At 45.2% G+C, this 72,089-nt stretch overlaps 1 long non-coding RNA gene across 1 annotated transcript; it reads left to right on the top strand.

The window, feature by feature from the left end:
- The first annotated feature begins 21,851 nt into the window (after positions 1–21,851).
- Positions 21,852–48,307, top strand: LOC141059001 (uncharacterized). The gene is made up of 3 exons (XR_012222362.1): positions 21,852–22,097; positions 45,654–45,716; positions 47,876–48,307. It is a non-coding gene; the product is annotated as an uncharacterized lncRNA (long non-coding RNA).
- Positions 48,308–72,089: the final 23,782 nt, after the last annotated feature.

The following is a 72,089-nucleotide window of genomic DNA, read 5'->3' as shown; positions in this document are numbered from 1 at the left end:
TGAATAAAATTAAGTATACGAAGGGTTACACACTTCACTCACTAAGTGGGTCCCTTAGCAGGTTGATGGATGGTGGCGCCAGGAACTGTAGGAACACAAGTCAGGAGGTGGAGGAGTTAATTAGAACGATTGGGGGTCACCTTGAAAGGTGAGCATTGGAGTAATGTTTTAATAAGGCTTTCGTTTATCTGGAAATGCCGGCACTCTGCATAATTACTAGATGTTTAATACGCCAGTCTGGAAGAATGTCCTCTTAGAAATGCCAACACTGTGTAGGACTTTGCAGCTGATCAAAGGATGTGCTTATTGGGTAACTCTTTGGTAATCGCTTTTCTGCCAAACCTTTAGAAAAGTGTGAGTAAAGTGAGGACAGAATAATTAAAAGCTAATCTAAAGAGTTGTATCCTGTGTTATATAAATGATGGTAGGTGAAGAACCAATAGCTTCCATGATCTGTAATTAGCTGTATACTTTCAAATAATTTATTTATTTATTTTACTCATTTATATAGCAATATCATATTCCGCAGTGCTTTAAAGACAATATCATCACTGTCCCCGATGGGGCTCACAATCTAAATTCCCTATCAGTAAAGCCCCCATTACACACTGCGATATCGCTAGCAATATCGCTGTAAAATCACTGATTTTGTGACGTAGCAGCGATATTGCTAGCGATATCTCTATGTGTGATACTTACCTCCGACCAGCTCCCCCGCTGGTTATCGCTGGTCGCGCGAGAAGGTCCTGGATCATTTCTCATCAGGCACTTCCTGATGGGCTTCCTGCTGTGACGACGAGCGACGCGTGGAGCCGGGTAGGAGGAAGTCAGGATCGCCGCGTCTGACAGGTAAGTAGCGACCCCCGACCCCTGCGATGTCGCTGGTGAGATCTGCCTGTGTAGCAGCTCACTAGCGACCACTTAGCAATGCACCAGCAATCCATATCGTTGTCGGGATCGCTGGTGCATCGCTATGTGTAACGGTACCCTAAGTCTTTGGATTGTGGGAAGAAACCGGAGTACCCGGAGGAAACACACGCAGACATGGGGAAAACATACAAACTCCTTGAAGATGTTGTCCTTGGTGGGATTTGAAGCAAGGACCCCAGGACTGCAAGGTTGCAGTGCTAACCACTGAGCCACCATGCTGCCCTTAAAGATAGACATATAAATAAATGTAATGCTGGTACATGGAAAGGAAAAAAAAGAAAGTGTTTGCATTTTCTCTGACAATGTCTACTGCATGGGCATTTTAGGCCGGGTAGACACTTGCGTTTGACAAGAGTGCTTAGGGCTGCATACTTCCTCCCTTAAGCCCTGCCTACTTCTGCACATCTTTCCTTAAGCTCAGCCTAGTTCCGCATGCTTCCTGTGTACCTATCTTTAACATTGGGTACGCAGGGACAAGCGCTGTATGAGGATGCGTCCGCATGCGTCGTTTTGACGTGCTCACCGACCGCACGGGAACGCCCCCCGCACTCTTACGAAACGCAAGTGTGAACCTAGCCTTAAGCGGATGGAAAAACACAAGTATTTCACTACGTTAAATTCTATAGCCTTTGAACATTAACCTGACTCCGCAATCAGCTGGTGTTTAGGAAAACCTGGAATGAGACAAAGTGGCATTCCCCTTTGGAAGTAAAGTTAAAGGGGTTGTCAAGGATATAACAATTGAAGAGATTGTTGAAGAGATGTATGGAATGGAACACAACAGCTCAAAACATTATTTAGTGGCCAATGTCAAGTAAAACTGTTCTTTCCAAGTCACATCTGGCTGCTACCAATGCAGTTTTGCATGTGATTGCTGGTGTGCCGGTTGTTGGACCTCCACCAGTTTCATATTTATTACCTGGACAACCTCTTTAATTTAATGCTTCAGATGGAATTCAATTTTAATTTGCTGGCCCTTACCAATATGGCCATCTCTGACATATGTAAACTGTACTAATAGCAAATATAAAAAAGTATTTACATGCGAGCAGAAGTAGATGTTAGCTGTAGATTCTCTAGGTGTGTATTAGTTTTTCTAAAAACAGTGTAATAATTTCACAATGTCAAAGACAACCTCTTACCGCTTGGTAACAGTGATGTCTATGGAGATTAACTTCAGTCCATGTCTTTAACTCTAAGAAGATATTTTCCACAGGTCCATTTGTTCAGTAAACTGGCATTTCTAATTACCGTATTTTTCGGACTATAAGACGCACCGGACCATAAGACGCACCCCAATTTTCAGAAGGAAAATAGGGAAAAAAAATAATAATGTGTCAAATGGGGGTCTGTCTTACAGTCCGAAGTCAGCTTACCTGGGAAGGGATTCGGCACAGGTGGAGGAGTGGTCACAGGGGTCATTCAGTGGTCCAGGCTTGTGCGGTAGCGGCTCTGTGCTGGGGCAGGTTGGTTGTGCTGGAGCAGCTGGGCTGTACTGGGGCAGGTGGGCTGCGCTGGGGCAGCTGTGCTGGGGCTGGGGCAGTTGTACTGTGCTGGGGCAAGTGGGCTGTGCTGGGGCAGCTGGGCTGTGGCAGCTATGCTGGGGCTGGGGCAGGTGGGCTGTGCTGGGGCAGGTGAGCTGTACTGGGGCAGGTGGGCTGTACTGGGGCAGGTGGGCTGTGCTGGGGCAAGTGGACTGTGCTGGGGCAGCTGGGCTGTGGCAGCTGTGCTGGGGCTGGGGCAGTTGGGCTGTGCTGGGGCTGGGGCAGGTGGGCTGTGCTGGGGCAGCTGGGTTGTGGCAGGTGGTCTCTGTGGGGTGAGGGTAGCGGCTCTCTGTGCTCCGGTGCAGGGGCGGCGGCTCCGCTGGCATTGCCTCCAAGCCCGGAGGCCCCCGCACATCCCTTGCTGGCCGCCGCCATGTTACGGTGGCCTCCGGGAGCATGGGCGCCGGAAAGATGGCCGCCGGTCCGGGACGGCGCATGCGCAGGTTCAGATCTCGTCCCGAGATCTCGGGGGGTCAGATCTCGTTGCCGAGATTTGAATCTCGTCCCCCGAGATCTCGGGACGAGATCTGAACCTGCGCATGCGCTGTCCCCGGACCGGCGGCCATATTTCCAAGGTCCATGCTCCCGGAGGCGACCGCAACATGGCGGCAGCCAGCAAGGGATATGCGGGGGCCTCCGGGCTTGGAGGAAATGCCGGCAGAGCCGCCACCCCTGCACCGGAGCACAGAGAGCCGCTACCCCTGCATCGGAGCACAGCCCGCTGCCACCACCGCACTTCAGAGCCCCGCGGCACCCGCACCAGCCTCGGAGGTAGGAGCATTGCGACCATAAGATGCACCCCCCACTTTCCCCAAAAATTTTTGGGGAAAAGAGTGCGTCTTATGGTCCGAAAAATGCGGTAGTTAATTACAGAATGTTCTGGCCAACAGCAGCTCCTCTAAAAAAAAAAAAGATTTCCATTCACAAGATTTCATGACGACACACTCTCATATGGGTTACTGCAAAGTTCAAAAGAGAAACGTCGTTCTTTCTTAGGGAGGAAGGGATCCTTGATGAAGAAACGCGTTTGATGGAAGTTTGTCTGGTGCTGCAAATTGTGCAAGAGTGTGACGTCACAAAATGTTAGGACCGGACAATGTGCTGCCGGGAAAGATGCACAAATCTAAAGATCATTTTACATGAGGTTTGTGAGGCGATTGGCAGCCTGTGTAGACTGCAAGATTATCATGAATCAAACGTTCCTTGGAATGCTTGTTTGCGGTAATCATGCAGTATAGATGAATCTTTAATGACAAACCCTGTCAGAATCTTCCTTCATTTAAGTAACTGACCAAAATTTCCTTGCTAAGTGTGCTAGGAATCAGCACTGCATTGCAAGTCTGTATAACATGGACAAATGCATGAGCACTTATGGCTCATTCACACGTCCGTTTTTCCCTTTCGAGTGCAAATTTTTTTTCAAGGGTAGCTGTTCTGCCTTCATACACGTTGACACGGTGTGCAATCTAGCATACAGCATAAACCACTTTCTATCTTCCAAAATAAGCAGGCTGTTCTCTGTAGTCTAACTTGTTTATTGGTGAAGAGTATAGAACATGCGGTAAAACTATAAAGAATACAAATGAAATGGGAAAGTATTGGGCAGATGATCACACAGCTAACACAATTACAGAAAGTATTCAGTGTGATGCAAACTTTAAAAAAAAACACAGTGGTGTCTAATTATATCTGGCTGCCATACAGTTAATAACCTCTCTGAACAACACTGCATTACAAGAAAAGATGTTAATCTTACCAGATATGCTTTACCTGGATAACGAACTCAAGTAGGGAGTTGCAGGAGGACAGATAAACACGTTTGTCCTTATGAAATACACAGAATAAAATGGCATCTTCTTCATCCCAGAATACATTGCTTCAATCCCAGAGTGCATTCCTTCTGTTAAAGACACAGGCTGTAAATGCTATTACAGACACAGCTATAAATTCAGCCACCACTAGATGGTGCTAACTAAACCCAGCACATAACCAGCACATAATATAAACACATTTGCCCTATTCAGAGGGCAGAACAGTAGCATTCGTACCTAAGACAGTCAATGTGTCTGTCCACAGGTCCATGATTTTTTGCGTACCGAGTGGTCCATGCAAAATTGCAGAGAGTTGGATCAGAATCAGAAATACAAATCTGCGGGTCAGTAAATAAAGTGGACAGCACTTGGATGCCATCAGTGAAAAACTGATGAAAATTTGACCAAACTCTTATGACTTTCTGAAGAAAATCTGATGATACTCTGATGAAAATCACTGTTGAAATTTTTCCTGTTTTTTTCATGCATCAAAAAACTAACTTCTGAATGAAGCCTAAGTTTGATCTATTTTGAAAAATGCAGTAGCAAAATGGGCAGTCAAAGGCCAAGGCCAGACGTGGAAATGCAGTGTTTGTATTTTTCCCACACCCCTACATACTAAAATTCAGAAAATGTTTGATTTGATCAGTTTGCCATATTCTGTGTGTAATGTGTGCAAACAATAATAACAAGAATAAAGCACCCTAGCTAGAGAATCATTTTCTATGACCAATCAGATATTATTAGTTACAAGGAGGATAAATATGAGGAGCTGCATATTGTCCTATCATCTGCTTAGTAAGTGATTGCTGGAGGAAGACCATAGATCACATTGGTTGAGAAAACAATGAGTGCTCATCTTGTGTGTAGTTGGTGGTAATGCATTTATTAGGCTAATTCCATTTTAAAGGAGGAAGATGTGAATGGCTTTTCTATTAAGTTGTCTTGTGGTGTATTTCATTTATAATAGATGTTTTTTTTGCCTCTTCTTATCTACCACATGCTGAATGTAGCACATAATGACTTGATTAGGTCTCTATTTAGTAATCCTGTATATAAACAACAATGAACATTTAGGGCAACTGGGTGTCAGGGCGAATAAGAGATTTCAGCAACACCAGAGAGTGCCCAGTCTCGGAATAGAAAAATGTTAAAATTTGTAAGTCCTCAGTGGTTGATACCTTTTAATGGCTAACTGAAAAGATGGTAACAAATTGCAAGCTTCCGAGTCTACTCAGGTCTCTTCATCAGGCTCAGTATCAAATTTTTATATTTTTCTTCCTACTGGCTAGCACGGAACAAAGATATACTTTTCCTGTATCAGTCTCAGAATAGATACTTCTTGATTTGCAATGCTTGGCATTATCTTCAGCATTTAGTGACTCAAGGAGCATTTACACTGCAAAATAATCATGAACAGGTATTATTAAAAATGCTTACTTCATAATTACCTTACCGTGTAAGCAGACCGCCGATCACCCAGTGAACAAGCAAAGGTCTTGGTTGTAAAAATCTTTTGTGCAGCATAAAATGTCATCGTTCTTGGCATTTTGTGGCAGCTTATGCACAATGAGAAATCCAGTATAGATCACTCAGTGTGCATTGTTTACTTTGGCCTGACTGTGTAAACCGGCCTTCAAACGAGCGTCGATCAGTAGAAGGTAACGGATCGGCGGTCATATTTTTCTGCCAGTCAGGTCCTGGTCCGGCGCCTCCCATCTTCTTATGATGACGCCCTCCTACTTGCTTCATGGCTCCCCGGCATTGCGCAGGCATACTTATTTACCTAGTTTAGGGCAAAGGAAAGTACTGCAGTGCGCAGGCTCCAAGAAAGGTCAGAGAGGCTCAGCGCCTGCGCACTGCAGTACTATGCACTGCTCTCAACAGGGCAGATAAATATGCCTTTAGGAGCATGATGCGGGGGAGCCATGAAGCAATTAGGAGGTCAGCATTGCAAAAAGATGGGAGGCGCCGTATCAGGACCTGCGACACCCATCAGACCAGCCCCCCCCGCGTGAGTATAATAAAACTTATTTTTCTTATCTTGCAGCTTGGATTCAGGGCTTATCTACAGCATTATAGAATGTTGTAAATAAGCCCTGAAAGGTGGTGGCCACATCTTACAGCAGTAAAACCTGGTGACAGGTTGGCTTTAAAGTTAATAAAACTTGTATTTTATTCATTGAAATCTCTAGTGTTTGAAGGTATATGAGTCCAGTGGGCAGTTCCATTCAGTGACTAACAGTCTTCCTAGCATGATTGTGCATACAGAGATAGATGGCAATCACTAGTAGGACCACCCACTGCACTTCAATGAATACAATTCAATTTGTATATATCATTATATATAAAAAAAAAAGAGCAGAACTGCACTAGAGAAAGTCCCTATTCACAATTGTAGATGTAAGTCCTTTCTCTCCTCGCACGCCTCCTTGAACCTGCACGTCCACTTGTTCTTGTGTACACCGCACATGGTGAAATAAAGGACTGAACATTCGTTTTCAACGTGGTGAGTGCCACTTTTTTCTTTTTTGGCGATATTATGTATCAGTCTACTCAGCTTCTCCTTCAGTATATCATGCTGTCCACAGATCGGACTGCATGTATAATGTGACAGGTTCCTTTGAACAAAAACTTTATGGAGACATGTCTTTTAAAGGAGACTGATTTAAAGGGACATTTCAGGCAGAAATAATTCATAAGAGAAAGGAACATATACGGTATGTTCAGCTCAATCTAGAAAGGTAAAAAAGTTTTTTTTTATTCCAAACCTTTCAAATCCATATTGGAGTGGTAAGTAAATGATTTTCATCATGTTTCAAATGCTATATGCATCCTTAGTCATGGTTAATCAAGGTTTCAACATTTCATCGTAATTTAAGATGCACATAGTTTCTGAAATACCTTGATGAAGATCGTTTACTTACCACTCCAATATAGATTTGAAAGGTTTGGAATAAAGAAGTGCTATTATCCTTCTTTATTGAGCTGGCTTTGTTCTGAGGTCTCCATAATCAAATTTGAATCTATTGGTGAGCTGGTGCACCCTTCCTTCTTTCACAGAAATAATATATCATGTCATACTTAGGCCTCATTTAGAAGTCCAATTTTTGAGTAGATAGTCTATGGGGCCATTCACATCCAATTTTTTTCCTCAGACTGACTGTTATTTGGAAAATATTAGAGACATATCCAATTTTGGTTTAGTGTCACAGTAGAAAGTGGGAGGACCTCTGGATCACAGTGCTTGGGCCGGTGACTAGCGTTTAATTGGTCTTGACTACAAACAAGCGTGCCCAGCACTCACTACTGAACGGTGCAGCACTTGCAATTGCGTGCGGATGCTGGCCAGTAGCAGCATTAGGACATATTTTGTGAGCAGCAATCAGCCATTCTGTCCCACCAATGACAACATCAGTGTTAGCCCCAGGCTCTCCTGTAATGTACAGCTCTGGCAAAAATTAAGAGACCACTGCAAAATTTTCAGTTTGTCTGATTTTTCTCTTTATAGGTATATTTTTGAGTAAAATGTAAATTGCTCTTTTATTCTATAAACTACTGACATGTCTTCGAATTTCCAAGCACTAAATTTTGTATTTATTTTCAGAAAATGAGAAATCGTCAAAATAACAAAAAAATGCAGTGCTTGCAGATCTCAAATAACACTAAGAAAAGAAGTTCATAATCATTTACAAACCACACTACTATGTTTTAACTCAGGAAGATTTCAGAAATCAATATTTTGTGGAATAACCATGATTTTTAATCACAGCTTTCATGCATCTTGGCATGCTTTCCACCAGTCTTTCACACTGCTTTTGGGTGACCTTATGCCACTCCTGGTACAAAAATGTAAGCAGTTCTTCTTTATTTGATGGCTTGGGACTATCCATCATCCTCTTGATTACATTCCAGAGGTTTTCAATGGGGTTCAGGTCTGGAGATTGGGTTGGCCATGACAGGGATTTGATGAGGTGGTCCTTCATCTACACATTAATTGACCTAGCTGTGTGGCATGGCGCATTGTCCTGCTGGAAAAACCATGCATTCCATGATGTCCCTATAGTCCGGAACTTAACCTGTATGGTGATAATAGGCCGGGACTCTAGGCTGTTATCAGACTTGTTGGAGAGGGTATCTCCTCTACAGCAGTAGGATGGAGGAGGAGCCTTGTTTTTGTTTAGAAGAAGGGCTTACAGGGTTAGCTGGAGAGCTTGGTGGGACAGGCTAACTGTAATGAATGGAAGCGGAGGCACAGTTGTTGCAGTGTACATTCATTTATTGCTTTTTTTGTGGAATCAAGGGACCATGGATTGGGGAGCTCTAAAGGGGGTATGGCTATGCAAGGCCCGGAAACCCGTAGTAAGACCCCTGGAACAGGATCAGATAGTAATGCCCAGGGGAAGCAGGTGCTACCTCCAGTTAGACCCCGGACATGTGGAAGCTGGCCCAGCAGAGTAGGTGTTCAGGCAGAGATAACAGGTAGCGGTGGACTTGACAGACAGCAAGCGGCTGAACGATATGGAACTGGCACAGACAGTACTGATGTCATTCAGGGTAACGAAGTGATGGACGGCTGAGCGGGATGGTACTTGCACAGGCAGCACTGGTAATGTCCCAGGAATTGGAGTAACGTACAGCAGATACTCTGAGAAGACAAACAGTACAGTATTGGCAGGATACTGGCAGGACACAAGTGGTACTCTGACAGAATACAGGCACAACAGTACAGGAACCGGAAACTATCAAAAGGAAACACTTGTTGCTCTGGCGCCCCCTCTATGGCAGAGGGGCCAGAAATAGCACTCATTATCACACCATTGGTTAGGAGCATGTTTGAAAAATATGCATTGTCTCTTTAAGAGACCAGGAGCATGTGCGTCATACCCGGAGACCTGCTGGCTGTGTGCCAGGAAGCAGGAGCAGGAGAGGAGCCAGAGGCTGAAGCTGGGCAATGGAGAGCATACTGAGAGTGGGGACCCCGACGGGACCCTGCGGAGGTATGCATGTTACATTAACCACACACACCTTCTTCCCTTGGGGGTGGTATCAGCTACATAATGTGACTGTAGTTTGGTCACATGATCAGTATTGTAAGGTCCTGAAGGAGGATGGGTCTGTGTGTTGGAAGGTCCTGTGAGTAGACCGGACTCCTGAAGAGCAAATGGTGAGACCATGTACCTACAGTCTGTGATGGCTAACTGCATTAGGGAAGCTACTGACCTTCTGAGAGTCTGGAACTGTTCGTGTTTGGCCTGTGGAGCAAGTCATTGTCCGGGACAGTGATCCCAGTTAGGCAGCTTTCCTGGGAATCTAGGACTGACAAGAGGTTAGACTGCAGAGTGCCAGATCAGTGATCTGATGAAAAATAGTAATGTCCCATATTGGGACAATGTATTAAAGTTAAAATAAATATTATAAAGTGTAAAAATATTTTTTTAAAAATCCCTAAATAAAGAAAAAAAAAGAAGTAAATATTTTTCCAATAAATACATTTGCTTATGTAAATAAAAAAACAATAAAAGAACACGTTTGGTATCGCCACGTCCGTATCGACCCGCTCTATAAAACTGCCCCACACTAGATAACCCCTTCAGTGAATACCGTAAAAAAAATAAAAAACGAGGCAAAAAACAATGCTTTATCATCATACAGCTGAACAAAAAGTGAAATAATATGCAATAAAAAAGACGGATGTAAATAAAAATGGTACCGCTGAAAACGTCATCTTGTCCCGCAAAAACAAGCCACCAAACAGCTACATCAGCAGAAAAATAAAAAGTTATCGCTCCTCGCAGAATAAAGCAATGCAAAAATAACTATTTTTTTCTATAAAATAGTTTTTATTGTGTAAAAGCGCCAAAACATAAGAAAACAATTTAAATGAGGCATCGCTGTAATCGTACTGACTTGAAGAATAAAGCTGCCTTGCCAATTTTACCACATGTGGAATGGTATAAAAAAAAGCAATTCCTGAATTGCTGGTTTTTGTTCATTCTATCTCCAAAAATCAGAATAGAAAGCGATCAAAAATGTTGTGTGCCCGAAAATGGTACCAATAGAAATGTCAGCTCGTCCTGCAAAAAACAAGCCTTCACATGACTCTGTCGGTTGAAATATGAAAAAATTATAGCTCTCAAAATATGGTGATGTAAAAACTAGTTTTCGCAATGAAAAAAGCATCTATTGGTGTATGACAGCAGCCAAACATAAAAACACGATATAAATTTGGTATTGCTGTAGTCGCACCAACCCGAATAATAAAGTTGCCTAATCACTTATATCACAAGATGAATGGCATAAAAATAAATAAAACCAATTTTTTACATGCTATTGATTTTTTAATTCTGCCTCCCAAAGATCGCAGTAAGGCTCAGTGCACATTTATCCTGCTCTCTGCGCGGAGTGCTTACGCTGGGGTTTCCGTGTAAATCTCTGAAATTCGTGATTCAGACAGAACCTCTGGCTGAAGATTCCCTATAATGAGGCAGATGGCAGCACTGTGGATGCCGTCTGACCTGTGATCCGGCGGTGAACATCTTTTTAGGATTGCATAAAAAGTACCGTCGGCCACAGTTTTGTGCACTTCTGAAAATAAGGACACCACTGAACAGAGGCCTTACAGTGAACGGACTCATCGGGGGTTTCATCTGTATCACATCACTCAGAGATTTAGATGAAAACCCCCAAAGTAAGAGGTCAGCGTAGAGCGCCGGATAACTGTGATCCCAAAAGTTTTGTAAAATGTTCCCATGAAAAGCTTCAGCTCAATCCACAAAAAAGCAAGTCCCCACTCAGATCTGTCATCTGTTAATGGAAATATAGGGGGCTTCCATTTTGCTGGTAGCACAAAGGCTCAGGAAAAGCAAAATGGCTCCTCACCCGCCAAAAGAAATTCAGCAAATTCTCCACTCCCAAATGCAAATGCCGCCTCCCTTCTGAGCCCCAGTGTGCCTAAACAGGGCCATCATCAGGGCATTACTGTCCTTACTGGCTCAGACACTCATATTTAAGTCACATGCTGTCGATTTCCTTGTGATCCTCCTTGAGATGGTTCTACTCCTTCATTGAAGTCCAGCTGTATTAAATTATACTGATAGGACTTGATTTGTAAAGGCACACACCTGTCTATATAAGACCTCACAAGCTCACAGTGCATGTCAGACCAAATGAGAATCATGAGGTCAAAGGAACTAGACAAGGAGCTCAGAGACAGAATTGTAGCAAGGCACACATCTGGCCTAGGTTATAAAAGAATTTCTGCAGTACTCAAGGTTCCTAAGAGCATAGTGGCCTCGATAATCCTTAAATGGAAAAAGTTTGCGACCACCAGAGGTCTTCCTAGACCTGGCCATCCAGCCAAACTGAGTAATCGTGGGAGAAGAGCCTTGGTGAGAGAGGTAAAGAAGAACCCCAAGATCACTGTGGCTGAGATGCACAGATGTAGTAGGGAGATGGGAGAAAGTTCCACAAAGTCAACTACCACTGCAGCCCTCCACCAGTTGGGCCTTTATGGCAGAGTGGCCCGACGGAAGCCTCTCCTCAGTGCTAGACATATGAAAACCTGCATAGAGTTTGCTAAAAAACACATGAAGGACTCTCTGACTATGAGAAATAAGATTATCTGGTCTGATGAGATGATGATAGAACTGTTTGGTGAGAATTCTAAACGGTATGTGTGGAGAAAACCAGGCACGCTCATCACCTGCCCAATACAATCCCAACGGTGAAACATGGAGATGGCAGCATCATGCTCTGGGGGTGTTTTTCAGCTGCAGGGACAGGACTAATGTTTGCAATTGAAGGAAACATGAATGCGGACAAGCACAGAGATATCCTGGCTGAAAACCTCTTCCAGAGTGCTCTGGACCTCAGACTTGACCGAAGGTTCACCTTCCAACAAGACAATCACCCAAGCACACAGCTAACAAAGGAGTGGCTTTAGATCAACTCTGTGACCATTCTTGACTTGTCCAGCTAGAGCCCTGACCTAAACCCAATTGAGCATCTCTGGAGAGACCTGAAAATGGCTGTCCACCCACGTTCACCACCCAACCTGACGGAACTGGAGAGGATCTACAAGGAAGAATGGCAGAGGATCCCCAAATCCAGGTGTGAAAAACTTGTTGCATAATTCACAAGACGACTCATGGCTGTACTAACTCAAAAGGGTGCCTCTACTCAATACTGAGCAAAGGGTCGGAATACTTTTGACCATGTGATATTTCAATTTTTCTTTTTTAATAAATTTACAAAAATTTCTAGATTTCTGGTTTCTCAGTCAAGATGGCATGCAGAGTGTACAGTAATTAGAAAAAAAAATGAACTTTTTTGAATTTACCAAATGGCTGTAATGAAACAAAGAGTGAAAAATTTAAAGGGGTATGAATACTTTCAGTACCCACTGTATGACTATGGGGTACATTATACCAATATGGGGGTGCATTATACTGCTATATATGACTATGGAGTACATTATACTGTTATGGATGATTATGGGGGCAATATGGAGAGACATGGGGGAAGTATGGAGAGACATGAGGCAGAATAGAAGGACACGTGGGGTCCAGAATGTGAGATATTATTACTGTAGGGGCTAATTAAAGGATATTAAATTTGAGGAAAATGTTTCAGTGTTGGGGAGATGTACTGCTCACAAAAATTCCTGTGAAGCCCCTGAAGGGTTAATAAACTTCTTGAATGTGGTTTTGAGTACCTTGAGGGGTGCAGTGTTTAGAATGGTGTCACTTTTGGGTATTTTCTGTCATATAGGTCCCTCAAAGTCACTTCAAGTGTGAGGTCGTCCTTAAAAAAATGGTTTCGCAAAGTTTGATGTAAAAATGAGAAATCGCTGGTCAACTTTAAACCCTTATAACTTGCTAACAAAAAAAAGTTTCCAAAATTGTGCTAATGTAAAGTAGATATGTGGGAAATGTTATTTATTAACTATTTTGTGTGATATGACTCTCTGATTTAAGAGCATAAAAATTAAAAGTTTGAAAATTGCAACATTTTCAAAATTTTCGCCAAATTTCCATTTTTTTCACAAATAAATGCAAGTCATATCAAATAAATATTACCACTATCATGAAGTACAATATGTCACGAGAAAACAGTCTCAGAATCACCAGGATCTGTTGAAGAATTCCAGAGTTATTACCTCATAAAGTGACAGTGGTCAGAATTGTAAAAATTGCTCATTAAAGGGAATGTGTCACCTTGTTTTTCAGCTACAAGCTGCGGCCACTGCCTTTCGGGGCTTATCTACAGCATTCCAGAATGCTGTAGATAGGCCCCCGATCTAACGTAAAAGATAAGAAAAGCAAGTTTTATTATACTCACCCGGGGCAGGTCCGGTCCGATGTGCGTCGCAGGTCCGGGTCTGGCACCTCCCATCTTCATGTGATTTTGTCATCTTCCTTGCTTCGTGTGGAGGCTCCTGTTGAGGGCAGAGCCAAGTACTGCAGTGCGAAGGTGACGGGAAAGGTCAGAGAGGCCCAAAAAAGCGACGGGAAAGGCTCAACAGGGCAGATCAGTACGCCAGCGCAGGAGCCACGACACAAAGCAAGGAAGATGACGACATCGCATGAAGATGGGAGGCACCACATCAGACCTGTGATGCCCATCGGACCGGAACGCGCCCGGGTGAGTATAATAAAACTTGTTTTTCTTATCTTTCAGGTTAGATTGGGGGCTTATCTACAGCATTATAGAATGCTGTAGATAAGCCCCGAAAGGCAGTGGCCGCAGCTTAAAAACGAAGTGACAGGTTACCTTTAAGGTGAAAACAGACTTAGTCTCAAAGGGGTTAAACAACAACCATCACCCCAGATATCATTTTAAGGCCAGGGTCACACTTGTGAGAAACTCGCACGAGTCTCGCATCTCAATACCCGGCACTGCCGCCGGCACTCAGGACCGGAGTGTGCGGCTGCATGTATTTCTATGCAGTTGAGTGCTTCGGTCCCGAGTGCCGGGTATTGAGATGTGAGACTCGTGCGAGTTTCTCTTAAGTGTAACCCTGGCCTAACCAGTATATCGGCGCCCACCTGACACGGTGTAGGTTACAGTGCATAATCCTGCTAACAGGTTCCCTTTAGGCTGGTTTCACACGTCAGTGGCTCCGGTACGTGTAGTGACAGTTTCCTCATGCATCAGAGACTCTGACACACGTAGACACATTAAAATGAATGTGTCTCTGCACATGTCAGCGTGTTTTCACGGACACACGGTCCCTGAGAAAAACACAGAGACATGTCAGTGTTCGTGGGAGCGCACGGTCCGCAAAAATGCTGAATACGTGCACACAGAGAACAGTTCACACTGTCTTCCATGAGCTGCCGGGGAAGAAGCGCTACTGTAAGCCGCTGTTCCCGGTGGCTGGTGCTGAACACAGCTGTCATTCTGCCCTCCTGCTCTGCCGGCAATAGCGAACAGGAGAGAAAGAATTAAGCTATGTGCCCACATTAGTGTTTTCTAAGGCTGTGTGCCCACGTTGCGTTTTTTAAGCAATTCCGCAGCGTTTGTGCCAGCTCAAATGCTGCAGAAACGCTTAAAAGAAGCTTCAAATTAATTTGCATGCGTTCTTGGCTTTTTGTGCCAATGCATGCGTTTTTAAACGCTCAGGAATCGCTTAGCGGCTAAAAATGCAGCATGCTCATTAATTTCCGCATTGCTGAGCATTTTTAGCCTTCCCCAATGTTCCCAGAAAAAGCGTGTCAAATTAATTTGAAGCTTTTTTTAAGCGTTTCTGCAGCATCTGAGCCGGCACAAACGCTGCGGAAACGCTTAAAAAAACGCAACGTGGGCACACAGCTTTAATGAAAACCAGACGTGGGGTCCCCCTCAGTTTGTTAACCAACCAGACGAAACATACAGCTGGGGGCTGCAGCCCTCAGCTGTCAGCTTTAGTCAGGTTGGTTGTCAAAAATAGGGGGGACCCCACAACGTTTTTTTAAATTATTTATTTAAATAATTTTAAAAAAAACACTGTGGGGACCCCTCTATTCTTGAGAACCAACCTTGATGAAGCCGACAGCTGAGGGCTGCAGCCCCTACCTGTAAGTTTCATCTGGTTGGTTCACAAACAGAGGGGGACCCCACATCAGGTTTTCATTCATTCTGCTCTCCTGCTCGCTATTGCTGGCAGAGCAGGAGAGCAGAATGACAGCCGCGTTCATCACCAGCCACCGGGAACAGCTCTTTTACTGTAGGGCTTCTACCCAGCGCCGTCCGTCTGGTCCTGATGCGGCTCACGTGTGGCACACGGTTGCCACACGTGTGCCACACGGAGGTACCACGTGTCCACACGGACACAGATAGCTCCGGTACCGGAAAAAAAGGTACCGGAACTATCTGGACGTGTGAGACCGGCCTTAAGCAGAGACAGGAGAGGTGATTAAACTAATTAAACTATTTACAACCATCCCCACATGGCAAGACAAGTGCTTTGCAGTACCAATAATTCTATATGGGGATTCTTAAATCTTAAAGGGCTTTTTCCCTAAGAGATAGGAAAAGCAGCGCAATGAGGACACCTTTCATAGATGGCCTTATATTCAGTACATAGAGCTGTAACATATTTTCATAAATACATAAAATATCATATGCTGGATCATATAGATTATATGGTGGTATTCAATTAGTGATATGGTAAATGATGACTTCACGTCAAGAAGCTGTGGATCTAAAGCTGCTAATATTGTGGATAAAGAGTCGTGAGCAAAGTATTAATAAGCTGCATTACTCCATGTAACTGATCTCTAAACACTCAATGAGGACGATGGAAACACAAACATGAATAAATAAGAAGTATTATTTGTACAAGAGGTGAGATGTTACTGCGTAAGCCGAGAGACCGGCCTATCCATTACATGCTGTGAAAATAGAGGGAGTGGGATGGTTACCAGAAGATAGAAATGTAGATAATGAGGAAAAGCTGAAGAAATATATGTAGGGGAACCGTATTTGCAAAATTTTTGAAAATATGCTAAGATCTAAGGGACCAGAGTTTATTGTTACATCGTGATCCGTATTATTTTATATAGGTCTACAAGTAAGGCTGGTTTCACATTAGCGCTTTTTAAGCGCACGCATGGCCGGGAGTAGCTCCGCCCCAGAGCCGGCTCTCTGCCCGGCGTGCCCGCCCCTTGCTTGTAGCGCCGCCTCCTAGCGCACAGCGGCGCCTGCGATCGGCGCACCCTATCTTTAGCATAGGGTGCGCAGATCGTGCGCAGGCCGTGCGCTAGTTGCGCTTTGACCTGCGCTGCGCACTTTTGACGGTGCGCCGTGCGCGCCAAAATCCGAAAAGTTCGATTTTGGCGCGCACGGCGCACCGTCAAAAGTGCGCAGCGCAGGTCAAAGCGCAACTAGCGCACGGCCTGCGCACGATCTGCGCACCCTATGCTAAAGATAGGGTGCGCCGATCGCAGGCGCCGCTGTCCGCTAGGAGGCGGTGCTACAAGCAAGGGGCGGGCACGCCGGGCAGAGAGCCGGCTCGGGGGTGGAGCTACCCCCGGCCGTGCGTGCGCTTAAAAAGCGCTAATGTGAAACCAGCCTAAATCTGATGCTTATTCACCATGGTACAGGGCATGAGTTGTAGTGCACTGAGCCAGGATGGCTTTCTTTATTTCGGAACCATGAAGCCTTTGTTCTCTTCTGACAGTCTTTTGAAACACCTCTTTACTGACGGCGTCCCGTGGAGCATGCACAATTTTTTTTTATCAGATTAAACCACTGTTATTCTCCATAAGAATTGGAGGTAGAGGTAGGGGTTTGGGCTTCCTACAAAACTGAGCAGTAATATAGATGAGTGAATAAACCCTACCAGAGTAAAGGGTTAATTCAACTTGTAAAGAGGACCCATACCTTGCCATAAATATGTAATTCTTTTAAGCTGTTTAAATGCCTCTGATCTCCTGAAACTGCTGTTGTTTTTCATGTGCTCCAGTTCCTCTCCACTCCTGAGATCTAGCCATCTCCACCCTATATATATAAATCTAGTCTTCTTAGCCAACTGGGCGTGATCATTAATAAGTCTCCCATAGATAAGGCTGCGTTCACACATTGTGGTCATTTTGAAGCTTTTAGTTGCTACAGCCAGGTACTGCAGTGCTGAGGTGTTTCCACTCTTTTCCTGCACAATAACTTAAAGGGGGTGTATACTACTAGGACAACACTTTCTTAACCCCTAAAGACCAGAGGTATTTTTGATTTTGCATTTTCATTTTTTTGCTCCCCTTCTTCCCAGTGCCATAACTTTTTTTATTTTTTTTTGGTCAAAATGGCCATGTGAGTTTTTGTGGGACGAGTTGTACTTTTGAATGACACCATTGGTTTTAACATATCGTGTACTGGAAAACAGGAAAAAAATTCCAAATGCAGTGAAATTGCAAAAATAATGAAATCCCACAGTTGTTTTTTTTTTTTTTTCTATCATGTTCATTAAGCGCTAAAACTGACCTGCCATTATGATTCTCCTGGTCTTTACGAGTTCATAGACACCAAACATGTATAGGTTCTTTTTATTTAAGTGGTGAAAAAAAATTCCAAAATTTGTTAAAAAAAAATCGCACCTTTTTCCAAGACCCGTATCGTCTCCATTTTTCAGGTTGGGTGAAGGCTTACTTTTGCGTACCTAGCTGACATTTTTAATGATACCATTTTGATACAGATACCATCTTTAGATGCCCGTTATTGCATTTTAAAACAATGTTGCGGTGACCAAAAAAACGTAATTCTGGTGGTTTGAATTTTTTTTCGTTACGCCAATTTTAATTTTTAAAATATTTTTAAAAACCTTTTTTTACACTTTGCATGCTTCAATAGTCTCCATGGGAGACTAAAAGCTGCAGTTGTCTGATTGGCTTTGCTACATACAGGTGATGATTAGATCACCTGCATATAGCAGAAACGCTCACTTGCTATGAGCACCGGTGATCACGTGACGGGGGTCACCAATGCACGGGATTTCTGGCGCACTTGCCGGAAGTGCAAGTTTAATGCTGCTGTCTGAGTTGGACAGCATTTAACAAGTTAACAGCTGTGGGTGGATCGTGATTTCACCCACGGCTGTTGCGGGCACATGTCAACTGTATGTATCAGTTGACATGGGTCCGGAAAGGTGCAAGCTCAGCACCGGAGACCACAGCAAACAGGTGCAGTCCGACATCGGCATGCTATTACACCCGATGTCGGAAAGAGGTTAAGCTAAATGTTCGCCCCATTAAAATAATAAAGCCTATACTAACCTCCCGTGCTGTCTTCATTCCAGTGATGTTGGCATTATAGCAGTGGACAACCCTTTTAATCTGGCAAGGAAACAGATGATTAACTTTCAAGACCATGTGGAGGATCATAATGGTTGAGTCACTATTAAGGTGGCATCTGGCTTTCTGGAAAATAAATTCATTGTGCAGGTGTAAGGAGGTGGCGGAGACCCTCAGTGCTCCCTCTCTCCTATATGCCGGGCATGAGTGCCCCCTGATGGTTTGCATACATTTTCCTGTTTTATTAATGCTATGTGTACTGTGTGATGCTCTTTTATCTCATGCCCTTGTATTGCATATACTGTGTTGTAATAAACATGTTAACATTAGGGATAGCAAGGGTTAATCCGGTAGGCTGGGTCAGCAGCCACAAAGGAACAGGAAGTTCCTGTCTCCCAGTCAGTGCCCAGGCAGGCTTGCCTAGGGCAGGACGCTGCTACAGCTAGGAGCCGAAGGTGTCCCGGACGGCGGGACAAAGCTGCCGCAGACCACTGCCTCAGTCTGCCGGGCAGTGTAGATGGATCCTGGGACCATGGGCCTGTCATCAGAAAGACTGTTGTTTCTCTCCAGTTTGGGAGGGAGCCACTGATAATGATTGGCCTCAGGTAGCTGCAGGGACAGAGCAGGAAGCATTATTTCATGTACAGTAGAGTTTTCCCTGTTGGACAGAACTGTGCCTTTTGTGTTTTTTCCTGGATCCTCACCCTGCAGTGATTGTGGAAAGAAGGTAACTGATTGTGCTCGAGGATTGGGACCGCACCTGTCTTTTTCATGTGCAAGGGGCAGGGTTACTTATGGACTGTTGCCTTAATGGGCTCAATCATGACTACCACCCCTTGCCACCTTGTTACATTTGGCATAGTCAGCAGTATCGAGCCCTGCAACCCCAAGACTGATGGCAGAGATTCCTGAGATTTGTGAATTGTTTACCGCCATGAAAGAGTTAAAGATGGCAGCCGACTGTGACTTTAAGATGGTGCCGAATGCTGAGATGGAGATAGTGGTCAGTGGCGCGAAAATGAAGGTGGGTTCCACCTTTCATGGGTGATATGCAAGGGATTTGGTGCCAAAGGAAAGAAGGCCACACCCCACTGTGATGGGTGCCCGCCCGAAATGGGTGCGGGTGAAGAAGAAGCAGCCGTCCTCTCAATCTAATCAGAAGAAATGGGTGGAGCAGCAGAAAGTGACCTCACTCACGAATGGGTGGAACCCAGAAGGAGAGATGACATTACCTGACACAATGCAGAGACAAAGCATTCTTTCTGCAGCGGCATCGGCCGCCAGGACTGGAGGTGATCTGTTGCCCGGGCGGAGACGGGCCTGTGTTTCAAGACCTGGTGGTTGGATGAGCTAGAAGAGTGGCACCCTTTCCGGCGGCTGAACAAGTGGCCGATGGAGGATGAGGAACGCACAGGACTGGTGGCGCCCAAACCGGAACCGGAAAGAGCTCGGGAGACCTTGGAGGCTACCCTGAGGGGGATTGTTGCGGCCATTATCAGCAGCCACGCTTAAGGACTGCCATCAGATGCAGCAGCGTGAGTAGAGAGTTCCCGCCAGGCCATCCTGTCTCCTCAGCCTCTGATCCTTCCCTCCTGTGGCTCCACTATCCTCTCCGGTCATATCTCATCTCCCAACTCCAATGTCGCCCTGGAGATGGTGAAACCTGCATCCCTTCAGCCCGCACCAGATCTGTCTGGCACCAGCGGCGCATATGACGAGGAGCCCCGGGAGCCCACTGCTGGAGAGGTTCGATGGATCAGGATTGTGATTCGGGAGAAGAAGTGGCAAGAATGCTGCATTGTCAAGGATCTGCAGCACCCAGGCGGGAGAGCTATGGCTGGATGAATGACCAGCGGTGTGATGCAACATCTTGATTCAGCAAGGGGCTATGCCTTCATCCAGGAAGCCGGTACTGGAGAAAAGGTCTACATCAATGCCGGGTCCCTTACTTTTAACGGCCCTCTGCAGTTGCGGAACCGTGTTGCTTTTATTAAAGAGCAAGGGCCAAATGTGGGGACAGTGACAATGGCCTCTCATCGGGAGTAAGGACCACTGCAGGAGGCTCAGTGCTGCAAGCGGCCCACGGCAACGGCCGCAGCTCCTATAGTTGGACAGCAAGAATCGGCTCCCAAACTAAATGTGGCAGCCTCTGAGAAGTCACCGGAGCAGGTGACTCTGGGAGGTATGGATCCACCACTGGAGGGGATGCAGAGCACAAGGAACAGTGGAGACTCCTCCTCCAGCGGATCCTCGTCCCATATGTATATTGTAGTGTAGGGTCCGCATGCGGCCAACTATAACAATCAGTGGCCCTATATTGACTGACGCGGCCCTTTTAAAAGAAAAATGTGTGTTGTGCCTTTGCACCTGAGTAAAAAATGTGAAGAGACTCTTCTGTGTCTCTTAAGGGCAAGGAGCCCAGTGCGGAATCAGGACTGAGGTGTCAGGAGTTGCCATCACGGTAATGGATAAGGAATTGTGCTTTGTTTTCCCCTCCTCCGAGTTTATTTGTGCACCCCCTGCTGGATCACAGGGCTGAAACCCTAAGAGGGTTGGTTGTCATAAACTGTGTTGTGCAGCTGCTGCAAAGATTGAACTGTTTTAACCTGAATCTTTGCCCAATTTTAACTCTGGACTAGCCCCCGTTAAGCGCAGCGCGCAAGTATGCTAGTGGACCCGTGATCTGGTCAAAGGAGGGAGGGGGAAGCCGATCAGGAGGACTCGAGGTGCGAGCTTGGTCAGGACTGTGAGAACTGTGTTAAGTGGCCATCGGGCCAGGATATCTGTTTTATAGGTCCCCGGAGCAAAGGGACGAGGGTCAGATGGACCCCTTTAAAAGACTAAGAATGTTTTTATGGACTATGTTGTATTCTTAAGTTGTATGGACCATACTACCTCTTTGTTTCAGGAGCCGTTATTGTTGGGGATGACCATATTTTAGGAGGAAGGGGTGTAAGGAGATGGTGGAGACCCTCAGTGCTCCCTCTCTCCTATATGCCAGGCATGAGTGCCCCGTGTGGTGCCCTGATGGTTTGCATACATTTTCCTGTTTTATTAATGCTATGTGTACTGTGTGATGCTCTTTTATCCCATGCCCTTGTATTGTATATCTTGAGTTGTAATGAACATGTTAACATTAGAGATAGTAAGGGTTAATCCGGTAGGCTGGGTCAGCAGCCTCAAAGGAACAGGAAGTTCCTGTCTCCCAGTCAGTCCCAGGCAGGCTTGCCCAGGGCAGGATGCTCCTATGGCTAGAAGCAGAAGGTGCCCTGGACGACAGGACAAAGCTGCCGGAGACCACTGCCTCAGTCTGCCGGGCAGTGTAGAAGGACCCTGGGACCATGGGACCATCATCAGAAAGACTGTTGTGCCTCTCCAGTTCAGGAGGGAGCCACTGATACTGACTTGCCTCTATTAGTTGCAGGGACAGATCAGGAAGCATTGCTTCATGTACAGCAAAGTTTTCCCTGTTGGATCAGAACTGTGCCTGTCGTGTTTTTTCCTGGATCCTCACCCTCAATGGCTGCAGTGAGCATGGAAAGAAGGTAACTGATTGTGCTGGAGAATTGGGACCACACCTGTCATTTTCATGTGCAAGAGGCCGGGTTGCTTATTATTATTATAAATTTTTATTGCACCATTTATTCCATGGCGCTTTAGACGTGAAAGGGGCAAATATAGACAAGTACAATAAACAACAGCAAAACGGACACTAAAATACAGAAGGGGAGAGGACCCTACCCATGAGAGTGCACAGTCTACAGGATGGACTGTTGCTTTAATGGACTCGGTCATGACTACCACCCCATGCCTCCTTGGTACACAGAAAAACACTGAAAAAACAGGGAGGTGCAGGGCTGAACGCCACAAAATGACTGCTACATTTGAATGAAGCCTATCAACTGAGGACCACGCCCACTTGTCTAAAAGACTAGATTTACAAATTGAGAAGATGGGTCATATCTCAGGAATGGAGAGCTTTAACAATAACATGGCCAGATTGAGGAAAAGAGCTGCATTTACACTAGGTGAAAAATGCATATTTATAGCAAGTGTCAGGTCCTTTAAAAAAATTTAAAAACAGAATATTTGAAAGCATTGATGATTTGCTGCATTACAGGTAGCACCGCTTAGCGATGGAAGCCATAGTGCTGATAATATAGCGTGTGGCTGCTAAGGCTGCAGTGGTCACATGCCAGCTGCTTCTATACAAAGACTAAGAGGACATCTGGAGCATCAGTCATTGATCCACTTGCGGAAATGAGGTTGATATAAATTATTTTGTGTCTTCTAACATTTGCTGCTTTTTTTTTTTAGCTAAAAGTGGGATAACTCAGCAAGCTGTCACTTCACAAACAGCATACAGCTAAATGTCAAGGGGTCAGAATTATAGGCATTGAAACAGGAGGGTGGTTAGTCCTGCACACTACTCCTCCCCACATCAGCATTTACTAACCGCCGACCCCGAAACATAGGTCTGAATCACAAGTAATTATAGAATGTAATCACCCTCCCTGCCTCCCTGAGGCTGTCCAAGCAAATTCACTAGTTCCCTGCAGATCCTCAGTGACTAACACACCCTCCAAGGGACACCAGCCTTTGGTAATTAGGAAGGGATTGGGAAAATAATTAATGACTATAAAGTTGTAATTGGTAGGATGATTGATTAGTTGTGCATATGATGAGATAGCTGTCTATATTCAGATATTGATTCTGCAGCTCCGCACTCGCTATGTAATTACACAATTCCTTTTCATTAGATTAGCATTAAAGAACATTTTCACGTTGAGTAATTTGCAATTAACAAGTTTGCGCTAAGACCTAGAAGACAATTTAAAGTGAAGCTATGTTGCTATGTGGGAGATCGAACTACAGTTCAACTTCTCTTTTATCCTATCTACAGCGGGTGAAATAAGTATTGAACACGTCAACCAATTTTCTACATAAATATATTTCTAAAGGTGTTATTGACATGTAATTCTCACCAGATGTCCAGGCAACTAAAAGACAGCAGAGTCACGATAATTTAAAGTTGATAGAAAGCCTGTTACATTGAACCACATGTATACTGTTTAACCTGTGTTCCCCCCTTCCTGCTATCTCCCTGTACTCTGTTAGGCTGGCTTCACATTTGCGCTTTATAGTGCAGCGACGGCCTGCGCACAGCCGCCGCTAAGCCCTGCCCCCTGCCGGCTCCCTGCCTGCCCCTTCCGGTCATCGCCGCCTACTAGCGTACATGGACGCTTGCGATCTGCACACCCTATCTTTAGCATAGTGTGCGCAGATCGTGCGCTGGCCGTGCGCTAGCAGGATTTTGCCATGCGCTGCGCACTTTTGAAGGTGCGCTGTGCGCGCCAAAATGCAACATGCTGCGTTCGGCGCACACGGGCGATCTGATCATCACCTGTGTGTAGGAGAGCAGATCAAAGTACTGCAGCTTCTAGTCTCCCATGGAGACTATTGAAGCATGCAAAAAGTAAAAAAAGTTTTTAAAAATATTAAAAAAAATATAAAAGTTCAAATCACCCCCATTCGCCCCATTCAAAATAAAACAATAAAAAAATACATATTTGGTATTGCCATGTTCAGAATCGCCCAATCTATCAATATAAAAAAAAGACTAAACTGTGTAACGAGAAAAAAAGTCAAAATGCCAGAATTACTTTTTTTGGCTGCTACAGCATTGAATTAATATGCAATAATGGGTGATCATAAGATTGTATCTGCAACAAAATAGTATCAATAAAAACGACAGCTCGGCATGCAAAAAATAAGCCCTCACCTAACCTGAGATCATGAAAAATGGAGATGCTATGGGTATCGGAAAATGGTGGCGTAATTTTTAAAAAATGTTTTTTAACAAACTTTGACATTTTTTTCATCACTTAGATAAAAAAGAACCTAGACATGTTTGGTGTCTATGAACTGGTAATGACCTGGAGAATCATAATGGCAGGTCAGTTTTAGCATTTTGTGAACAAGGAAAAAAACAAACAAACTGTGGAATTGCACTTTTTTTGCAGTTTCACAGTACTTGAAATTTTGTTCCCGTTTTCCAGTACACAATATGTTAAAACCAATGGTGTCATTCAAAAGTACAACTCGTCCCGCAAATTGCCATTTTAACAGAAATATAAAAAAGTTATGGCTTTGGGAAGAAGGGGAACAAAAATGAAAATGCAAAAACTAAAATACCTCATGGGGTTAAGGGGTTAAGAAAGGGTCCATGGGAACAATGAAACAAGTGTGGACATTTCAGCAAGACAATAATCCCAAACACGCAGACAAGAAAACTCTCAACTGGTTTTCAGGAAAGAAAATTAAACTGGTCACCTGACCTGAATCAAATAGAAATGTTATGGAAGGAACTGAATCTCAGAGTTCATAGATGGAGCCCATGGAACCTTCAGGCTTTGAAGGGTGTTTGTGTGGAAGAATGGGTCAAGCTCAGAACTGAGCAATGCATGTGACTAGTTTCTCCATGCAGGGGGCATCTTGAAGATGTCATCAGAAACTAAGGCTTTTAAAGAAAGTATGGATTAAATTTCAGTAAGCGTGTTTAATACTTTTACATGTATAATTTACCATTATTATTACACGTAGCAATTTATGGACATCTATGTTTTGATTTCTTTGTGTGGATTGGATGGGTTTTTACCGACATCTGTGAGAATTTCATGTCAATAGCACCTTGAAGCCTTGGTCCCACTTGCATATAAAAAAATCAGTCCCATTCTCATCCCGAAAAGTGGTACAATTTTTTCTCACTTGTCCTTCGTGTGCTGTCTGAATGCAATCCATTTTTTTACGCAGCAGCGATTAATCTTTTACAGAGCTATGCACAGTTTCATATGCTACAGAATTTTAATGTATCCTTAAAAATCGGATGCCATACTGATGGTCCGTATGGCATGTGATTTTTTTTACTCACACACCTGATTTCGGAGTGAAATCTCAGTATGCTGCGATTTCTTTATCCCTCAGCCCAATTTCAGCTGAAGAATCTCTCACAGATGAACACTGCCTCATTGAATAACATTGGGGCGAATGCGATTTTTTTTTTTTTTTTTTTTATCACATTACACGCAGCGTATTTATATGCAAGTGGGAGCGAGGCCTTAGAAAAGCATTTACTTAGAAAATTGTTGATGACAAATAGAGTCCTATTTGTAATACAGTCTGCAGATCCTAAGTAACCTGAATGGTATAAAGATGTGAACAACAGTTGTAAAAACTCCTTTAGAAGTATGCATGCTGTACATGCATATGTACTGTATACACACATTCAGGAGGTTAATATTCTTTTCTCCTCTTGAGACTAAGATATGGGAATTATGCTGGTAATTAGAGGAGCTTAGCTACAGTAGTATACATGCAAAGCAATGAGAAGGATCTTCTCTTCCTTTCTAGAAATAATAAAAGATATAGTGCTTAATCAAAACCACCATACAATGTCCAAATAATGTCTTCATGTAATGCCCAAATAATGCTGCCAAACAATGCCCTTAATACAGTGCTGTATTAAGTAATGTCGCTACACACAGGAGAAGAGAATGCCATTTACTGACCAAATAATACCTCCATAAAGCATTGCCATAATTTCCCCAAATACAGTAACTGGATTTTAAATGCTATCCATGCTGATTACACATGGATTTATACCTTTGAAGAATCTTTTAGAACTTCTCGTCGGGACCAGAGATCTTTCCTCTCCTATAAACCATACATGCATTGTTCTGATGGAACTGTCTATGGGCAGTTTCACACGTCAGTGTCTCCGGTACGTGTAGTGACAGTTTTCTCACGTACCGGAGACGCTGACACACGTAGACACATTCGAATGAATGTGTCTATGCAGATGTCAGCGTGTTTTCACGGACCGCGTGTCCGTGTGCAAAACACGCTGACATGTCCGTTTTTGTGCCACAGCACGGATCACACGGACCCATACAAGTCAAAGGGTCCGTGTAAACACGTACTGCACACAGATGCTGTCCGTGTGCTGTCCATGTGCTGTCCGTGTGCGATCCGTGTGCGTTTTTAAAAGTCAAAGGGTTAACATTGAAAATAATTTTTCAAAAACACGGACACGGACACACGGACAGCATACGGACAGCACATGGACAGCACACGGATGGTACACACGGACATACGGATAGCACACGGATGTCACATGGATGGCATACGTATGCACACGGACACACGGACACGGATAGCTCCGGTACCGGTTTTTCCGGTACCAGAATTATCTGGACGTGTGAAACTTCCCTATGTTAGGGTTCTTCCACAAGTCCTAATATTTCCGATGCTGGAAAAATCAATATCGGACCTATCCGTGTCCGTATGTCCGTGTGTTACATTCTTGTGGCATCTGTGTGCTGCATCAGCATGACACGTATCGGTGCCTGGGAAAAGCAATACAGTTTGCGCTGTTTCCAGGGGCCGGGTGTTGAAGACAGCTTGGATCATTGTCGCTTGCTCTCCCTGAGATCAGAGCAACCAGGCGACAATTATTGGAAAGCTGAAAATTTTTCTGCTGTTCCCAACAAACTGGTCTGGGGGCCTGAGAAAAAAGCTGAGATGGATGGGAAAGAGCTAAAACAAAATGGGAACAGCATGGAGAAGATGCCTGCATGCCTTTCTGACTCACATAAGGTATCTGGGAATAATGTCGGATTTATAAGAAGACCAAACCAAACCTAAATTATTTTTCAAAGGAAAAAATGCTAAGAAACATTTTTTTTCCTTCATAATTACTTGTATAAAACGCAAAATAAAAAAAATAAAAAAATAAAAAATTATACCTCCCCTTTAGAATATGCTCACACATAGCGTTTTGGCTTTAGTTTTCCCTTTTACATTTGTGAGGGCCCACACTTATACATTTGGGAAGTCCCTCCCTCATTCATAATTGTTAGTTTGATAGAGGAATACATATTTCCCAGCACTTTACAATGCCAGCTAAAACTTTATGCAGCTGCCGCCTCACATTTTCAGAGGGCCAGAAGGTGGCGTGAAACCTGAGTTTAGGAAGGGCCCTCAGGTAGCCCTGTATCATGCATTTGGGAGGGCTCTCATTCCAACATTTGGGAGGTCCCTCCCTTTTTAAAAAGTATTCACTAGATAGTGGAATACATATTCCCCAGCACTTTACAATGTCAGCTAAAACATGCCCATTTGAATTTTGGGCTTTGCCTGACACCACAATCCACATCCACTGCCATGTCATTATGTGGCCCTCGGTTCACATTTTACATGGGGCCAGCAGGTGCCGTGAAACCTGAGTTTGGGAAGGGCACTCAGGTGGCCCTGTTTCATACATTTGGGAGGGTCTTTATGCCTACATTTGGGAGGTCCCTCCTTCTTTCAAAATTATTAGCTAGATAGTGGAATACATTTTCCCCAGCACTTTACAATGCCAGCTAAAACATGCCCATTTGAATTTTGTGCTTTGCCCACCAACATCACCCCACCCACCACCATGTCATTATGCGGCCTACGCTTCACATTTTCAGAGAGCCATCCGGTGCCATGAAACCTAAGTTTTGTGAGCTCCACAGTTCATTTTGGCAACTAGATCCCAATGGAGCCACTGTCATAGCGGGTGAAGCCGCTGTAAGGTGAATATAATACAGGAGTTGGGGGAGCTGCATAATCAATGTCAGTAAATTGGATTCTACCAGACACCAAAAGCATTTGAATTAAATTCTGAATAGAGTGTATGCAAGCGAGGGCCTGTATTGTGGTCAGTCTGTCAGGCCTGAAACCCATGTCAGGAACATGTACAATCCTCATTTTACTTTGAAGCAGCCTCTTCAAGGGAAAGAGACCCATTGACCATCTGCACAAGCCTACGCACTTCTTCTGGAAACTACCCACCCAGGCAGAATGTCACCTTTACATGGTTTTGAGCAACAACGAAGTATCATTTAGGAGCCTGGAAAAGCCAGGAATGGTCTTTGGCCAGGATCGGACAACGTAAAGTGGTAACGAATATGTATTCCCTATCTAGGTAGCAATTTGGGAAGAGACATATATGCTGATAAAGGAAAACTGAACACTGCGCTGGGACCAAAAAGTGGACGTGGTTGCTGAATGTTCTTACTGTTTGTACAACTGCAGGTTGTGGGCAAGAGGCACCAGTGCCTGCTTCCTGGACAGCAGATTGGGAAGGACATAACACAGGGGAAGGGGCAGTGGTTTCACCCTCACACACAGATTTTGTACCCAGAAGTTCCGCCCACCTGCTGGGGTGCTGCGTATGTCAGCAGTATATGGCGTATGCTAACAGAGGTATTATGTTGAATTTCCCTTTATAAAGGGATGTGAGGGTAATATTTTCGAACTAGCAGCATATATAGTGAACATATTTCATTACTCGTATATTATTATTCTGTGTAACGCTGAAACCTGAAGAAGTGTGTGGAGCATATGAATGCATTGATGGCCACTGTTACAGAGCTTATGTGGCGCCCCTGCGGGTCCAGACGCCACAGAGGTACTGTACCTCACCCACAGGTGTGGTACCCCACAACCAGGTAAGGTGGGTGCACCTAACCAGATTCCAACACTCACAACCCACACACACACAGTAGTGTAGCAGAGCACCCTTCATGGCTCCCTGCTTGGAACACGAAGTGTGGTGGGCGGAGTGTAGCAAGGCGGGAGAGTCAAGGCTGAGGTTAGATTGAATCCCCTGAGAGGGAGGGAAGGTGAAGGACGTAGTCTGCGCAGCTCCCAACTGCATGGGGAGTGCCAGACAGATTGGACTAAAGAAACAGCAGACTCTCTGTAAGGAAGATTGGTTCTTCCAGTGACACTGTTGGAAAGTCATCCCGTGGGTCCCGTTCCACGCTGACGGCTGTCAGGTAGAGGAAGGAACCAGACTGGTCGCAAAGGAAACGGTCCCTAGTCTAGATCGCATTCCTCTGGGTGCCACTAGTAAGCCGATAGCTTTGGTTGCTTTATGGACCATCACCCCTTCCACAGTTAGTCCGACCGGAAAGGCGGCAATATAAAGTCACGGGAACGGTGAGTCGTTGCCCGAACAGGATTCGCAGCTGCTGGCCCGGAGCACTAATTGTGAAGCGCTGGAGTGGAAGAAGGAGTTTAAGCAGCGTATACTTTGGAGACGGCCAGGAAAGGAACACACTGACAGGGAAGGCTGGAAAGGTGCATTCCATCTTATCTGCAAGTTATCTCGACCCCTCACCTGGAGTACTCGGCACCGCAGCGGGTGCCTGTACTGCAGACAGACTGTGAGTAAAGCCTTTGGAACTACAAGCCCTTGTGTTTTCCACTTATTCCTGCACCACTCATCCAGCACTGCTACATCTACTTCTCTACACCACCTCACCATCTACCCCTCATCTATACTGCCCTGGGGCTACAGCTCTACATGTGGAGGGCTTCAACATCACAGCTGCACCACAACATCCGTCCCAGAGAAGCAACACTGCAGTGCTGGTCAAAATGACCAGAAACCACAGGTGGCATCACGAATCATCTCATAAACTCTATCCCCATTCAATAATACCTCTTTTACATGACCGCCTGAGGCCACGGACCGGGTCACAGCCACTGTGACATTTCCCATTGAAATCAATGGGCCCGGTGCCGAGTACCCCACGGCCTCTGGGGCGCGTCATTTTGGTAAAGGACCTGATAACTGATAGGCCACAGCATGCCAATTGTGCTGTTCCAATTTCCAGTGCAGACCCAAAAATCAACATCAGGCTGAAAGAGACCATGAGAAGGTCAGCACAATAAAAAATGTTAGAATAATAGAATATATAGACATTGAGAGTAGAAATTTGATCATTGCACAATGTACAAAGGTTTCCAAAAATTACCCAAGGGGGTTGTATCATACACCCTGAAAGAGGCCATGATGGGGACCTCACAATAAATTTTGTAGTTACAATTGCTAGAGATACGGAGTACAAGTTTCACCATTACACAATGTACAAAGGATTACAAATTTAAAAGCATTACCCACAGGGATTATACATACAAGTATATGACCATTAAGTACTTGTTGCAGAAGCAAGAGTAGGAGGTGATTTCCTGAACAAAATGAGTTTGGATGGTAAGGGATGGACGTTAAGACAACTTACAAAAAAGAACATTTGGGGTGCATTTAGGTTGAGTTGCTGTCATCCAGAGGGCTTATAAAGTCGGAGGAAATCCTTCCCTTGTTCAATTTTAGAAGAGTCAGCCTGTCTGCAATTTCCCTTGACAAGCGCGTGCACCTATGTTATGATTGCACTGGCCGAACCAAAAGCCCGCTAAGACAACACACTTGCGGCAAGGCATGGCAGCACCTCCAAGGCGTACAAGGAGAGGTTAGGCTAAGTGTGCAGCTTGGACATCCAAGAGTTAAAGGGCACTGAAGAATCAGGAAGGACACTGGTATGGTCACTTAAGTAAACCCTCAGCATCTTGGTTAACTTCTCTCTCATTTGTCATAGTTACACCCTCAGATAGCCCTTGTTGATGTGACGGTTTCATGAAAATTGTCCAGTTGGTGAACATTCTCCACCCCCCCCACCTGAGTTGCACCTGGTGTGTGTGTCCCTCCCCTGTAATCCTTGTGGGTGAAAAGAGACGGTACCTCTGCCAGCAGCATTGTCTGAGGGTAATCTTTTCAACAACTCTTCAACAGTGCCCCTCTGGCATACATGCACTGAAAATGGCAAGTCTAACTCCAACATGAGAGAAGAAAATTTCTCCTAGTACCATGGGTCAAGAAAGGTGCATAGTCAGTATTTCATGGTGAACAAAATGTGTTTCAAGAGAGAGCAACATTTCCAGGGCTAGCAATCTGGCAAAGTGTGTGTTTAGCATTTGTTTCTGTGGGTGGGTGGATATTTCTGCTTCCTGGTAAGAGTCAGGGGCAGGGACAATTGTATACCGCGCTGGGACAATGAACTGAACCTGGTTGCTGACTGTTGTGTCTGTGCAACTGCAGGTTGTGGGCAGAAGGCATCAGCACCTGCTTCCTGGAGCGTAGATTGGGAAGGCTATAACACAGAAGAGACAGTGGTTACACCCTCAGACCCAGATTTTGTGCACAGGCGTTTCGCCCTCCTACTGCGGTGTTTGGCTACCATGTGATTCTGCTTGCTGGTGGTGTCCAGGCAGGCAGTGTTCTTGCCTCTTCTCAGCTTAGTATGGCAGATGCTGCAAATTACAGTTGTTTTGTCTGAAGGACTTTCAGAAAAAAACTGCCATACAGGGGAACAACGCACCCTTGGCCTCTGTTCTATCCAAGTGGGGGGGCTCTGTGGAACAGTTGACCGAGTTCTCCCCTCTTGTCAAACCACTACCTCTTCTTGCCTGTTTTCTGGCTATGGATCGATCCCTCTCTGTGTACTGACATGTAAAAAAACACCTATGTCCCTTTAAGTTCCCCATGCTCCCCATGTGTGTGTGTGTATGTGTATGTATATGTGTGCCAATGCACTTGGGGACGCTTTCAAAGTTTTCCCAATTTTTCAGACTGACTGACCTTCATTTCTTAAAGTAATGATGGCCACTCGTTTTTCTGTTCTTAGCTGCTTTTTTCTTGCCATAATACAAATTCTAACAGTCTATTCAGTAGGACTATCAGCTGTGTATCCACCAGACTTCTGCACAACACAACTGATGGTCCCAACCCCATTTATAAGGCAGGAAATCCCACTTATTAAACCTGACAGGGCACACCTGTGAGTTGAAAAACATTTCTGGTGACTACCTCTTGAAGCTCATCAAGAGAATGCCAAGAGTGTGCAAAGCAGTAATCAAAGCAAAAGGTGGCTACTTTGAAGAACATAGAATATAATATTTTCAGTTGTTTCACACTTTTTTGTTAATTATATCATTCCACATGTGTTAATTCATAGTTTTGATGCCTTCAGAGTGAATCTACAATTTTCATAGTCATGAAAAGAAAGAAAACTCTTTGAATGAGAAGGTGTGTCCAAACTTTTGGTCTGTACTGTATATACGCTATTTCACCAATAGTAGAGTAATATTTTTGGATATAGGCTTTATTACACACGCCAACAGCAGACTCAGAGGTAAATTACTGGTAAAGATTGATGTTTCGTATGTCAGCATGCTTTGCGTCAGTTGCACAATTGCTAGATAAATGTGTGTCCCATGAATGGGAACAACCTGTATTCTATATTTCTCTGTGTTTAGCTTTTCCTCCAACCAGAAAAATTCCCTGTTGTTGCTAGGTAGAATTAGACTGTCATGATCCAGGACGGGGTTTCGCTTTGGCCCGTCCTGGTCAGACAGGGGGTTAATAGTTTCTGCCTCTCTCTGGCAGAGGGTGGCTTTTTAATGCTCACTTGACCTGGGTCCGGTGTCAGTTATACTCCTGCCCTTGGCTGAGTTAGTTGACCTCTTGTGTACGTGTGCCTTGTGCCTGATAACTTGTTGCTTGTTTGGTTTTGATCCGGTTCTGTCCCTGTTACGAGTTCTGCCTGTCCCTCTTGTACCACACCGCCCTCTCGTGTATGACTCTCTGCTTGTGACTTGACTATTCTCTGCTCATCCCTTTTGTACTGCACCGCCCTCTCGTGTATGACCTCTGCTTGTCTGACCTGCGTTTTCCTCTTCTCTACTACAGTATTCCTGCAGTAGGTACATTACATCATCTGCAGTAGTAGGACACTAAGCCCCGCCCCCTGCAGTCACATGATCGTAGGTCCTGGTACTCCTAACTATTTTCCGTGCCTCAGGTCCTGTCTGCTTAAACCTTCACTACCGTATTGGGCCCCGTGCTCTCCCGCAGTGTGGGTGAGTCACCCTGCTTAGCCGTGGCAGTTGCCAACGCTGACAGGATCCTGACATAGACTGTGTGAAGATTGTCCCTCTGTTCCTCCTGTAGTTGTGCTCTGTATTAGGTTGCTCCTTCCTTCTTCTTCAGTTTAGCCTACAGTAGCCACTACTCTAGACACATGTATAATGCCCTGTACAGATTACTCCTTTTTGCCTACTGTTCATTGTAAACTAATACAAGATTTTGGAAGAAAACAGCATTGTTTCTACTGGTCTTTCTACAGTTGCATTGCTGGTAGAGTTAACCTATCTGCGGATGCCTGGTGGTGTCAGTAAGAGTTATACAATTATCTAAGAAGCTGATAATTAGAACGCTTGGGATTTGCAGCCATTAGGAAGAGCCAGAATAAAATGTGTGCTATTTCAGCAATATAGCAGAGTAATTTTTTTATCGGCTTTATTACACACGCCAACAGCAGGCTCTGGAAAATTACTGGTAAATAGTGACGTTTGCGTATGTCAGCAGGCTTTACATTAGTTGCACAACTGTTAGATAAATGTATGCTATTTCAGCAATAGCAGAGTTTTTTTTTCTATAAGCATTATTACACACGCTAACAGCAAATATACATTATTTCAGCAATAGGCAAGGAATATTATTTAGCACTAAAAAAAAAATCTGTTTAATATATGCTGGTACTGAGGAATATTATTTGGCTCTAAAAAGAGCTGTTTTGTATATGCTGGTAATGAGGAATATTATTTGGCTCTGAAAAGAGCTGTTTAGTATATGCTGGTACTGGATATCAAACCCTGCCTCTCTCTCCTTTCTCTAAAATCTGTTCCTACATTATACACCATACCACCCCAGCAGAAATCTGCAGCATGTACTTGCAATGCTAACACCCTGCCTGCCTTTACCTCTCCCTGGTATAAAATCTCTCCCTACGCTATATAAACCTAACAGAGAACTAATCTTCACTCTAAGTAGCCCTTAAAAGAGCTTTTTGGACTCAGAAACTCTCCCTATATGCTGTTTTAATTCTCTCTACGCTGACACTAAGCTTTTACTATGCTGTTTCCGCATGCAATGTGCACAACATGGCGCCAGCAGGGCTTAAATATGCCCTATGATGCTGTAAGGCCAGCCAATCACAGTAATGCCACAACAAAGATGGCTATGGCATTACCGTGATTGTCAAACAAGCCCAGCATGTTATTTGGCTGCAAATAAAGCGCCAAACATGCTGGGCGGAGTCACTCGAATATACTGAAGTGAATAGCTAATTACTCGCCAAATAACGAATAGCCCAAATAGCGTACTATTCGTGCGAATAATGAATAGTGATTAATGTATTCGCTCATCACTAGTCAGTATGATTGATCAGACTTTATTCTATTATTAGTATCCGTATCTGTGTTGAAATACCGGATCGGATAAGAATGAAGATCAGTACTATGGAATTTTGTTTTTTAATAAGATTGGTAATAAAAGTTATGTTTTATATAATATTTGTTTTGCGTCCACCTAAGGCACTGAATTTTTGTTCAGCTATTTAACTGAGCTGGCAGTCCCATTTAGCTGTCAGCCACAGTTTCAGATAAGAGTGGTTGGTTTACTCTGTGCCTTGTATTTAGCTTGTTGATGTATGGCTGCTTGACCTTGGACCTCATTATGACCATCCTCCTGTTTGACCCATTTGCTCTGATCCTGTATTCTCGTGGTATTTTGATCTTGGACCATTACCTGAATATGAATTTGTCTTTTCCCTCTGTTTATGATGTACCGTCTTCGCTATAGGCCTCAAACGTCTCAACTATCCTGACTCAGGACTTGTCTGTGAGAAGTGATTCAGCGTTATACTCATCTGGACTATTGCAACTCTCTACTAATCGGTCTTCTTCTTTCTAAACACTTCCTTCTTCAATTTTTCTTGAATACAGCAGCCAGGATCATATTTATGTCCAACCTCTATGCCGTTCCCTTTATCCTGTACCAGTCTTTGCACTGACTGCCAATTTGCAACAGAATATAACATATTGTGAACTGATTACTTTCAACCACAAAGCTCTCCACAGTTCTGCACCACCTCTTTTCTCATCTGTCTACCACCCTAGTGGAGCCCTCCATTGTGCTAATGACATAAAACTAACATGCTCAATAATCCAAACCTCCTGCCCCCCGACTTCTCGCAGGCTGTACCAATTTTCTGGAAAACACTACCCTGGACAATTTCATTCATTTCCAGTACAAACAGTTTTATGCGTGCCCTAAAAACTAATTTCTTTAGACTGACTTATCACCTCACCGCACTTATCTAACTATTCCCATTTTGCCATTCCAAAATTTTCCTCAAAATCTGGTCCCTTGTATCATCTGCTTGGACACCCTGGTTCATGACTGGTTCATGCAGTGTTATTTGAATACCCTATTTATTACATTGATGGTTGTGCCATACAATACAAGCACTTTTTACTTTTTGTGTCTCCACTATTTCCTCATAGATTGTAAGCTTGCTAACAGGACCCTCACTCCTCTTGGTATCTGTTCAATTATATGTTACTATGTAATGTCTATTGCCTGTACAAGTTCCCTCTGAATTGTAAAGTGCTGCAGAATATGTTGGCGCTATAGAAATAAAAATTATTATTTTTATTATTATTTTAAAATATGACTGATCCCCCATTCTCCTAAGGTCTTATATCTGCTACATGATCTGCCATGGAATGTACATCTATATAAAAAACATATCAGACCAAAAGTTTGTGCATGTATTAGAATAGTTTTAGCTTTTTAGACATTTACCATCAGCTGTGCAACAGCGTCTAAAATATTCTGCGATGTTCAGCCTAATGACAGATTTTACATAGTGCCGGAGCTAGTTCTTGCAATATGATTAATAAATCTGATCCAGTGTGGCATTTAGATCATGTAAATTTTGTGCCACGGTAACTAATGCAAGTCAAACAATTTCCATTTTAGTATATTCTCTGGGCCAACCTATACATCATAGGTCATGGGTAAATGTTGTTCAGCAGAGTTACAAAAAAAATTTTGAACTAGATGAGGTTCTTCAGCCTTTTTTTTTTATCAGGTATGGTATGGAGGTGCCCTCTATAGTCTACTCACTTTGTGTTAATTAGGTTTTTCTAACTAAATAATGACAATATGTATTGGGATCCTTCTATTAGCTATAGAAGAGGGGCACTGCAAAAAGAAGCTTGTGGGCAACCATTCATTACATTATATTACTCAATTATTGAGAACTATGCAATATTCCAATTCTCCTCAACACCAGCCATAGATTTTCTCTGCAATACAGACATATCAATGGGATTCCATGCATTTCAGAATTGGCTGTCCAATTGTGAAAACCCTTTTTAAGTCACAAATGATTAACCATGAGGTGTACTTACCTGTGATATCAGAGACTTTAACAGGGCAACAAAGACCTGCCTGTTTACTTATATTGTTTTGTCATTGCTGTTATTCTAAGTATGCTTAATGCATTTCCTTGTACCAATCTCTGACAAAAAAAGAATTCTAAAGCACCCGATCGTTTCTACAATTGTCATTTTACTATAGTAAGCTAAATGAAATCACAAAAAAAATTGCTCAATGAATTACTTTTCAAAATCCAACAAGAAACTAAAGTGCTAAATTATCTGCAATCAAAAGTTTCACTTAAAGCTTACCCGTTATTTCAAGTGACTGTTCTCAATAAGCTGTCGTGTGTTCATGAGGAATAACACTATTTCTGTCCATTATATGATTTGTATCATACATTTTTCAACAGTTTCCTCCACTGCAGGATCTCTCAAATATTCAGTTTCCTTTCAGCTAGTGAGTGGATACTAGCTGCTATCATGTCTCTTATACACAGTGCACAAAATATGTCATCTGTCTCTATGTAGCACATGGTACAAAGCAGCAAAAACTTAACAGGGAGAACATAATACTGAGTAGTGTAGCTGTGAATCCAGTATGGAGATGAAGTATACATTATAAAACAGCAAGACCATGTGTGACACTGAGTCACTTCTCATGGCCAAGCTGTGAAATGGGATAGTCAGGAGTTCAAGGTCAAAAGCTAGGAAGGTACGTCATAAACAAAATGAAGAGACAAAGGCTTAGTTAGGTAACACTCCAAGGTCCGATGGTGTCTGGCGAACGCAGCATGTTGCATTTTTTGAGGTGTCAAAAATCCGTCAAATATGTGCAGGCATGCGCATGTGAATGCATCTAAAAAACGCATTACTGTCTATGGGAACGCTTTGGTACGCAAGGACATGCATACGCATGCGTTCGATACGCATGCGTTATTCAAAATACATATAGAAATCCCATGAGACATGCGCATTTTTGTCTGGTGTCATATCGAACGCTTGCGCATAAACAACTCAAACGCATGCAAAAATGCATACAAACGCATGCACTCGCAGCATTTTTCCCCGTCACGCGTAAGAAAAAATGCTGCGCAAACATGTGTTTTGCATGTGTTTTTGCATGCGTTTGCGCATACGGATGATACGCTGCAGACTCAAATGCTAATGTGAACCTAGCCTTAGGTGGATGCTTGTTCAGTGATCCAAGGAACCCACTTGGAAGATTAACAGCATAAAGGAAAGCAACCAGCGTCCAGTGCAGGGTGATGCATTTCAAAGCTTGAAGTTTATTCCGCTATCATATAATAAAGTTTCGACCTGTCATAGGTCTTTATCAAGTATACATAGAAACATACAGAGCAAATTTATATAGTGTGGCTGACAAACATGCACCAATCACCACAAAACCAAACACCCTGGTTTAAAATACAGCACATACAAAAAATATCAATGCAGGGCATATAGCCCCTTGTAGCAATATATGTTAACATTATACAATGTAATAAAAAGATGGAAAATTATCCCCATCTCCAGTATTTTATCCAGTGTTTACAAAGGAGTATTGAATAAATCCATCAATCCATAATTAGCAACCACGTAGTCATAGTTTCCCAGATCCAATCCCCTTAGGGTGTATCATGAATATTTATCTCGTCTGACCAACGCATTCACCGAGCACACATCCACCACCACTCGGCGTCACACAAAGGTGATCACATGACAAAGTCACATGACTCCACCCCTGATGACACAGAGCGCAGTGTGCATGCATTGGCGGCGCGCATAGCCAGGGCACATTGTAGGACGGTACCAGAGACTGTGATTATGTGATCACAGAAAGGGCATGCCCAGACCAAGCTATCCAGGTCCTAATGCTAGTCACTGATGTATATAATGGTGGTGATTGGTGCATGTGTGCCAGCCACACTATAAATTCTGTGCTGTATGTTTCTATATATACTTGATAAAGTCATATGACATATAACATTGTTATATGATAGCAGAATAAACTTCAACTTTTGAAATGCATCACTCTAGATTGAATGCTGTTTGCTTTCCTTTATGGATGGACAGAATGAGTCTAAGGTCAGTCAACGAAAGCTCTGCAAACAGAACGCAAGGCACAGGGAGTAAAACCACTCAGCAGCTGAATGTACTTCTGGCAGATAGCTGGGAGTAACAACCGAGTTAACTAACCTGGCAATATCCTGAGATAATGAACACCTGGAGATAGCCAGAGCTTCCCTGTCTTAGATTGGATGGCCGAGCTGTTAATCAACACACTGACAACTCAGCACGTCCATGCACCAGACTGGATGACTGAGCTGTCAATCAAAGTACTGACAGCTTAAGCTGTACCAGATTCGAAGACTGATTTGTCAATAACTGCATCCCAGACACACTACAGTGTGGAATTCTGATAGTATCTCCTCTCCTTGGGGGGGATCGGACTCTCAGGCTTTCCAGACACTTTTAGATGGAAGGCCCTGACTAACCAATTGCTCTTCAGATCTCAAGCTGGGATTCAGGATCTCTCCTCTGGACCAAATTCTCTCCAGCTGATGAGGTATTGCAGGGAATTTTGAACCCTTCAAGAATCCATAAACCTCTGAACCTCATACTCCAAGCCACTGTCTACTAAAACCAGAGAGGGAGGTGATAAGGGAGACAATTCCAAAGGGACAAGCTCCTTTCATAGGGATTTGTGGAACACATTAGGGATGTGAAGGGATGCAAAGTGATGGATGAAGCTTTAATGTAAATGCCACAGTATTGACCACCTCTAGAATCTCATATGGACCAATAAACTTTGGATCCAACTTCACTGACGTCACTTTAAGTTTAATGTTACAAAATGACAATCACACCTTCTCCTCAATCTTAAAAACAAGACCCACCTAACGTCTTCTATCAGCCTTCAGTTTTTGACGAATCTGAGCAGTCCGAATATTCTTTTGAACCTCCCACCAGACATCCTCAAGTCTCTGTATGGTAGTCTCCACCCCAGGACATTCAGAACTATTCCTAGAAAATGGGGACATAAACCATAATTACAGAAAATGGTGAAGTTCCAATAGACTCATTTACTTGACTGTTAAAAGCAAACTCAGCAAGAGGCAAAAACGAAGACCAGTCCTCCTGTCAAGCTGCCACAAAGCACCTTCAAATTTGTTCCGAAGACTGTTTGGTCTTCTCATAAAATAAAAAACAACAGCAGACAGCACTTCAGATACCCGGATGCACGTCCCAATTCCACTGGACCCAATTGGAAAAGTACATACCATAAAAGAGAGATAACAGCATCCAATCCAGTCATTTTTTTTCTTTCACCCAGATTGAATGTTGTTCTCTCTTTTTTATGATTTGTCTTCTCAGTCTGACCATTGGTTTCAGGGTGGTAAGCAGATGAAAATAAAAGGTCAATCCCAAGTTTACTACATAAAGCTCTCCAGAACTTGGAGACAAATTGTCCTCTCCTGTCAGACACAATAATAAGAAAGATCCCATGTAACTTGCAACATGAGAAATAAACAACCTGGAGAGTGTCTCTGCATTAGGTAATCCTGACAATGGAACAAAATTAGTTTGCTTGCTGAATCAGTTAACTAACACCCAGATTGCAGTTCTCCCACCAGATAGAGACACATCTGTGATGAAATCCATGGACAACTGAGTCCATGATCTTTCTAGAATTTGCAATGGAGCCAATTCCTCGGCCGGCCGGCTATGACTGATTTTAGCACATTCGCAGACTTATAGACAGATGCAAAATCTTTAATATCATTATCCATGGACAGCTACCAAAAAAGTCTAGCAATGGTTTTCAATGTAGCAGTAACCCCAGGATGACCTCTCAATAATGAAATTCCTGAAACACAATCTTAGGGGCACAGGCACAAATAATTTTCACCCTGAAGTAGCGGAAGTAGCAAACTACAGCCCTTTACTAATCTCCTTTTCCAATTCTGTGGTAACCATAGAAACTACAACCCTGAGTAATAATGGTGGCTGGAGGTTCTGGAGGAGAAGTTAAATCGAGTCTTCGAGATAATGTGTCAGCTTTCACATTTTAGACCCCGGCCTGCATGCAATAGAAAAATTTAACCTAGAGAAAAACTAGGACCATCTGGCCTGTCTAGTAGTTAACCTTTTAGCTGATTCAATCTAAGCTAGATTCTTGTGCTCTGTGACCATAGTAACAGAATAAACCACCAGCTCCAAAAATTGCTTCCATTCTCCAAAGGTTAATTTGACAGCAAATAACTCAGGATTCCCAACATCATAATTTCTTTCCACTGATGAAATTTTTTTTTTACAAAAAAAGCACATGGACGTAGATTAGTCAGAGTTTTGGGTCCCCGCGATAAAACTGCCCCTACTCTGACCTCTGAGGCATCCATCTTCACAATGAACGGTTCTTGGAGATCAGGTTGGATCAGAATGGGAGCAGATATTACATACGCTTTTAATTTTTTGAAAGCCCTCATGGCACCTGGCGTCTAAGCCTTCAGATTTGCCTCATTATATGTAAGATCAATAACCGGTGTAGCAATATGAGAAAAACCCTTGATAATTTTCCAATAATAGCAAATCCAAGAAAATGCTGCAAAGTCTTAAGATCACAAGATTGAACTCAATAAATAATGGCCTGCACCTTTCCAAGGTCCATCTTAAATCCTTCTGCTGACAAGATAAACCCCAAGAATTAAATATCCTGAACAGAAAAAAACACATTTCTTTAATTTAACAAACAAATAGTTCTTCCTCAACCTTTGTTACACAACAAGGGTATGTTCCTGGCGGGAGTTCAAATCTGGCGAGAAAATTAGAATATCATCCAGGTAAATCACAATATATTTTCCAATGCAATCAGATAAAATATAATTCATAAAATTTTGAAACACAGCAAGGGCATTGGATAATCCAAAGGGCATGACAAGTTTTTCAAATAGACCCTCAGAAGTCAAAAACGTTGTTTTCCACTCATCACCCTTCTGGATGCATATCAAATTGTAATTCCTTCTAATATCAAGTTTAGAAAACACCCTGGCCCTCAGAAACTGATTATATAGCTTGGGGATGAGTGAAAGTGGGTAAGTATTTTTAACCGTGATTTTGTTTGGTTCTCGGAAATAAAGGCAAGGACGGAGACCCCCACCCATCTTTCGTTTTTACAAAGAAAAATTTGGCAGCTACAGGGGAAGAGGAAGGATGGATATGACCCTTTTGTAAACTTTTGTCAACATATTCTGTCATGACGGTCCATTCAGGCTCAGACAAATTGTAAAGACGAGCTTCAGGGAATTTGGCATTAGGAATAAGATCAATAGCACAATCATACGGATGATGGAGAGGTATTATCTCTGTCTCTTTTTCCGAGAACACATCTCAGAAGTCCTTCAGGTACCCAAACAGACCCTTCAGACTAGCGGAGCATATTTGTACAGTTTTTACACATTTCTTGCAACAATTTGGGCTCCATTTAACAATCTCCTTCTGAAATCAATCAATAACAGGATTGTGAATCTGCCACCATGTAAGCCCAGTACCAACCCAGCAGGTAAATTATCCAAAACTAAGTAGGAGATAGATTTAGAGTTTAGTGCTTCCACTTGAAGCATGAAATCCACCGTTACCCTCTTGAACAAATTCTGGGCTAAAGGTATCTTGTCAAGGGTGAAGATTTGAATGGGTCTTTCTAAACTAATTGTCACTAACCCTTTGTTCAGAACCAGTCCTGAATCAATAAAGTTAGCAAAAGACCCACAGTCAATGAACACCAGTGTTGATAACATCTGGTTCTTAAAGGATAACACTGCATTTATCAGTACTTTATCAAAGGAAGAAAAAGGTACCTGGTTGTCTGGGTGACTTCCTCGGCCATCACCCAGACTCAGACATTTTCCCAATAGTTTGCTAGCCTGGGGACAAGTTGGGCAATTCTTGAGAAAATGTCCAGAGAGACTTGGACGAAGTCCAAGATCTTGTCGACGTCCTTTCTCCACAACACAAAGACTGGCAACTTTAATGTCCAATGGCTCCACCAACGGTAAATGCCCATTTGAAGTATAATGGGCAGACTGCTGTTCACTACATCATTCATGGATTTTGCAGTTAATTCATATGGCCTGGATCATGGTCTCTGCCAGAGAACAGGGGGCATCATGAAGAACCAGAGCATCCTTAAGGGTTTCAAAAAGGCTTTTGTGGAACTAGCACCTGAGAGCTGCATCGTTCCACAGAACTTCAGTGGACCACTGCCGGAATCCAGTACAGTAAACCTCAGCTGTGTGACACCCCTGCTCCAGGTTTATAATTTTAGCCTCAGCGACCTGGATCCTGTCAGGATCACCATATATTGGACCTAAACTGTAAAAAAAAGGTGTCAACAAAAAAAATGTTCTGGGGCTTGTGGGGACAAGGAAAATGTCTCTTGCAGTAGGGACATGATTATTCCTACTTGATGGAACTCCTACCCTGAAGGCCACGGGTGCAGAGAAAAAATAACCTACAGCTCTACATAAATATCGTAAATTGTTTTTTTTCTTCCGAAAATTTATCAGGGAGGGCCATTATAGGTTTGGCAGAGGCTAACTGTATATCAGAGGGTACGGAAGTCACGTCAATGCCGGCAGCATAGGGCTATAGGATATCTTCATCAAATTAATTAACTGACCCTGCAACTGATACTGCGATGACTCAACTCTGGCATTCCTTAGCCAGATCCTGAGTCATATGCATCAAATTCGCCACCTGGTCATAGAGGGTGTGAACAGGCGAGAAAGAACATGTATTAGCCAAACGTAACATGATGCTGAGTCACTTCTCTTGGCCAATGATTAATGCATTTCTTTGTACCAATCTCTGATAAAAAAAAAAATCTAAGGCACCCAATTGTTTATACAATTGTCATTTTACTATAGTAAATTAAATGAACTCACAAAATAGAATTGCTCAATAAACTACTTTTCAAAATCCAACAGGTGGAATTACAAGAAACCAAAGTGCTAAATTATCTACAATCAACGTTTCACTTAAATCTTACCCGTTATTTCAAGTGACTGTTCTCAATAAGATATCTTGTGTTCATGAGGAACAACACTATTTCTGTCTGTTATATGATTTGTATCGTACCTTTTTCAACAGCTGCCTTCCTGCAGGATCTCCCAAATATTCAGATGCCTTTCAGCTAGTGAGTGGATACTAGCTGCTATCATGCCTCTTATACACAGCTTGCAAAACATGAGGGACTTCTGCTCATCTGTCTCTATGTAGCACATGGTACAAAGCAGCAGAAACATAACAGGGAGAACATAACAGCAGCACGGAGCAGTGTTGCTGTGAATCCAGTATGGAGGTGAAGCATACATGACAAAATAGCAAGGCCATGTGTGATGCTTAGTCACTTCTTATGGCCAAGCCGTGAGATGGGATAGTCAGGAGTCTGAGGTCAAAAGCCAGGAAGGTAAGTCATAAACAGAATGAAGAGACAATGGCATAGTCAGGTAATGTTCCAAGGTCAGAATACCAGGAGGATAGCGGATCAGAGCAGAAGGGGTTAAACATACGGAAGGTCATAACAAAAGGTCTAAGGTCAGGCAACGAAAGATCTACAAATAGAACACAAGCATAAGAAATAAAGATAGCACATACCAACATGACTAATATATTGGGGTAAAGAGTAGAATATAAAATATCAACAAAGAAAGTAATAATGACCCCATAGTATACATGGTGTTATGGACTAGGTAAAGACTATTTGTCAATTAAATATAAACAAGGGCGAGGAACAAAATTTGTTGTCAGGAAGTCTTTCTTTCTTCCTCACCCTTGTTTATATTTAATTGACAAATAGTCTTTACCTAGTCCATAACACCATGTATACTATGGGGTCATTATTACTTTCTTTGTTGATGTTTTATATTATACTCTTTACCCCAATATATTAGTCATGTTGGTATGTGCTATCTTTATTTCTTATGCGTATGTTCATGCTGTGTTTTGCACAGGTTCTGGTGGCACTATTATGGACTTCCGAGCCAAAGAGAAATCCTGGCTTGGTCAAATGGAACAGGTCTTTGGTTCTAATACTGGGATTTTACATTCTGACGACACCAAATTTGATGATCTTTGTTCCTCCATTCAAGAACACCTGATTAGTCGCACTAAGCTATGGTGGAACAGGGCTTTTCTTGATAAATATGTTACGAGTAGTATGATACCCAGGGGTTTGAGGGTTCGGGTTATTCCCACCTTCCCCATTGAGGATGCACAGTTCATTTCCAGCTGGGAGGAGGCGTGCAATCTGTGTTCGAATAACCTGATGAAGCTCCTAATTGGTCACAATACAACCAAAATTTGTGAACTAGATAAACTGATCGATTTAGCACAAAATGATCTAAGATTGAATAGTTCGGCTGAGAAAATCCGTAATTTTGACATGAGCCTTGAGAAAATATTGGATACTACAGTTAAAAAAATACAGGAATCCCAGCAAAACAAATTTACAAGGGATCAGAGGGATTACCAGCAACGTACTGTATATCTGTGGAGGAGAAAGATATATTCCTCACAGACTTTACACCATTCTTCTTCTATTGCATCGTTATCCTCGATAGGTGGCCAATCGGATGTTTCATCAGCCTCTATGACCACACGGTCTGGGGTTAGGACTAATAGGCCACGCAATTATAATCATCTTCCACAAAAAAGGCGACATCTTCGTTCACCAGACCACTCAAGAAATGATACCAAGGTGACTAATTTGAGTGAACATACCCTATCAGCTGCTGATTTATCATTATTAAGTCGTGGTTTATCTTTTTCACCTACTGTGGGCTTTGATCCCTTCACAGCAATAAAGGATCTCCATTTATTTGCCAGATCTTTACTGTTTAAACGTCATTTTTTTGATAAACAATCATTTGATTTATTTCCTACAGAGGAAGAGCAAGTTGCGGTGAGGACACTTGAGGAGCTCTCCAGTGGTGAACCCAATGAGGGAGGTAAGATTCCTCCGAAGATTCGACCTCATTCCAGGAAGTTTCCCCCGCTATCGACATGCGCCAGCATTGATATGTTCGTACAGGTGGTTACACAGGATTTCCTTAAAATCCCTCAACACTTTCGGAGGGACAATTTAAGTAGAGAGGAGAGGTTAAGATTATGTACCCTTAAGGAGCTCCATGATATCGAATTGAAACCAGCGGATAAGGGAGGTAACGTGGTCATTTGGCCTAAGGCCATGTATGTAAAAGAAGCTTTGAGACAGCTGCACAATACAGTGTGCTATAAAAGACTAACTTATAACCCCCTGTCCGCGTTCAATTCTCAATTGAACGATATCTTGGTGCTATCAGTGGAAGCTAATGTTATTACTAAGGAGCTAGCAGATGCACCAAGAGTCTCTGAACCAACCATTTCGACCTTTTATCTTCTCCCTAAAATTCATAAGGACGAAAGAACACCTCCAGGTAGACCGATTATTTCTGGCAGGGGTAACTTCCTGGAAAAAGTCAATCAATGGATTGACTTTCATCTTCAACCACTTGTAGAGACACTGCCTTCGTTCTTGAGGGACACTGGGGAGCTTCTTAAGAAGGTGGATGGTCTGAACCTTGATGGCGACACATTGTTAGCAACAGCTGATGTTGAGTCGCTATACACAAGTATCAGACATCAGGGCGGTTTGAGAGCGGTATGCTTCTTTCTGGAACAATCCAGTCTGTCGCCTCACTTTGGCTAACTTATTTTGGAATTATTGGAATTTTCTTTGACGCACAATTTTTTTGTTTTCCAAGGGTCCTTCTTCCTGCAGCTCCAAGGTACAGCTATGGGGGCGTCTTTTGCACCCTCATACGCCAACCTGTTCCTTGGGCTGTGGGAGAAGGACCTTTTCCTGTCAGATCATCTGTTGCCAATGGAACGGGTCCTTTTGTGGACCCGTTTCATTGATGAATTTTTTTGATCTGGCAGGGCTCACATTCTGATTTGACTGTTTTGTTATCTCAATTAAACAAGAATGATTTCAATATCCGGCTTACCTTTTCATGGGACTCAAATAAAATTGAATTCCTTGATGTTCTTGTGAAGAAGGATATAACAGGTTCTTTGCAAACCGACATTTTCCGGAAACCGACGGCTACCAACTCTTTTATATGCTACGTCGTGTCATCCTCCACATGTTGTCAAGGCTGTCCCTGTGGGTCAGTTTCTTCGTCTTAGGCGAATTTGCTCTTCGGACTCTGATTTTGAGAAACGTGCTGAGGAACTATTTGATAGATTCCTCTGTCGTGGTTACAGTCGGCGCTCTCTTAAACGGGCATATCATAGGGCTAAGTCTACTCCACGTGCTTCCCTCCTTTATGGCAATAGACAGGGAGCTCAGTTGGAAAATTCTCAACAGGTTAGGTTTGTTACGAACTATAATTCTAAAGCCAACAATATCCGCAGGGCACTTCTAAAATCATGGCCCATTTTACAAGTGGATCCGGTGATTTCTAAAATCCTACCTGAGAGACCATCCCTATCCTTTAGGAGAGCCAGAAACTTAAAGGATCATTTAACCCACAGTCTTTTTGTGGGTGAAGTAAAGACCACATTTTTGGATGCTGCCCCTAATTGACGTGGATGTCGTCCTTGTGGTCACTGCGTTGCCTGTCCCAATATTGATCGAGCTTCCACTTTTGTGGACTTGAAAGGTAAGACCTTCCGCATTAAAAAAAACTATCACTTGTGAGACCCGCCATGTGATTTACTATGCCACCTGCCCATGTAAGCTAATTTATGTGGGATTGACATCGCGCCAATTTAAGGTGCGAGTACGTGAACACGTCTTGGGAATTGAGGCGGCAGCTGACCACACGGACGCATCCATGTTGAAAACCATTCCACGTCACTTTAAATTGTTTCACAACAGTGACAGTAAATTGATCAGATTTAAGGGTATTGATATGGTTGATGCTGGTATTAGAGGTGGTAGAATGTCTTCCAGACTGGCGCGACTTGAGTCCAGATGGATCTGGACATTAAAAACTGTGCACCCTCATGGGTTGAACGAAAATTTAAGTTTTGCCCCTTATTTGGAGTAGGTGTGTATTTCTTGCAATAGGTTGTTTTCCTGTCCCTTGATTTTAATTTTTTCTTTTAATCAATTTTTTTGTAGTATATCTAATGCTTTGTACTGCGGAGTCCGGAGTTTTTTGTGGACATGCGTTGAAGAGGACTACACTTCATCGTTTGGATCATCAGATCGAAGAACGCCATGTGTTGAAATATGGACACTATTTAGGTGTCATGAGCTGGGGGTGTTACGAATCCCGCTGCTTGTGCGTCTGTATATACTGTGGATATACCATGAGATATTGTGCTAACTAGAGGGGATTGTTATTCTATCAGGATAGTTAACTGTTATATGAAGTTATACTCATATATCCATAATTATGGTGGCACTGTCTCCTATGTTGCACTTTTCTAGACTGGTTAGGTATGTTCACAGTATTTAAATGTATAACAGTTGTATATGCGGAGGCTCAGTTTTGAGGATATATGTTTTATTAAGTTGTAATTTTGGAGCTGCATGTAATGATTTATAGAGTATATCAATAACCTCTTCTTGTGACCCCTTCTTTGTTCAATATATATTGGATATCCCGTGTTTGTACATGGGGTTTTGCACTATTTGGAGGGTTCACGGCAAGAGGTCTTTGACTCTTTAATATATATTTATTCGTATATGCTTATATTTTGGTTTTTGTTATTAATATGTATTGATTTGTTTCATTGCATATGCTAATACTGCTCCGGTGGTTATTATTAGTTTTGTTAATACACTATTTACTATATTACTATATTCCCAGACTGGCTACGTTATCTACTAAGTATATGGGATATTTTGTCCCTAACTAACATGGCGCCTTCTTCTTCACGCTCGCTCTGTGCATGCCCGACTTACTTCGTTTTACTTGTTGATTCCTCCTCCATGTCGGCGCATGGCAGCTATGGGCGTCCGGTCACGTGGGGCCCCACGTCATCCGGGCGTCACGGCTGCTCATCTGCCGAACGTGGGGGCGGATTCACGTTACCCGGGCAGCGCTAAGTGACTTCCGTCCTACACACAGATTGGCTCTTCCGGTCCCCGCTTTATAAAAAGCATTGCAGATCACTGTGTCATAGCGCCCCCTGACGAAGGCTCCCGAAACGCGCGTCGGGGCGGGTACCCGGTCTCTTCACCTGTCATTGGCACGGACACCTTATCTGGTAATGTAGGACAGTTATACATTTTTGCGTCATGATTCTGTGCAGTCTACTTTGATGGTATTATTGTTTTTTTGGGTCTTAGCCCCACATTTTCTTCATGTGTTATCACTTTGTGCCAGATTTCATGACGGTAGTTTTGCCACATTGAATGCTCCATGTTTCTATTCCACACTTTAATTAGTGAGGACTACATCTCTGTGGCCATTCATTTTGTCCTTCCCATTTGGGTTATGCATTACTGATATGTGAGGATTTCTTGGTATCTTTGTTTATGACAAGTTTTCAACTTATACAAAAAATACTTTTAATGGTATAGCTCCTTGCCCTGTATCTTAAATAAAGCAATGTTAATTTGACCTATTTGTTGTCAAGAAGTCTTTCTTCCTCCCCCTTGTTTAAATAGAACACAAGTCACAGAGAGTCAAAATACACAGTAGTTGAATGTACATCTGGCAGAGAGCTGGGAGTAACAACCCAGTTAAGTAGCCTGGCAATCACCTGGGAAAATTATCGCTTGGAGACAGCCAAGGCCTCCCAGTCTCAGATTGGACTGCCGAGCTGTCAATCAACACACTGACAGCTCCAGACTGGATGACTAAGCAGTCAAAGTACTGACAGCTTCAGCATGCCCCTGTACTAGACTGGACAGCCAAGCTTTCAGTAACTCCATCCCAGATACACTGAGGGGTGGAACCATGACACAATATGTGTTTGTCTCTCTCTAACATTGCTTGTCTCTCTTAGTTTCTCTATTGACATTAATAGGTAGATGTAATCTGAGACAGCAGTGATCTGGCAGTCAGTCTTCTTCATTTCAGAGAAGCAGATCATTTTTTTTAACCCTAAATATCATTGACTGGTATGTCGAAACACTATATTACTAGAAACAGATGTAGAAGAGAGAGCCCCTGCTATGTAACCGGGCCGGAACCAAGGGGGCTGTCACCAAGGTTCCCAGGGGGATTGTTTCCGGGGGATATCATTAGAGGACGGACGAGAGACTCTTCTAGAAAGTGTGGGGGCGTAGCAGCTATAAAAAGAGCACAGGACGCCAGCAGGAGGCACTCGATGGAGAGAGAGAAGGAGCAGGAAGCCTAGGTGGCGCTGGAGAGCTGGAGGAAGTCAGCAGCTGCCCAGGAGACAAGATGGGGACTTACCTGTTCCAGAGAGAGGAAGGCACCTCGCAGCGCAAGGGAGTGACACTGACCTGACATCCGCAGTTGTGCCCCAGACACCGAGACCCATGACTGCTGCAACCCCACTCCAGACCGGGGCTGCAGCCTGCACACTGCCACCCGCGGCCTCCACTGCCCGACTCTGTCCCACGGCTGCGGCCTGTACACTGCCACATGCGGCCACCACTGCTCCACTCCGTCTCGCGGCTGTGGCCTATACACTGCCACCCGCGGCCACCACTGCTCCACTTCGTCCCGTGGCTGCGGCTTGTACGCAGCCACCCACTGATGCCACTGCCCCATTCCAGACCACGGCTGCGGTCCATACATCCAGGCCCGCGGCTGCCACTGCCCTGCCCCCACGTGGGGCCCCAACACCGAGAAACTCTCCTGGGGCCTGTTGTGCCCCTTCTACATCCGGGCGTCGGAACGCCAGAAGCCTGCGACAACTCCTCGTCGGCTGGGCCCAGCGGCTGAGATGCCAAAATGACATCTCCCGGACAACAACTCTGCAGGACGTCAGAGAAGGATAAGTGACACTCCGTTGATAGTTGATGATAATCTTAGGACTCATGGTTGGCCATAACGCGGACATATAGTAACCGGCACCGGCCGGGTTCTCGAAATCGGGTTATTGATGTGAATTGTTGTTTAATTCCCTGCATGGAAAACAATTGTTAGCTTGCCAGTAGAGTTGAGCGACTTTTGGTTTTTTAGGGTCGCGTTTCGTTTCGTGAAACCCGACTTTTCCAAAAGTCGGGTCGAGCAAGATCGTCCGATTATAGGGAAAAGTCGGGGTCGTCCCGAAACACGAAACCCAATGTAAGCCAATGGGGAATAAAAGTCGGCAGTGAGAGGAGGACAGGAAACACACCTACAGTGCCCATTTGAATGCCAAAAGCATCAATTCTTCTTTCTTAAGCTTGTCAACCTTAATTAACTTCATAATACAAGTTACGCACTGAAAAATGGGGGTTATTTGGCTACAAACTGTGGGGGGGAGGGCTGGCTCCAGGTTTTCATGTGCCCTGGGCGAAAGAGCGCCCCTTTAACACATACCACAACTCATCATGCTCCGATACGGCAGAGAAATAGCAGTATAGTCCAATGAAAAATACCTCACTTTTTACATCTCATGACGAGGCCCATCTATTTCTCCATACAGAATCATTGGTCCCATATAATGTTTGAAACAGTATATGATGAGCTCCACATAATGCTACAGTATATGTTGGTCCCCACGGATGAAGCTCCACTGTCTTATGGGCCCAAATAATGCTCCAAACATAATGGGCCCCATTTCTAATGCTCTAGTGTATAATGGGCCCTGTAAATGCTGCTCCAGTGTCTGATGTCCACCTTTGGAATGTTCCAGTGTATGGTGGGCCCCATCTATCATTCTCCAGAGTATAGTGCTCCCCAAAAATTGCTGTCCCAACATTGAAAACAATCAAATAAGTCTCCTCGCTAGGGAATCCCTGTACTTGTCTGGACAGGTGCTGTAGCTTGCTTAACAGCTCGCCAGCCGTTCTCACGCCCAGTATGGATTACACGTGATTGCACAAAGGTGAGAAAGGGTACCGTATCCCCAGATAACATGTATGGATAGCGTACACATTCAAAATATATGTCTATACAGCATGAGGCAGGCTCAGACGGTGTTAGGCCCAGTATGGATTGCACGTGATTGCACAAAGGTTAGAAAGGGTACCGTATCCCTGGATAACATGTATGGATAGCGTACACATTCAAAATATATGTCTCAGGAGGCAGGCTCAGACGGTGTTAGGCCCAGTATGGATTGCACGTGATTGCACAAAGGTTAGAAAGGGTACCGTATCCCCGGATAACATGTATGGATAGCGTACACATTCAAAATATATGTCTATACAGCATGAGGCAGGCTCAGACGGTGTTAGGCCCAGTATGGATTGCACGTGATTGCACAAAGGTTAGAAAGGGTACCGTATCCCCGGATAACATGTATGGATAGCGTACACATTCAAAATATATGTCTATACAGCATGAGGCAGGCTCAGACGGTGTTAGGCCCAGTATGGATTGCACGTGATTGCACAAAGGTTAGAAAGGGTACCGTATCACCGGATAACATGTATGGATAGCGTACACATTCAATATATATGTCTCAGGTGCAGGCTCAGACGGTGTTAGGCCCAGAATGGATTGCACGTGATTGCACAAAGGTTAGAAAGGGTACCGTATCCCCGGATAACATGTATGGATAGCGTACACATTCAAAATATATGTCTATACAGCATGAGGCAGGCTCAGACGGTGTTAGGCCCAGTATGGATTGCACGTGATTGCACAAAGGTTAGAAAGGGTACCGTATCCCTGGATAACATGTTTGGATAGTGTACACATTCAAAATATATGTCTATACAGCATGAGGCAGGCTCAGACGGTGTTAGGCCCAGTATGGATTGCACGTGATTGCACAAAGGTTAGAAAGGGTACCGTATCCCCGGATAACATGTATGGATAGCGTACACATTCAAAATATATGTCTATACAGCATGAGGCAGGCTCAGACGGTGTTAGGCCCAGTATGGATTGCACGTGATTGCACAAAGGTTAGAAAGGGTACCGTATCCCCGGATAACATGTATGGATAGCGTACACATTCAAAATATATCTCTCAGGTGCAGGCTCAGACGGTGTTAGGCCCAGAATGGATTGCACGTGATTGCACAAAGGTTAGAAAGGGTACCGTATCCCCGGATAACATGTATGGATAGCGTACACATTCAAAATATATGTCTCAGGTGCAGGCTCAGACGGTGTTAGGCCCAGAATGGATTGCACGTGATTGCACAAAGGTTAGAAAGGGTACCGTATCCCCGGATAACATGTATGGATAGCGTACACATTCAAAATATATGTCTATACAGCATGAGGCAGGCTCAGACGGTGTTAGGCCCAGTATGGATTGCACGTGATTGCACAAAGGTTAGAAAGGGTACCGTATCCCCGGATAACATGTATGGATAGCGTACACATTCAAAATATATGTCTATACAGCATGAGGCAGGCTCAGACGGTGTTAGGCCCAGTATGGATTGCACGTGATTGCACAAAGGTTAGAAAGGGTACCGTATCACCGGATAACATGTATGGATAGCGTACACATTCAATATATATGTCTCAGGTGCAGGCTCAGACGGTGTTAGGCCCAGAATGGATTGCACGTGATTGCACAAAGGTTAGAAAGGGTACCGTATCCCCGGATAACATGTATGGATAGCGTACACATTCAAAATATATGTCTATACAGCATGAGGCAGGCTCAGACGGTGTTAGGCCCAGTATGGATTGCACGTGATTGCACAAAGGTTAGAAAGGGTACCGTATCCCTGGATAACATGTTTGGATAGTGTACACATTCAAAATATATGTCTATACAGCATGAGGCAGGCTCAGACGGTGTTAGGCCCAGTATGGATTGCACGTGATTGCACAAAGGTTAGAAAGGGTACCGTATCCCCGGATAACATGTATGGATAGCGTACACATTCAAAATATATGTCTATACAGCATGAGGCAGGCTCAGACGGTGTTAGGCCCAGTATGGATTGCACGTGATTGCACAAAGGTTAGAAAGGGTACCGTATCCCCGGATAACATGTATGGATAGCGTACACATTCAAAATATATGTCTATACAGCATGAGGCGGGCTCAGACGGTGTTAGGCCCAGTATGGATTGCACGTGATTGCACAAAGGTTAGAAAGGGTACCGTATCACCGGATAACATGTATGGATAGCGTACACATTCAAAATATATGTCTATACAGCATGAGGCAGGCTCAGACGGTGTTAGGCCCAGTATGGATTGCACGTGATTGCACAAAGGTTAGAAAGGGTACCGTATCCCTGGATAACATGTATGGATAGCGTACACATTCAAAATATATGTCTATACAGCATGAGGCAGGCTCAGACGGTGTTAGGCCCAGTATGGATTGCACGTGATTGCACAAAGGTTAGAAAGGGTACCGTATCCCCGGATAACATGTATGGATAGCGTACACATTCAAAATATATGTCTCAGGAGGCAGGCTCAGACGGTGTCAGGCACAGTATGGATTTGACGGCCCAGATTACACAGCAGAGGAGCAGGGAGAGGTAAAGATTGCAAATGCTGGGGCCCTGCCCAAGCAAGGGGGGCCCACTCGTGGGCGTCGGTACTGGCACTGGGCCCCTCATAGTACAGCGGTGTGTCTGACGGCGGGTGTGCACCACCACCGTCAGAGACACTTGATTGCACTATGAGGGACCCTGTGCCAGTGCCCGCGCCCAAGAGTCGGCCTACCCACCTGTCCAGGGCAACGGCACTCGCACGGTGTCGTGCGGTAGGTGGTGACCCCGGCCATGGGGGGGGAGGCTGCACAGTTAGGGAGTTTTAGAAAGTGGCATATGTTGATGTTGGACATTCAGCTGATGCAAAAGGTGAAATAGGTGAAGTACCAGGAAGAGGTGGACCAAAGCAAGCCATTTTTCTGTCACCCTATGTGTCATCAGGGGAAGGTGGGACAAAATCCTTGGAAACCCATGCGTGGTTCATTTTAATGAAGGTTAGATCATCCACATTTTGGGTTGACAGACGGGTCCTTTTTTCTGTCAGGATTGATCCAGCTGCACTGAAGACTCTTTCCGATAGCACACTTGCAGCTGGGCAAGCGAGCTCCTGTAAGGCATATTGGGCCAATTCAGGCCAGGTGTCCAGTTTAGCGGCCCAATAGTCAAAGGGGAATGACCTGTGTGGGAGAACATCGATATGGGAGGAAAAGTAGTTTGTAACCATAGTTGACAAGTGCTGTCTCCTGTCACTTTTCATCGATGCAGTATTACCAGTTGTGTGAGCGGTATTTGAAAAATCAGTCCACAACATTGTCATGAAACCCCTGTCTCCAACGCCACTTCTGCTGTGTGCACCACGAACACCTCTGCCAAGCTGCCCCCGCCCCGTACGGCTCGTGTGAGAACCATTACCGCTGCTGTGTGCTGGGAATGCCTCAAGCAACTGATTTACCAGAGTTGCTTGTTTATTAGCCAATATTAGGTCAAGGTTCTCCTGTGGCATGATGTTTTGTAATTTGCCTTTATAGCGTGGATCCAGGATGCTGGCCAACCAGTAGTCGTCATCGTTCATCATTTTGGCAATGCGGGGGTCCCTTTTTAGAATCCGCAAGGCATAATCTGACATGTGGGCCAATGTTCCCGGTGTCAATGATGCACTGCGAGTGCTTGGTGGAGGAGCACTTTCTGGCAAATCCACATCCCTCCAGTCACGCACAAACCCTGTACCAGACCTTGCCACGCCAACATTTTCACTTGCCCCACGAGATGCATCCTCCTCCCCTAAGTAATCATCCCCATCATCATCCTCCTCCTCCTCTTCTTCCTCCACCTCGTCCAGGAGAGGTCCCTGAGCAGACAATGGCTGAATGTCATCAAGGATTCCCTCCTCCTCTTCCTCCTCATCAACATTGGCTGCAGACGCCTGCTCCTTAAGGTGCGTCAAAGTTTGCATGAGCAGACGCATAAGTGGGATGCTCATGCTTAGGATGGCGTCGTCTGCACTTACCAGCCGTGTGCATTCCTCAAAACACTGAAGGACTTTACAAAGGTCTTTCAGCTTCGACCACTGCACACCTGTCAACTCCATGTCTGCTCTCAAAGTGCCTGGCCGTGTATCCTCCCACAAATGCATTATGGCCTGCCTCTGCTCGCACAGCCGCTCCACCATGTGCAGGGTGGAGTTCCACCTTGTTGCAATGTCGATAATGAGGCGGTGGTTGGGAAGGTGGAGCAATCGCTGCAGCTTCTGCATACGAACGGAGTGTACAGGCGACCGGCGGATGTGCGCGCACAGTCTTCGCACCATCTGGAGCAGGGCTGTTAACTCCGGATAATTTTTGAGGAAGCACTGCACCACCAGGTTCAAGGTGTGAGCCAAGCAAGGTATGTGGCTGAGTTTTGAAAGGGCTATGGCTGCCACAAAATTACGGCCGTTATCACTAACTACCTTGCCTGCCTCAAGATGTACACTGCCCAGCCATGACTCAGTTTGTCGCTTCAAGTACTCGGCCAGCACCTCGGCGGTGTGTCTGTCGCCCAAACACATCATCTGCAACACAGCCTGCTGATGCTTTCCACTAGCTGCTCGATAGGGGGACACATCGTGTGCAACAGTGGCAGCTGCAGATGGAGTGCTCGTACGACTGCGCTCTGTGGACGAGCTTTCGCTTCTGGAGGAGGAGGAGGAGGAGGAGGGTCGAACGCCTACAGCCAACTGTTTCCTATATCGTGGGCTAGGCAGCACTGTCCCACCACCGCTGTCCCCTGTGGACCCTGCATCCACCACATTAACCCAGTGCGCAGTGATGGACACGTAACAGCCCTGGCCATGCCGACTGGACCATGCATCAGTTGTGAGGTGCACCTTTCCGCTCACTGACTGCTTGAGTGCATGGACAATGCGATCTTTCACATGATGGTGGAGGGCTGGGATGGCTTTGCGAGAGAAGAAGTGGCGACTGGGTAGGTCATAGCGTGGTACTGCATAGGCCATGAGTTCGCGGAAAGCTGTGCTTTCCACCAACCGAAAGGGCATCATCTCAAACGAGATTAGTTTGGCAATGTGGGCGTTCAAACCCAGTGTACGCGGATGAGAGACTGAGTACTATCTTGACCTACTCATAGTGTCTGGGAGGGTGAGCTGGACTTGAGAGCTGCATATGGTGGAAGTAGCGGTGGACAGGGGGGACTGAGAGAGGGTTGATGATGGTGATGGAGTTGGTGTTCTTTCTGATGGCCTAGAATCAGTCTTTCGTTGATATAACAGTGGGATTCCCTGACTGCTGTGGTCTTGTAACGACACCTCAACATTTGCTGCTGTGCTAACCGGTGGGCTTACAGTGGGGGAAACAATGTAGCGTTGCTGACTACCTTCGTTGTGATCAGTTGCACATGTGGCACTTGAGGTTTGGTGTTGTGTCCACGCTTGCAAGTGCATGCTGGTTAAATGTCTAAGCATGCAACTGGTATTCAAATTTTTCAGATTTTTCCCTCGGCTAAAGGTCTTTGCGCACTTCTTACAGATAACCTTGGCCTGATCATTAGGATTTTGTTCAAAAAAGTGCCACACTGCACTCTTCCTACTTTGGCAGACATTTTGCGGCCTAGCACGCTGTGATCTTTTGACCCTCTGGACAAGCTGTCCAGCAACTCTTTTGATGTTTGGAACCTGTCTTTGGAGTGCTCCGGGCCTGCCAGATAACAGCTGTTGCGATGTCGATGTCTGCTGTGGATGCTCCTCATCTGAGCTATTGGAAGCAGCACCCTCTTCCCCCAATGGATGCCAATCTGGGTCAACAACTGGGTCATCCATCACCTCCTCTTCTATGTCATGTGCACCTTCCTCTGTGTCACCATGTATGGTGGTATAGTGTGCGGGAAGGGGCACCTGAGTCTCATCAGGGTCAGAATCTGGCTCTGTACACTGCGAGGACAATGTAGTGCTCTGAGTGAATGTACCAGCAGAATCATCCATCAGCGGCTGTGCATCAGTGCACTCCATGTCAGATTCATCTTGGCCTGGGTAATTCACCATTTCACTTGATAATCCAGGCATGGTATGTGAAAACAGCTCCATGGAGTAATCAGTAGTATGGCCTGCGTCATCCTTCAATCTTGGTTGGGGTGAAGGACACAAGGAAAGGTGTGGTTCATGAACATGAGCCTCCAATGACGACTCAGTGCTTTTACTTTTTACAACTGAAGAAGAGGAGGCGATAGAGCTGGAGGCTGAGTCAGCAATGTAAGACAAAACTTTTTCCTGATGCTCTGGCTTTAAAAGCGGTTTGCCAACTCCTAGAAAACTAAGCGTTCGAGGCCTTATGTAGCCAGACGATGACGCAGGGTCAGCACCTCCTGCATTCGGTCCTATTTTGCTCTTGCCACTACCATCAGATCCACCACCAACACCATCATTACCAGCTGCCAACCCCCGCCCAATTCCACGGCCTCTTCCACCAGCCTTCCTCATTTTTGGTAGAAATGTAGACAAAATCCAAAAAACTATATAGTAATGTAAAACAAGGTACAAGGTGTCTATAGGACAGGGGAGATTTTGAATTTCTGCACACACTTTTGGACACTGGACACTTTTGGATTGTGTGAGGCCCACTGATATCTGAGCGCTATGTGACAGGCTCGATGGCACAGCTGTGACCAAAGTGACGAGAGGATAAGGGAGATTTTGAATATCTGCACACACTTTTGGACAGTGGACACTTTTGGATTGTGTGAGGCCCACTGATATCTGAGCGCTATGTGACAGGCTCGATGGCACTGCTGTGACAAAAGTGACTAGAGGATAAGTCAGATTTTGAATATCTGCACACACTTTTGGACACTGGACACTTTTGGATTGTGTGAGGCCCACTGATATCTGAGCGCTATGTGACAGGCTCGATGGCACTGCTGTGACAAAAGTGACTAGAGGATAAGGGAGATTTTGAATATCTGCACACACTTTTGGACACTGGACACTTTTGGATTGTGTGAGGCCCACTGATATCTCAGCGCTATGTGACAGGCTCGATGGCACTGCTGTGACCTAAGTGACTAGAGGATAAGGGAGATTTTGAATATCTGAACACACTTTTGGACAGTGGACACTTTTGGATTGTGTGAGGCCCACTGATATCTGAGCGCTATGTGACAGGCTCGATGGCACTGCTGTGACCTAAGTGACTAGAGGATAAGGGAGATTTTGAATATCTGCACACACTTTTGGACACTGGACACTTTTGGATTGTGTGAGGCCCACTGATATCTCAGCGCTATGTGACAGGCTCGATGGCACTGCTGTGACAAAAGTGACTAGAGGATAAGGGAGATTTTGAATATCTGCACACACTTTTGGACACTGGACACTTTTGGATTGTGTGAGGCCCACTGATATCTCAGCGCTATGTGACAGGCTCGATGGCACTGCTGTGACCTAAGTGACTAGAGGATAAGGGAGATTTTGAATATCTGCACACACTTTTGGACACTGGACACTTTTGGATTGTGTGAGGCCCACTGATATCTGAGCGCTATGTGACAGGCTCGATGGCACTGCTGTGACAAAAGTGACTAGAGGATAAGGGAGATTTTGAATATCTGCACACACTTTTGGACACTGGACACTTTTGGATTGTGTGAGGCCCACTGATATCTGAGCGCTATGTGACAGGCTCGATGGCACTGCTGTGACAAAAGTGACTAGAGGATAAGGGAGATTTTGAATATCTGCACACACTTTTGGACACTGGACACTTTTGGATTGTGTGAGGCCCACTGATATCTCAGCGCTATGTGACAGGCTCGATGGCACTGCTGTGACCTAAGTGACTAGAGGATAAGGGAGATTTTGAATATCTGCACACACTTTTGGACACTGGACACTTTTGGATTGTGTGAGGCCCACTGATATCTCAGCGCTATGTGACAGGCTCGATGGCACTGCTGTGACAAAAGTGACTAGAGGATAAGGGAGATTTTGAATATCTGCACACACTTTTGGACACTGGACACTTTTGGATTGTGTGAGGCCCACTGATATCTCAGCGCTATGTGACAGGCTCGATGGCACTGCTGTGACAAAAGTGACTAGAGGATAAGGGAGATTTTGAATATCTGCACACACTTTTGGACACTGGACACTTTTGGATTGTGTGAGGCCCACTGATATCTGAGCGCTATGTGACAGGCTCGATGGCACTGCTGTGACAAAAGTGACTAGAGGATAAGGGAGATTTTGAATATCTGCACACACTTTTGGACACTGGACACTTTTGGATTGTGTGAGGCCCACTGATATCTCAGCGCTATGTGACAGGCTCGATGGCAATGCTGTGACCTAAGTGACTAGAGGATAAGGGAGATTTTGAATATCTGCACACACTTTTGGACACTGGACACTTTTGGATTGTGTGAGGCCCACTGATATCTCAGCGCTATGTGACAGGCTCGATGGCACTGCTGTGACAAAAGTGACTAGAGGATAAGGGAGATTTTGAATATCTGCACACACTTTTGGACACTGGACACTTTTGGATTGTGTGAGGCCCACTGATATCTCAGCGCTATGTGACAGGCTCGATGGCACTGCTGTGACAAAAGTGACTAGAGGATAAGGGAGATTTTGAATACACACTTTTGGACAGTGGACACTTTTGGATTGTGTGAGGCCCACTGATATCTGAGCGCTATGTGACAGGCTCGATGGCACTGCTGTGACAAAAGTGACTAGAGGATAAGGGAGATTTTGAATATCTGCACACACTTTTGGACACTGGACACTTTTGGATTGTGTGAGGCCCACTGATATCTCAGCGCTATGTGACAGGCTCGATGGCACTGCTGTGACAAAAGTGACTAGAGGATAAGGGAGATTTTGAATTTCTGCACACACTTGTGGACAGTGGACACTTTTGGATTGTGTGAGGCCCACTGATATCTGAGCGCTATGTGGCAGGCTCGATGGCACAGCTGTGACAAAAGTGACTAGAGGATAAGGGAGATTTTGAATTTCTGCACACACTTGTGGACAGTGGACACTTTTGGATTGTGTGAGGCCCACTGATATCTCAGCGCTATGTGACAGGCTCGATGGCACTGCTGTGACAAAAGTGACTAGAGGATAAGGGAGATTTTGAATTTCTGCACACACTTGTGGACAGTGGACACTTTTGGATTGTGTGAGGCCCACTGATATCTGAGCGCTATGTGACAGGCTCGATGGCACTGCTGTGACAAAAGTGACTAGAGGATAAGGGAGATTTTGAATCTCTGCACACACTTTTGGACACTGGACACTTTTGGATTGTGTGAGGCCCAATGAATATCTGAGCGCTATGTGACAGGCTCGATGGCACAGCTGTGACAAAAGTGACTAGAGGATAAGGGAGATTGGATTGCTTTTAAAAAAGCAGTTTGCGGAGCAGTGGGTAAACAGCAATGCCAGCCTGTCAGGAAGCCTTAGAAGGCAGCCCAACAACCAACACCACTGATACACCACTATAGAGCCTCCCCTTGCACTGCACACACAGTGACTGGTGTGTTGTGCAGGCCAAATTGCTAGCAGCAGAAGCAGTTTTTTTTTCTTCTCAGCAGGACAAAAAAAAAAATTGGGATTGCTTTTAAAAAAGCAGTTTGCGGAGCAGTGGGTAAACAGCAATGCCAGCCTGTCAGGAAGCCTTAAAAGGCAGCCCAACAACCAACACCACTGATACACCACTATATAGCCTCCCCTTGCACTGCACACACAGTGACTGGTGTGTTGTGCAGGCCAAATCGCTAGCAGCAGAAGCAGTTTTTTGGTCTTCTTCCCTGCCTAACGCTCTCCCTACAGAATCAGCAGCAACCTCTCCCTATACTAAGATCGGCAGAAGTAAGATGGCGGTCGGCGTGCACGCCCTTTTATACCCCCTGTGACGCCCACCAAAGCAAGCCAATCACTTGCATGCCCTTCTGAAAGATGGTGGTGACCCGTGCCTATGTCATCACGTTGACCACAGTGTCCGTGGATCCTGATTGGCTGAAAAAGAGCGCAAAACAAACTTTTGAAACGCGACTTTGGCGCATAAGTCGCCGACCTCGTGGCCGACCTCATCCTAGGGTCGGGTTTCGTTTCATGAAACCCGACTTTGCTAAAAGTCGGCGACTTTTGAATTTTTTCGACCCGTTTCGCTCAACTCTACTTGCCAGTTATCTATTTCACTCATATAAAAAGGCTGTTTAAGCTTGCTCGGTCTCCGTCTCTTCACTGCATCCCGCATACCTGCAAGTACCACACAGACATCAAGCAACAATTCATAGAAGTTATGCTTTAAAATTTCTGCATTGTTTAGAACACAACACTTTTGTTAGAGTTTTTTTGTTTTTTCAAAAGATTTACCTAAGAATATATAAATGTAGTAGCTGAAGAGCCCGGTGTTGCCCGGGCATAGTAACCAACTGTGGCTAGTTATAACAAATTATAAACCATTTCAGGCTAATTTAACACTAGCGTTTATTCCACACAGCGCACGGTGCCTCTAAGCCCCGCCCCCTGCCGGCTCTCTGCCCGCCCCATCTGGTCATCGCCGCCTACTATCGCACAAGGACGCTTGTGATCTGCGCACCCTATCTTTTGCATAGGGTGCGCAGATCGTGCGCTGGCCTGCGCTAGTAGGATTTTGGCGTGCGCTGCGCACTTTTGAAGGTGCGCCCATGTGTGCCGAACGCAGCATGTTGCATTTTGGCACGCTCGGAGCACCTTCAAAAGTGCGCAGCGCATGCCAAAATCCTACTAGCGCACGGCCAGCGCATTATCTGTGCACCCTATGCTAAAGAGAGAGAGGCTACAGCTGTCTGTCATACAAGTATAGTTGTAGGAACATCTGAAGAGAGGCATTTCAGAGTAACTAAGTACTGGAGTGCTTTACACTACAAGCGCTAGGAAGGAGACTGCACAGCCCTCCTGCTGAGAGAGAATCCTGATCTACTTCCAGGCTATCCTGCTCCAATACCATCTGTAATCAGGACTCTGGACTGCATATACTCAGTAAAGGTACAGAAACTACAACCGCTGTGTCTTGACTGTTCCCTACGCTTTCGGCACTGCTACATTCCCGTACTGGTAACATCTACACTGCCCTGGGACTACAGCTCCACCTGTGGGGAGCTTTACCATCTAAGCTGCACATACCATCAGTCCCAGCGGATCTGTATGCAGCGTTGGCCTAACACTATATTTGCCAAACACCACGGGTGGCGTCACAAACTATTCTACCATTAACTACATCTCCCCATTGCTTGGGCGCCAAGGGACACGGACAGGGTCACCGTTGCGGTGACACATCCTCCTGACACCGGCCCGGAGGGCGACCCAATTTGGCGTCACGAACAGGATTACGGAGCCCGGTATCCCCGGGTCCTGTGTGCCATAGACTGTGATTGTGAACTGTGTGAATTTGGCACCAGAAACCGCCATTGCCGCGCTGCTTGGCACGCGCGGGAAGAAAGAGGGGCGGCCTTCATGGGCGGAGCCTGCCACAGAGCGCGAAGAAGAGAAGTGCCACGCAGGAAGAGAGGAGAGCGCGCAAGAGGAGGAGGAGCTGAGGCCTACAGCCCAGGGTGTCGGACCTGTGAAGCGGCCGCCGGAGAGCTCACGCAACCCCCCGGCCCTAGCTAACGTTAACTAGGGGGAAAGAAGATGTCCGCACCAAACGGCGATGCAGCGGCAGGCGCCGTTGCTAACCCCGCGGTACCTCCAGGAGCAGCGCCTGCCGCAGCGGTCCCCATAATGCCGATATCCATGCCCAACATACTGGGAGCGGCCTGGCTACCGCAGTACTCGGGTGAGTCACATACCCTGAGTGAATTTAAAGAGAGACTGTGCAGCTTGTTTAAAGTTTACCCTCTGTCTGAAGACCAGAAAGTGAATATCCTGATTGGACAGCTAATGGGTGCCGCACTGAGGGAGGTGAAAGCCTGGCAGGACACTGATAAAGAGACTGTTGCAAAGGTCCTGGCCAAGCTGAAGAGCACTTTTGACACCCGCACTGCAGCTGAAATCAAGATGAGGTTCTTTGGCTGTAAACAGAGGGCACAGGACAGTATCAGAGACTGTGCTCTCAACCTGCAGGAGGCGCTGTGAGCAGTTAAACAAGTTGACCCTGACAGTGTAAAGGAAGAAGATCAACTGTTAAAGGAGCAGTTCATTGAAGGGCTCCTGTCCAGTATCCACAGAGGGCAGTTATGTATTCTAAACCTGCAAGACCCTGATCTGGACTTTGCAAGGACAGGGCTATCCGGGTACTGCAGGAATCCTCTGACAGCCGTCCAGCGCCCCCTAGGCGCCCAGCGATCACCTACCATCAGGAAGCTACATCCTTTCCTTTCATCCCTGTGGAGGCTGATGCCCAGACCCTGGATAAATATCCAACAGAGGAGCTGCGTCTTCAGGTCCAGGAGCTGACCAAAGGGATGGCTGCACTTACCAAAACCGTGCAGTCCCTACAAATGTCCTCCAAATACAAGGTCCAGCTTGCTTCCAGTCCAGAGGATGTCCCGTGGCTCCGGAGGAGGAGAACCCCGCCACTTCGAGGAAGGAACAACGATAGCTATGGCCAGGACAGATGTCCCATCTGTCGGCGCTGCTACAAGGCAGGTCATCTGGCCAGGTAATGTCCTTTAAACTAGCAACCCCGGGAGCAAAGGGCCAACCCCCAGGAGTAGGTTCAGCAGGCCCAAAGAACTGGAGAGCCAAGTATGTGGGAGGGAGACCAATCCTTACTGTGGTGATTGACGGCATCCCCATGAACGCTTTGCTGGACACTGGCTCCCAGGTGACCACTATGCCGTACCTTCTGTACAAGAGATATTGGACTGATTCAGAGCTTACCCGTGGCCCAACTGATGAACTGACAGTAGTTGCCAGTAATGGTTAGTCTTTACCGCAGATAGGATGTAAAGAAATTACTGTCAAAGTGGGGCGGGTAGAGTTAAAGTCTCAAGGTTTAATGCAATCCCATGATGACTCTTGGTACAAATGTAATTGAAAACTGTCTGTCCGAGGTTATTGTCTTGTTGGAACAGGTGGCTGAGACTGCTGGTTCCAGAGAACAACGAGTCCTGCAGAAGGAGATCCGAGCCCTGATGCAAAGACAACAGGTAGAACTCTCTGGCAGAGAGATTGGCAGCGTCAGAGTGAGTGATGCTTTTCCCATTGTACTACCCCCCAGGAGTGAAATGTTGATATGGTGTCGGGCAGCTATAGGCCTTAGAGGGAGGGATTAACAGGCATTGGTGGAACCGGTATACTCCAAAAGCAGGCCCACTGTCCTGACAGCCAGAGGGGTGGTTGATGTACAAAAGGGGAGAGTATCTGTACGCCTTTTGAATTGTGGGGAGGAGGAAGCAACAATACCTCGGTATGCCACAGATTCCAAGCTGCTCACTGTTAATAACAACTCATTGCAGGCAGCAGAGCCCTTGGTCTCATCCGACCAGGTGGAGGACAACGGCTCTGGAAAGCAGCTAGAAGAGTGGTGCCAGCAACTGCAGGTGGGAACTGACTGTACACCTTCATACCAGAGGAATGGGGTCTACAGAGTGACACAAGAGTAAGAGCGGGTATTCAGCAAACACCCACTAGATTATGGACAGGCAAAAGGGGTTCAATATCATATCCCCACGGGAGACCATCTTCCCATAAAAGAGAGGTAAAGACCTATACCCCCAACATAGTACCAATGTGCTAAGAGTATGCTGAAAGAGATGAAGGAAGCTGGGGTTATCAGGGACAGTTGCAGCCCAAGGGCAGCTCCCATAGTTTTTGTAAAGAAAAAGGATGGTACCATGAGAATGTGTGTTGATTAAAGGAAAATTAACAGCATTACACATAAAGATGCCTACCCATTACCTAGGATTGAGGAATCCTTAGCTGCACTTAAAACTGCTAACTACTTTTCCACCTTGGATCTCACCAGTGGGTACTGGCAGGTTCCCGTGGCAGAGGCAGATAAGGAGAAAACCGCATTTACTACTCCAATGGGTCTCTGTGAGTTCAATTACATGCCATTCGGGCTCTGCACTGCTCCAGGAACATTTCAATGACTGATGGAGTGTTGCCTGGGACACATGAACTTTGAGGCGGTCCTGTTGTACCTGGATGATGTCATTGTTTTCTCCAAGACCTATGACGAGCATCTGGAACACCTGGCTGAAGTATTTGAAGCTTTGTCCAATTTTGGCCTGAAGGTGAAGCCTTCCAAATGCCACCTCCTGAAGCCTAAGGTACAGTACCTTGGTCACGTGGTCAGTGCAGAAGGTGTGGCTCCAGATCCTGACAAGGTCACGGTCATCCGGAACTGGAAGAAGCCCAGCAACCTCCACGAGGTACGCCAATTCCTTGGACTGGTAGGCTACTACCGGAGATTCATCAAAGGCTTTACTGAGATAGCTACCCCGATGCAAAACCTTCTAGTGGGGCAGTCCAAGAAAGGCAAGCAGAAGAATTCCACGTTTGAATGGACTGAAGAATTGGAGAAGTCATTCACCAGATTGAAGATGGCCCTCACTGGTGACGAAGTTCTGGCTTACCCAGATTATGACAAACCCTTTGAACTGTACACGGATGCCAGCAATGTGGGATTAGGAGCAGTACTGTCGCAGGTACAGAATGGAAAAGAGAAAGTGATCTCCTACGCCAGCAGGTAGCTGCGTCCCACTGAGAGGAACCCGGATAATTACAGTTCTTTCAAGCTGGAGTTCCTTGCCATAGTCTGGGCTGTCACCGAAAGGTTCAAGCATTAGCTAGCTTCTGCCAAGTTTACAATCTTCACGGACAACAATCCGTTGACCCACTTGGACACTGCAAAACTGGGCGCCCTGGAGCAGCGGTGAATGGCTCGGCTGTCTAACTATGAGTTTACTATCAAGTACCAAGCAGGGCACAAGAATGCCAATGCGGATGCGCTACCCAGGATGCCTAATCTACCAGATGCAGGAGAAGACCCCGAGGCTCTGGAAGAGATAGAGTTGCCTCCCTTCCACTGGCCACTGGCGGCCCAGCGTGCTCAGGGAGTGAGAGACAGGTGGTCTGGCTTGAAGGAGGTCACCCTGAATCCATTGCCCTATCATGACTGGGCTGAAGCGCAAGATAATGACCCTGCAGTCCGCCTGGTGAAGGAGCTACTGCTACAAGCTGACTCACGCCCAGGTTCGAGTGCTCCTGAAGAAGCCCAGCAGTTGTGGAAGGAGAAAGTTCGGCTGTTTATATATGAAGGGAAGCTATGTCGGAGGAGTATCAATGCCCGCACTCATGAGCTAGTCTGGCAGGTGGTGGTCCCAAAGAGAGATGCATCAATGGTCCTGGAAGCATACCACAATGGAGCTGGACACTTTGGATGGAAGAAGTTGGAAACGTTGCTCCGAGAGAGGTTCTACTGGACTGGCATGAGGAAAGCCATTGAGAGGTGGTGCTGGGACTGTGGACAGTATAACCTGCGCAGAAAGGATAGAGACAGCCAGAGAGCTCCTCTGCAGCCCATCATCACCAAACAGCCACTTGAGTTGGTGGCCCTGGACCATGTGAAGCTGGTTCATAGCCGGTCAGGTTACCTCTATGCCCTTACCATTGTGGACCACTATTCAAGATTCCTGGTGGTTGTGCCTGTCAAAGATCAAACTGCCAGAACAGCGGCCAGAGCGTTCCAACTGCACTTCTGTAGACCACATGGGTACCCTGAGAGAGTGCTTACTGATCAAGGTCTGGCTTTCGAGGCAGAAGTGTTTCATGAATTCTGTAACCTGTATGGTTGTAAGAAGATCCGGACAACACCGTATCATCCACAGACCAACGGCATGTGCGAGAAGATGAACCAGGTAGTGATTGACCTGCTGAAGACATTGCCCTTGGAGGAGAGAAATCTGTGGCGCGAAAAGTTGCCAGATCTGGTAGACCTCTACAACCATATTCCTGTGAACTCTACCAACTGTACTCCAGCATACCTGATGAAAGCCAGACCTGGTAAGCTGCCTATTGACTTGGACATGGGAGTCCTGACACCTGTACTGACGTCCCCAGATGCTGATTGGGACACGGAGAGGCAGCAACAGTACATAAGAGTTCAAGAATGTGTGGAGAAGAGTTTGACCCAGGCGAGACAAAAGCAGGAGAAGCTTTACAATCAAAATGCACCTGCCGTTCCTTTGTCGCCAGGGAGCAAGTCTTGAAAAGAAAGAGAAGATTGCACAAATTGGATGATCAATGGGAAGCTGAACCTTATACCATTCTGTCCTCAAATTTCGATTATACTAAGGTGTGCCTTGTGAGTAAAGATGGAGGAGAGACCTCAGCAGCGGTATCAAGAGATCATTTGAAGCTGTGTCCTGACCAGTTGAAAGAAAGAAGAGAAGAACCAGGTAACATTCACCCCAACGTGGAAGAAGAGAAGGTCAGCACAGTGCTTGGGGAGTTCCCTGCGAATTGGACTAAAGTGAACGATGCTATAGTGGTGCCATTGTTGCTGTTTCCCCAAGTGGTAGCACAGGAAGATGTGACTCAATAGAATCAGGAGAATCGGGTAGCAGATGCCACACCAGCAGTGGAGCCAGAGATCCCTCACCCTGCCAGTGGTGAACCTGTTGTACCCTTGGTGAGTCTTAGAGTCGGTAGGAGAATGCTACCTAGTTTGCCTACACTAGGGTTACGCAGATCCACTCGCACCACACAAGGCATACTACCAGTTAGACATCGCATATAGCAAAATAGATGTAAATGTTGAAATTATGTAAATATGTAACTGTTTTTCAAGTTTTGTGCCTACAGGTAACCTGTAAGAGTTTCCTTTGGAGTTTGTTTCATGTACACTGAACCACAGGACTTGTGTGTGGTCAAAAACTTTCACCATTTGCCCAGGAATGGACCATGGACATTGATGCTGGACTTATCATTATAGGACCATTTTTGAGCTCTTTGTTTTTGTACATTTTTCCCTTTTTCAAATCTTGTACAAATTATTATTGTGCAATTGTTTATATGTTATTCATGTTTTCTTTTATTCAGCCCAGGAGTGCTGACTTTCACTAGGGGGGAATGTGGTGCCCCCTGTGGTATGGTCGCCACACTGGCTTTGCCTTCCTCCAGGGGAGGGTAAATGCCGGCTTGGAAGCAGTGATGGGTCTCTCCAGCAGTTAACCTAATGCATGCAACACACTTCCACTCCGGGCCAGCAGGGGGAACTCTGAACCAGGATTCTGGAGAGGAGTGTCCTCTGAGGGCCAGGAGGAAGAAGGACCAGATAGTCTGCGGAGGGTGAAGTGTGCAGACGGGAGGAACGAAGCTGAGAGGTTGATCTGCAGAAGGCAAGCTCCCTCAGCTTGAGAGCGCACAGAACTGGAGTCTGGTCTCCACGGTGGTACGAATACTGACGGTCCTGCCACAGATACCAGAGGAGTAGGAAGCTGTAAATGCCCTGCTCCCAGCAAAGACTTGGGATACAACAGCAATTGAATAGAGAGCCAGGACTCAGGAGAGGAGTCCCCGAGAGAGGCTACAGCTGTCTGTCATACAAGTATAGTTCTAGGAGCATCTGAAGAGAGGCATTTCAGAGTAACTAAGTACTGGAGTGCTTCACACTACAAGCGCTAGGAAGGAGACTGCACAGCCCTTCTGCTGAGAGAGAATCCTGATCTGCTTCCAGGCTAACCTGCTCCAATACCATCTCAAATCAGGACTCTGGACTGCATATACTCAGTAAAGGTACAGAAACTACAACCGCTGTGTCTTGTCTGTTCCCTACACTTTCGCAACTGCTACATCCCAGTGCCAGCTACATCTACACTGCCCTGGGACTACAGCTCCACCTGTGGGGAGCTTTACCATCTAAGCTGCACATACCATCAGTCCCAGCGGATCTGTATGCAGCGTTGGCCTAACGCCATATTTGCCAAACACCACGGGTGGCGTCACAAACTATTCTATCATTAACTACATCTCCCCATTGCTTGGGTGCCCAGGGCCACGGACCGGGTCACCACTGTTGTGACACATCCCCCTGACACCGGCCCGGTACCGAGTACCCCACAGCCCTGGGAGGGCAACCCACTGACTGCTGAGCTGTGTATCTAATCCTATCCTGTGTGATACTGACTGCTCAGCAGTGTATCTAATCCTCTCCTGTGTGATACTGACTGCTGAGCGTGTATCTAATCCTATTCTGTGTGATACTGACTGCTGAGCCGTGTATCTAATCCTATTCTGTGTGATACTGACTGCTCAGCAGTGTATCTAATCCTATCCTGTGTGATACTGACTGCTCAGCAGTGTATCTAATCCTCTCCTGTGTGATACTGACTGCTGAGCCGTGTATCTAATCCTATTCTGTGTGATACTGACTGCTGAGCCGTGTATCTAATCCTATTCTGTGTGATACTGTCTGCTGAGCTGTGTATCTAATAGATGATAACACCATAGAAATGATAAAAATAATAGGCCTCAGTTACCACAACTGTCTACAAAGAAAACTGTTGCTGATAGCAACCAATCACAGCTCATTTCTCATCTTTTAAACAGCTCTGGGACAGCGTGGCGAGCTTTGAGTGGCGACTTTTGAGTGGCGACTTTTATGTGGCGAGGTTGGTGTATGTGTGGTGAAATGTGTGCTGAGGGTGGTATATGTGTTGAAGCACCTGATAATGTGTGGCACTTTTTGTGTGTGTGTTCATATCCCCGTGTGTGGTGAGTATCCCATGTCAGGGCCCCATCTTAGCAACTGTACGGTATATACTGTTTGGCGCCATCGCTCTCATTCTTTAAGTCCCCCTTGTTCACATCTGGCAGCTGTCAATTTGCCTCCAACACTTTTCCTTTCACTTTTTCCCCATTATGTAGATAGGGGCAAAATTGTTTTGCGAATTGGAATGCGCGGGGTTAAAATTTCGCCTTACAACATAGCCTATGATACTCTCGGGGTCCAGACATGTGACTGTGCCAAATTTTGTGGCTGTAGCTGCGACGGTGCAGATGCCAATCCCAGACATACACACACATACATACATACACACCCACATTGAACTTTATATATTAGACATGTGGCGCCCCTGAGGGTTCAGTCGCCACAGAGGTACTGCACCTCCTCCTGATGTGTGTTACCCCACCATCCAGGTAAGGTGGAGACACCTGACCACGCTCCAACACCTGCACCCCACACCACAAAGTAGTGTAGCAAAGCACCTTCGGCGACTCCCTGCTTGGAGTGTAGCATAGCACCCCTTGGTGGCTCCCTGCTTGGATCACGAAACGTGCTGGGAGGTGGGTGGAGTTTAGTTCACATAAAAGAGTGGGAAGAGATGAGTCAGTCAGTCAGTCTTTCATTCAGTCAATGAGTGAGGATGTAGAAGGACAGAGTGTGAGACAGAGAGATCCCCAGGAGAGAGATGGAAGAAGGAAGTGCTGCAGCAGGCCACAGTGATCTGGGTCTGCTGGCACAGGAAAGAGACAGAGAAAGGAAGCTTGATTCTCCATTGAGAAGAAGGATTAGCACGGAATGTGAGGAGAATAAGAGAACAAGGACCAGGGTTAGAAGAGAACCCTTTTCAAGTTCTAAGCGCAAGGCTAGGGGTCCAGTCCCTGAGGTTGTATGGATACTAATGGTCCTGCAGCAGACACCGGAGGAATAGAAGTAGTGACCACTTTATTCCCACACAAGACTTGGGGGCACAACAGCAACATATTAGTGAGCCGGGGCTCAGTAGCAAGGAGTCCCCAAAGCAGGCTACAGCTGTCTGCCATACAAGTAGAGTTCATAGGAACATCTGACAGGAGGAACTCTGTTGTGAGTTCATTTTTCCCTTCACCATTGAGGTCTGATGAACTCCCTCCTCTAGTGAAGGAAGGTGGTGAGACTGATTACCAAACACCTGGGCAGCTAGATGATGACTGGGTGGCTGGAATTGAGGACTGGATATAAGGCTGCCGACGCCCTTCTTCCTAGCTGGTGATTTTCCTGCTGGATTCTTGGAGACCAGTCTGATTCCTGCATCTCAAAGCTAAGTTTTTCTACTCTGCTTTGTACTCTTCAGTTTTGTTTTTGTTTTGCCATGTTTTTTGGGAGTTCTGCCATCCCCGGCCGGGGGTGAGCTGAATTCCATTTTTGTCTCTGATCTGTTGATCTTTTGCTCTGTCTTCAGAATATACCTGAGTGCTGATATAGTCTTTTGAAGCCTAGCGACTTCAGGGCCTGTTTTTCCTATCAGTCGGTTGGCTCATTTTGATAGGGTTTTTGCGGATGGCAGACAGCAGCTTTCCTATCCTGTCCTATGTAGTTAGCTTGGGCCCCATCATTTGCTCAACCTATCTTTCTATCTGTGTTAGTGTTT

Source organism: Dendrobates tinctorius, unplaced genomic scaffold (assembly GCF_039654945.1).
Source record: "Dendrobates tinctorius isolate UK_male_01 unplaced genomic scaffold, ASM3965494v1 ptg000223l, whole genome shotgun sequence".
NCBI lineage: Eukaryota > Metazoa > Chordata > Amphibia > Anura > Dendrobatidae > Dendrobates > Dendrobates tinctorius.
This window is presented reverse-complemented; position numbering and strand designations above follow the sequence as displayed.